The 72089-nt window shown below is 45.1% G+C and overlaps 1 protein-coding gene and 1 pseudogene across 8 annotated transcripts; both read left to right on the top strand.

Moving 5' to 3' along the window:
• The first annotated feature begins 23139 nt into the window (after positions 1-23139).
• LOC125537820 (uncharacterized) lies at positions 23140-27933 on the top strand. 8 transcript variants are annotated; one of them, XM_048701131.2, is made up of 10 exons: positions 23141-23456; positions 23548-23624; positions 23727-23862; positions 24024-24861; positions 24964-25103; positions 25947-26039; positions 26707-26794; positions 26879-26934; positions 27465-27498; positions 27601-27933. In XM_048701131.2, the coding sequence occupies exons 1-10, from the start codon at positions 23262-23264 to the stop codon at positions 27645-27647; spliced, it is 1704 nt and encodes a 567-aa protein (XP_048557088.2). In that variant the 5' UTR covers positions 23141-23261; the 3' UTR covers positions 27648-27933. The 8 variants fall into 8 exon arrangements, with proteins under 8 accessions (XP_087400193.1, XP_087400191.1, XP_048557088.2 ...); XM_048701132.2 differs by having other exon boundaries at positions 23142-23456; positions 25950-26039; XM_048701129.2 differs by having other exon boundaries at positions 27465-27933.
• Positions 27934-32420: 4487 nt separating this feature from the next.
• On the top strand, positions 32421-32989 carry LOC125537031 (uncharacterized; annotated as a pseudogene).
• The last annotated feature ends 39100 nt before the right edge of the window (positions 32990-72089 follow it).

Here is a 72089-nt window from a genome sequence, read left to right on the forward strand (position 1 = left end):
ATTTGTTCGATATTTTGATGAGATGTATGTTGTCTTTCCTCTAGTGGTGTCATGTGAACATCGACTACATGCCACTTCACCATTTTTTGGTACTAGAGGAAGGCATTGGTAAGTAATAAGTAGATGATGGGTTGCTAGAGTGACAGAAGCTTAAACCCTAGTTTATGCGTTGCTTCGTAAGGGGCTGATTTGGATCCATATGTTTAATGCTATGGTTAGGTTTACCTTAATACTTCTGTTGTAGTTGCAGATGCTTGCAATAGGGGTTAATCATAAGTGGGATGATTGTCCAAGGAAGGACAATACCCAAGCAGTGGTCCACCCACATATCAAATTATCAAAGTACCAAAAGCGAATCATATGAGCGTGATGAAAACTAGCTTGACGATACCCATGTGTCCTTGGGAGCGCTTTCCTTTATATAAGAGTTTGTCCAGGCTTGTCCTTTGCTAAAAAAAGTATTGGGCCATCTTGCTGCACCTTATTTACTTTTACTATTTGTTACCCGTTACCAATTACCTTATCACAAAACTATATGTTACCGATAATTTCAATGCTTGCAGAGAATACCTTGCTGAAAACCGCTTATCATTTCCTTCTGCTCCTCGTTGGGTTCGACACTCTTACTTATCGAAAAGGCTACGATAGATCCCCTACACTTGTGGGTCATCAAGAATCTTTTCTGGCGCCGTTTCCGAGGAGTGAAGCGCCTTTGGTAGGTGGAATTTGGTAAGGAAAAATTTATATAGTGTGCTGAAATTTACTGTCACTTGTTACTATGGAACATAATCCTTTGATGGGCTTGTTCGGGGTATCTTAACCCCGACCAGTAGAGCAAAGAGTTGCTCCTCAACCTACTGAACCTACTGAAAATGTTTACTTTGAAATTCCTTCGGGTATGATAGAGAAACTGCTAGCTAATCCTTTTACAGGAGATGGAACATTGCATCCCGATTTGCACCTAATCTATGTGGATGAAGTTTGTGGATTATTTAAGATTGTAGGTATGCCCGATGATGTTATCAAGAAGAAGGTCTTCCCTTTATCTTTGAAGGGAGAGGCATTGACATGGTCTAGGCTATGTGATGATATGGGATCATGGAACTACAACCGATTGAAATTGGAATTTCATCAGAAGTTTTATCCTATGCATCTTGTTCATCGTGATCGTAATTATATATATAATTTTTGGCCTCGTGAAGGAGAAAGCATCGCTCAAGCTTGGGGGAGGCTTAAGTCAATGTTATATTCATGCCCCAATCATGAGCTCTCAAGAGAAATGATGATTCAAAAAATTTATGCTCGGCTTTCTCTTAGTAATCGCTCCATGCTCGATACTTCTTGTACTGGATCTTTTATGATGAAGACTATTGAATTCAAATGGGATTTATTGGAAAGAATTAAATGCAACTCTGAATATTGGGACCTCGACGAAGGTAAGGAGTCAGGTATAACACCTAAGTTTGATTGTGCTAAATATTTTATGGATACCGATGCTTTCCGTGAATTTAGCACTAAATATGGACTTGACTCTGAGATAGCAGCTTCTTTCTGTGAATCCTTTGCTACTCATGTTGATCTCCCTAAGGAGAAGTGGTTTAAATATAATCCTCCCATTTAAGTAAAAGTAGTTGCACCTATTAAAGTTGAAGAAAAAACTATCACTTATAATGATCATGTTGTTCCTACTGCTTATATTGAGAAACCACCTTTCCCTGTTAGAATAAAGGATCATGCTAAAGCTTCAACTGTGGTTTTTAAGAGTAATACTAGAACACCTACTCTCTCTAAGCAAATTAAAGTTGAACCTAGTGTTGCTATGGTTAAAGATCTCTTGGCCGATAATATTGATGGGCATGTTATTTACTTCTATGATGAAGTTGCTAGAATTGCTAGACCCGATACTAAAAACAAACATAGACCTGTTGTAGGCATGCCTATTATTTCTGCTAAAATAGGAGATCATTAATATCATGGCTTATGTGATATAGGTGCTAGTGCAAGTGCAATACCTCATTCCTTATACAAAGAAATTATGCATGATATTGCACCTGCTGAGTTAGAAGAAATTGATGTTACAATTAAGCTTGCCAATGGAGACACTATTTCACCAGTTGGGATTGTTAGAGATGTTGAAGTCTTGTGTGGGAAAGTCAAATATCCTGCTAATTTTCTTGTTCCTGGTTCCCCACAAGATGACTTTGTTCCCATTATATTTGGTAGAACCTTCTTGAATACTGTTAATGCTAAGATAGATTGCAATAAGGATATTGTATCTGTTGGTTTAGGGGATATGTCTCATGAATTTAATTTTGCTAAGTTTCGTAGACAACTCCATGATAAAGAATTGCCTAGTAAAGATGAAATTATTGGTCTTGCTTCTATTGTTGTGCCTCCTACTGATCCTTTAGAACAATATTTGCTAGACCATGAAAATGATATGTTTATGAATGAAAGAAGGGAATTAGATGAAGTATTCTTTAAACAGGGACCTATTTTGAAACATAACTTGCCTATTGAAATTCTAGGGGATCCTCCTTCACCCGAGGGTGATCCCGTGTTTGAGCTTAAACCTTTACCTGATACTCTTAAATATGCTTATCTTGATGAGAAAGAGATATATCATGTTATTATTAGTGCTAACCTTTCAGAGCATGAAGAAAAGAAATTATTGGAAACTCTAAAGAAGCACCGTGCTGCTATTGGATATACTCTTGATGATCTTAACGGCATTAGTCCCACTCTCTGCCAGCACAAAATAAAATTGGAGAAAGACGCGAAACCGGTTGTTGATCACCAACGACGGTTAGACCCTAAGATGAAAGAAGTGGTAAGGAAAGAAATACTAAAGCTTCTGAAGGCAGGTATAATTTATCCTGTTGCTGATAGTTAGTGGGTAAGTCCTGTCCATTGTATCCCTAAGAAGGGAGGTATCACTATAGTTCCTAAGGATAAAGATGAACTGATCCCACAAAGAATTGTTACAGGTTATAGAATGGTAATTGATTTTCGCAAATTAAATAAAGCTACTAAAAAGGATCATTACCATTTACCTTTTATTGATCAAATGCTAGAAAGATTATCCAAACATACTCACTTTTGCTTTCTAGATGGTTATTCTGGTTTCTCTCAAATACCGGTGTCAAAAGAGGATCAAGAAAAGAAAACTTTTACTTGCCCTTTCGGTACCTGTGCTTATAGACGTATGCCTTTTGGTTTATGCAATGCACCGGCTAATTTTCAAAGATGTATGACTGCTATATTCTCTGACTTTTGTGAAAAGATTGTTGAGATTTTCATGGATGATTTCTCCGTTTACGGAACTTCTTTTGATGATTGCTTAAGCAACCTTGATCGAGTTTTGTAGAGATGTGAAGAAACTAATCTTGTCTTGAATTGGGAGAAGTGCCACTTTATGGTTAATGAAGGTATTGTCTTGGGGCCTAAAATTTCTGAAAGAGGTATTGAAGTTGATAAAGCTAAGGTTGATCCTATTGAAAAGATGTCGTGTCCTAAGGACATTAAAGGTATAAGAAGCTTCCTTGGTCATGCCAGTTTTTATAGGAGGTTCATGAAGGACTTCTCTAAAATTTCTCGGCCTCTGACTAATCTCTTACAAAAAGATGTTCCTTTTGTGTTTGATGATGACTGTGTAGAAGCATTTGAAATACTTAAGAAAGCTTTGGTTTCTGCACCTATTGTTCAGCCTCCTGATTGGAATTTACCATTTGAAATTATGTGTGATGCTAGTGATTATGCTGTAGGGGTTGTTCTAGGACAAAGAGTTGATAAGAACTTAAATGTTATTCAATATGCTAGTAAAACTCCAAACAGTGCCTAGAGAAACTATGCTACTACTGAAAAGGAATTTTTAGCAGTTGTATTTGCTTGTGATAAGTTTAGACCTTGCATTGTTGATTCTAAAGTAACTGTTCACACTAATCATGCTGCTATTAAATATCTTATGGAAAAGAAAGATGCTAAACCTAGACTTATTAGATGGGTTCTCTTGCTTCAAGAATTTGATTTGCATATTATTGATAGAAAGGGAGCTGATAACCCCGTTGCAGACAACTTGTCTAGGTTAGAGAATGTTCTTGGTGACCCACTACCTATTGATGATAGCTTTCCTGATGAACAATTAGCTGTCATAAATTCTTCTCGTACTGCTCCATGGTATGCTGACTATGCTAATTATATTTTTGCTAAGTTTATACCACCTAGTTTCACATACCAACAAAAGAAAACGTTCTTCTATGATTTAAGGCATTGCTTTTGGGATGAACAACACCTTTATAAAGAAGGAGTAGATGGTGTTATTAGACGTTGTGTACCTGAGCATGAACAGGAACAAATCCTACGCAAGTGTCACTCCGAGGCTTATGGAGGACACCATGCTGGAGACAAAGCTGCACATAAGGTATTGCAATCCGGTTTTTATTGGCCTACTCTCTTCAAGGATGCCCGTAAGTTTGTCTTGTCCTGTGATGAATGTCAAAGAATTGGTACTATTAGTAGACATCAAGAAATGCCTATGAATTATTCACTTGTTATTGAACCATTTGATGTTTGGGGCTTTGATTATATGGGACAGTTTCCTTCCTCTAATGGGTATACACATATTTTAGTTGCTATTGATTACGTAAGTGGGTAGAATCTATTCCAACTAGTAGTGCTGATCATAACACCTCTATTAAGATGCTTAAAGAAGTTATTTTTTTCGAGGTTTGGAGTCCCTAGATACTTAATGACTGATGGTGGTTCACATTTTATTCATGGTGCCTTTCGTAAAATGCTTGCTAAGTATGATGTTAATCATAAAATTGCATCTCCATACCATCCATAGTCTAGTGGTCAAGTAGAACTGAGCAATAGAGAGCTTAAATTAATTTTGCAAAAGACTGTTAATAGATCTAGAAAGAATTGGTCCAATAAACTTGATGATGCATTATGGGCTTATAGAACTGCATATAAGAATCCTATGGGTATGTCTCCGTATAAGATGGTTTATGGTAAAGCATGTCACTTACCTCTTGAACTAGAACATAAGGCATATTGAGCCATTAAAGAGCTTAATTATGATTTCAAACTTGCCGGTGAGAAGAGGCTTTTTGACATTAGCTCACTTGATGAATGGAGAACCCAGGCTTATCAAAATGCCAAACTATTTAAAGAAAAAGTTAAAAGACGGCATGATAAAAGGATACAGAAACGTGAGTTTAATGTTGGTGATTATGTATTGTTATACAACTCTTGTTTAAGATTTTTTGCAGGCAAACTCCTCTCTAAATGGGAAGGCCCTTACGTCATCGAGGAGGTCTATCGTTCCGGTGCCATAAAAATCAACAACTTCGAAGGCAGAAATCCGAGGGTGGTGAACGGTCAAAGAATCAAACATTATATCTCAGGTAATCCCATAAATGTTGAAACCAATGTTATTGAAACCGTAACCCAGGAGGAATACATAAGGGACACTTTCCAGAACGTTTCAGACTCCGAAAAGGAATAGGTATGTGGTACGGTAAGTAAACCGACTCCAAAATAGTTCTAATGGCATTTTTTCTATGTTTTGGAATATTTAAGAAAATACGAAAATAAGAAGTAGTCCGGAAAGGACACGAGGCTTCCACGAGGGTGGAGGGCGCGCCCTACCCCCTTGGGCGCGCCCCCCTGCCTCGTGGGCACCTCGTGCGCTCTCCGGACTCCGTTTTCTTGCACAATACTTCTTTTGGTTGGTAAAAATTCACTATATAATCTCCCAAAGGTTTTGACCACCGTATCACCCAAATATCTCCTGGCTTTGTTTAGAGCTATTCCTGCTGCAGATTTGAGCAATATGTCATCCCAGGATTCAGAGGGAGAAAGCTATGTGGCTGATTACCTTGCAGATCATAAGGTCTACGGGGACTTGGAGCATTGTGGTTGGACCACGGAGGAAGAAGAAGACTATGATCCTAAGGGAAAGGAGGAGACGAGCACAAATGAAGATGACGTCCCATTACCTCAACCTGGGGACATGCATGTGGAGTTCAAAAAGTCAAGCCTTCCCGATAGAGCAAAGAAACCTAAGATCGAGTTTATCCCTTTTCGCCTCTTGCAGGAGAACAAACAAGAACTATGCAAAAAGGTATTATGCCTTGAGCGGGAGATCAGTGACCTAAGGGAGCAAAATTCTATCCTCAAGCGCAAATTGAGGAAGAAGCACACGCCATCAACAACTCCATCATCGCCACCTCCGAGGAAGGAGACATAAACACATGGGTATGGGCACTCCCCTTGGCAACTTCCAAGCTTGGGGGAGTGCCCCGGTATCGTATCACCATCACACTTTTATCTTTACCGTTTTGCTTAGTTCGATCCTTTTGGTAATATCTTGATCTAGTAGAATAAAAGTTTTAGTATGATCTAGTTTTGAGTTTTGTTTATGATCCTTCTATGTAATCGAGTCCGTGAGCTATATATAATAAAGATTAGTGTTGAGTCAAGGGCTTGATTATCTTGCTATGATCTTGAGGGAATAAAATAAAAGAGAAAGAATAAAAATAAATAAAGAGATCATATGGATCTTATGGAGAGTAATGACTTCACATATAAAGAGTATGATGAATAAAAATTGTTGAGGGTTGACAAGCATAGTTTTGGTCATCATTGCAATTAATAGGAAGTAATAAAGAAAGGGAGGTTTTCACATATAAATATACTATCTTGGACATCTTTTATGATTGTGAGCACTCATTAAAATATGACATGCTAAAGAGTTGACATTGGACAAGGAAGATAACGTAATGGGTTATGTCTTCTTACATCTGAAATAAATTATATTGGCATGGATCATCCAACATGTTGAGCTTGCCTTTCCCTCTAATGCTAGCCAATTTCTTTTCACCAAGTAGAGATACTACTTGTGCTTCCAAATATCCTTAAACTCAGTTTTGCCATGAGAGTCCACCATATCTACCTATGGATTGAGTAAGATCCTTCAAGTAAGTTGTCATCGTTGCAAGCAATAAAAATTGCTCTCTAAATATGTATGACTTATTAGTGTGGAGAAAATAAGCTTTATACATTCTTGTGATGTGGAAGAAATAAAACTGACGGACTGCATAATAAAGGTCCATGTCACAAGTGGCAATATAAAGTGACGTTCTTTTGCATTAAGATTTTGTGCATCCAACCATAAAAGCACATGACAACCTCTGCTTCCCTCTGCGAAGGGCCTATCTTTTATTCTTGTCTTATAATTCATGCAAAGAGTCACGGTGATCTTCACCTTTCCTTTTTACATTTTATCCTTTGGCAAGCACAATGTGTTGGAAATATTCTGATATATATAGCTAATTGGATGTGAGTTTTCATGAACTATTATTGTTGACATTACCCTTGAGGTAAAAGGTTGGGAGGCAAAACTATAAGCCCCTATCTTTCTCTGTGTCCGATTAAAACTTCATAACCATAAATTCGCATGAGTGTTAGCAATTGTGAAAGACTAAAGGATAGTTGAGTATGTGGACTTGCTGAAAAGCTCTTATATTGAATCTTTCCTATGTTATGATAAATTGCAATTGCCTCAATGACTGAGATTATAGTTTGTTGGTTCTCAATGAAGTTTCTGATTCATACTTGAAATTGTGATTGAATTTTTACTTTAGCATAAGAGATCATATGACAATATATATATGTTGCTGTTATAATAATGCTCATGATGCCCTCATGTCCGTATTTTATTTTACCGACACCTCTATCTCTAAACATGTGGGCATATTTTTCGATTTCGGCTTTCGCTTGAGGACAAGCGAGGTCTAATCTTGGGGGAGTTGATGCCTCCATTTTGCATCATGCTTTCATATCAATATTTATTGCATTATGGGCTGTTATTACACATTATATCACAATACTTATGCCCATTCTCTCTTATTTTACAAGGTTTACATGAAGAGGGGGAATGCCGGCAGCTGGAATTCTGGGCTGGAAAAGGAGCAAATATTAGAGACCTATTCTGCACATCTCCAAAAGTCCTGAAACTACACGGGAGCATGTTTCAGAATATATAAAAAATATTAAGCGAAAGAAGTACTAGAGGGGGGCCATCCACCGTCCACGAGGGTGGGGGCGCGCCCTACCCCCTGGGCGCGCCCCCTGCCTCGTGGGCCCCCTGGCAGCCCTCTAATGCCCATCTTTGGCTATATGGAGTCTTTCGTGGAGAAAAAAATCATCAGAAAACTTTCGGGACGAAACTCCGCCGCCACGAGGCGAAACCTTGGCGGAACCAATCTAGGGCTCCGGCGGAGCTGTTCTGCCGAGGAAACTTTCCTCCGGGAGGGGGAAATCATCACCAACGATCCTCTCATCGGGAAGGGGTCAATCTCCATCGACATCTTCACCAGCACCTTCTCATCTCAAACCCTAGTTCATCTCTTGTATCCAATCTTTGTCCCAAAACCTCAGATTGGTACCTGTGGGTTGCTAGTAGTGTTGATTACTCCTTGTAGTTGATGCTAGTTGGTTTACTTAGTGGAAGATCATATGTTCAGATCCATTATGCATATTAATACTCCTCTAATTATGAACATGAATATGATTTGTGAGTAGTTATGTTTGTTCTTGAGGACATGGGAGAAGTCTTGCTATAAGTAGTCATGTGAATTTGGTATTGGTTCGATATTTTGATGAGATGTATGTTGTCTTTCCTCTAGTGGTGTCATGTGAACGTCGACTACATGCCACTTCACCATTGTTTGGGCCTAAAGGAAGGCATTGGGAAGTAATAAGTAGACGATGGGTTGCTAGAGTGACAGAAGCTTAAACCCTAGTTTATGCGTTGCTTCGTAAGGGGCCGATTTGGATACATATGTTTCATGCTATGGTTAGGTTTACCTTAATACTTCCGTTGTAGTTGCGGATGCTTGCAATAGGGGTTAATCATAAGTGGGATGCTTGTCCAAGGAAGGACAGTACCCAAGCACCGGTCCACCCACATATCAAATTATCAAAGTACCGAACGCGAATCATATGAGCGCGATGAAAACTAGCTTGACGATAATTCTCATGTGTTCTCGGGAGCGTTCTCCTTTATATAAGAGTTTGTCCAGGCTTGTCCTTTGCTACAAAAAGGATTGGGCCATCTTGCTACACCTTATTTACTTTTACTATATGTTACCGGGGGCGGTTTGCTTCACCGCCTCGGCCCTTTCCGCCAACGCCATTCTGACCTTTTTCCTTGTCACGCTTCTCATATTCAGCCCTCTGCCTCTTGACGAGCTGCTCTACTTGATGACACTCTTGTAGATCATGGCCCTTGTCCGATGAATCTTGCAATACGGCCCATCACTTTTCCCAGCCTTCTCGGCAGCCGCAGCCGCCCGGCAGTCAGCGCACGCGGCAGCTTCCTTGCTGCGGGCTTCAGCCTTAACCTTCTTGCTGGTACTAGGAGTACCCGATCCTTCAACGATCATCACTGCCTTATCCTTGCGCCTCTTGTTGCGCTTCTTATTCTTCTTCTTCTGGCTGGTGGATACATCGTCATCTTCTGGGTCGATGTTGACACAATCCTCCTCTCCGGGAAGTTTCCTTCCTTCCTCCACCCGAGCACACTTGTCCACCAAGGTGTAAAGCTCCTTCACAGTCTTGAGCAACCGCATGTTGATTTTGGAACGTATCCTGCGGTTACGCACATTGGACTAGAAAGATGCTATCACCACTGCTGGGCGGATATCTGGAATGTTCCTGTGGACTCTACTGAATCTTTGCAAATACTTCCATAGAATCTCTCCCTCTTTCTCCTAGAGAAGCTGCAAGTCGCTGGGCCGCCCTGGTTCTTGATGGCCGCCCGTGAAGGCGCTAATGAACTCATGGCACAGGTCAGCCCAAGACGAGATGGAGTTCTCCAGTTAGTGCATCAGCCAAGACCTCACATTGGACTTGAGCGCCAAAGGGAAGTAGTTGGCGAACACCTTATCATCTCTTCCCCTGGCAGCTTGAATAATAGTGATGGTGTAGATGCTCAAGAACTCTGCCGGGTTCAGCCTCCCATCGTAGTTCTCGCGTATCTCTGGGTTGAACGTGCAAGCGGATGGCCAGCGGACTTGACGTAGCTCACGAGTAAAGGCAGGGCACCCAACCTCGAAAGGCAGGTACCCGCCGTCCTCGAGCGCTGGCTCGTCGACGCCGGGGCCATCGCCCCCATTGGTCAGATGGTGGTCGTCGCGATGTCATTTAATGAGATACGCGCGCCTCCCCGCCATCGATCCTCAGGGGCTTGTCATTGGCCTGGACGTGCTCGAGGGTCGGAAGAGGCCATCAAGACGTTGTGAGGTTCCTAGTTTTGCGGCTCCCGCGCTGGCTGCTGTAGTGGGGACTGCACAGTGAGGGTGCCCCCTTCCGTGCGGCTAGCAGCGCGGGCTGTCGTTGTTGCTTGGGGAGGTCGTGGCGGGCCAACACGCTGTGAGGCCCCAGCCTCGGTGAAGCCAATCAGACTTTGGATGGTGGCTCTCCACTCATGCATCTGATCGGCTACCGGGGGAAACCTCAACAGCAGCTAGGCCCGTGCCATGGCCTCAGTAGCGGTGCTTGGCATCCGTGATGACGATGTAGACCGTGCCATCGACGGCTTCTGACAGTACTCGTGGCAGTAGCGATACGTCCCCGCTGTTGCGACCCAGCCACTTGGATGGCTCGGTGACACGGTGAAGGTGCTTGGGGGCCAGCGGCTCCGTTGGCCGCAGCGGTGGGGTCGATCCGCTCCGGGGGAGGCGCGTGCCCTGCGGCCGTGCCCGCGATGGGGACGGCCGAAGGGTGGCGATTCACCCTGGACCGAGCTCCTCCACTGTGGTTGTGCCCTTCGGTGAGGAGAAGAGGTATGGACGGCACAACCCCGTCGTTCATACCTCTTGGAGCATGGCCACCGAGATGTTGCTGACGTTGCTCTCCTCCGGTGCCTCCCACTCCTGCTTCGTCCGTGGGGGGTGGTGGTTGCGATGCCGCCTACGCCAACCATGTCTCCCGCAGCGCTTGCATCCTCCTGTGCCCCCACGCTCTCCGCGGCGCCGACGGCCGTAGGAGGTGGAGCCTTCGAGGTGGATGGGTGAGCTGTGGCACCGTGCTTCTTCTTGGGCGCCATGGTCGATGGAGCCATTGATGACGAAAAGATGGCGATGAAGGTGGCGCGCTGCTCATGCCTTCGGGTTCACGCAAGTGATCCCCCTACCTGGCGCGCCAAAGATGTCACGGGAAACCACGACCACTGATACGTCTCCAACGTATCTATAATTTTGATTGTTCCATGCTATTAATTATCTGTTTTGGATGTTAATGGGCTTTATTTTACACTTTTATATTATTTTTGGGACTAACCTATTAACCCAAGACCCAGTGCAAATTGTTGCTTTTTGCCTATTTCAGTGTTTAGCGGAAAAGGAATATCAAACGGAATCCAAACGGAATGAAACCTTCGGGAACGTGATTTTTGGAACAAACGTGATCCAGAGGACTTGGAGTGGACGTCAAGGAACAAACGAGGAGTCCGCGAGGTAGGGGGCGCGCCTACCCCCCTGGGCGCGCCTACCCCCTGGGCGCGCCCTCCCCCTCGTGGCTCAACCGACCTACTTCTTCCTCCTATATATACTCATATACCCTGAAAACATCCAAGAGCACCACGAAACCCTATTTCCACCGCCGCAACCTTCTGTACCCAAGAGATCCCATCTTGGGGCCTTTTTCGAAACTCTGCCGGAGGGGGCATCGATCACGGAGGGCCTCTACATCAACTCCATGGCCCCTCCGATGATGTGTGAGTAGTTTACTTCAGACCTTCGGGTCCACAGTTATTAACTAGATGTCTTCTTCTCTCTCTTTGGATCTCAATACAATGTTCTCCTCGGTCTTCTTGGAGATCTATTCGATGTAACTCTTTTGCGGTGTGTTTGTTGAGATCCGATGAATTGTGGGTTTATGATCAAGTCTATCTATGAAAAATATTTGATTCTTCTCTGAAATCTTTTATGCATGATTGGTTATCTTTGAAAGTCTCTTCGAATTATCAGTTTGGTTTGGCCTACTAGATTGATCTTTCTTGCAATGGGAGAAGTGCTTAGCTTTGGGTTCAAATCTTGCGGTGCTCGATCCCAGTGATAGAAAGGGAAACGACATGTATTGTATTGTCGCCATCGAGGATAAACAGATGGGGTTTATATCATATTGCTTGAGTTTATCCCTCTACGTCATGTCATCTTACCTAATGCATTACTCTGTTCTTATGAACTTAATACTCTAGAAGCATGTTGGATAGCGGTCGATGTGTGGAGTAATAGTAGTATATGCAGGCAGGAGTCGGTCTACTTGTCACGGACGTGATGCCTATATACATGATCATGCCTAGATATTCTCATAATTATTCGCTTTTCTATCAATTGCTCGACAGTAATTCGTTCACCCATCGTAATACTTATGCCATCTTGAGAGAAGCCACTAGTGAAACCTATGGCCCCGGGTCTATTCTCCATCATATTAATCTTCCTTCAACAAGCTATTTCTATTACCTTTTTTGCAATCTTTACTTTTAACCTTTATCATAAAAATACCAAAAATATTATTTTATCATCTCTATCAGATCTCACTCTCGTAAGTGACCGGGAAGGGATTGACAACCCCTTTATCGCATTGGTTGCAAGGTTCCTATTTGTTTTTGTAGGTACGAGGGACTTGTGTGTGGCCTCCTACTGGATTGATACCTTGGTTCTCAAAAACTGAGGGAAATACTTATGCTACTTTGTTGCATCACCCTTTCCTCTTCAAGGGAAAACCAACACAGTGCTCAAGAGGTAGCAGCCACCTATGGGACCAAGAGCACCTTTCTGGTTCGGCGGGGGATGGCATGTTGCACAAAGAGCGGAAAAACATGAGACAACACGACAAAGATCACACGGGCGATTTTACCCAGGTTCGGGCCGCCGTGAGACATAAAACCCTACTCCTGCTTTGGTGGATTGATGTGGGAAAAATGCTGGTGGACGCGACTCGCTTGCCCGGCAGGGTTGCCTTAGGGCGAGAGCGGCTACGCGCGTATGAGCATGTGGGTGTCTAAATTATTCAACCCCTTCTACGGTTGCCTTGGGCCTCCTTTTACAGATAGAAGGTGTTACCACAGTGGCAAATCAGTCATTATGCACTGATTAGATAGCAAAGAGTGCTATCATACCTAACTCTGCAGGTTGGCAGAGCACACTAAATGTGCCGCTCAACATCACATCACAGCTTGCCCAGTAGGGGCTGCCGGGCTGTTTTGCTAGCTTTGTGCCTGCTTGCTTGACACGTCGCAGGACGGGTGTCACTTGTAGGCATTTTCTGTAGGAAGTGGCTGCCAAGTGGTGGATAGCAGCCACTTAATCACCTTAGAGCTTGACACCGCACTGATCGACGACTTGGGTCGCGATGAGGTGGCACGGTGGGTCGGTTCTGTCTCCATAAGTCCCGGCAGGCCTACCAAGACGCCTCGAAAGAGTAAACCCCGTCCTCACCAGGATCGCCTTCCCAGCAAGGGAGGCTTTTTCTTTGGCGCGTCTTGCTTCTCTAGCTCCTCTTGGTCTTCTTGATCCGCATCCCGGGTCATCCAAAGGGCTAGTCTTTTGTGCTTCAATCTGATCCTGGAGTTGTGGTCTTGTCCCCGTGCCTGGACACAGTCTAGTCAACAGACTCGGGGTTTGTTGTACTGACAACATGGTTGCTTGTTGATATGCTTGAGTATTCATGTCCTCATGTCAAATTATAGACTATTGCTTTTAATCATTCAAGTCCAAATGTCAATGCTACAAAATAAAGGGTATATGATGAATATGATAGATAGCATTCCACAACAAAAATTCCGCTTTCAATTGCTACTTTATCATGATGAGTTTTATGAGAAAGAGTTGATATTATGATGCTAGGGAAAGTGATTGAAATTATCATTGATTAAACTTATGCACTATGCTAGAATTCACACTTCATAAATTATTTATTTTATCATTTACCTACTTGAGGACGAGTAGGAATTAAGCTTGGGGATGCTGATACGTCTCCAACATATATATAAATTATGAAGTATTCATGCCATGTTTACAACAATTTTATATTGTTTTGGTGTGATTTGGATGGAACTAACCCGGACTCACATCGTTTTCAGCAGAACTACCGTGGTGTTGTTTTTTGTGTAGAAATAAAAGTTCTCCAAATACAACGAAACTTTTTGAAAATTTTTTGGAACAAAAGAGGCACTAGAAGCTTCGTGGGAGGACCAGAAGGTGAAGGAGATGAGCACAAGACACCTGGGCACGCTAGGAGGCCCAGGCGCGCCAGGTGGGTTGTGTCCATCTCCAGGCCCATCTTCGCGTGATTCCAACGCTGAAAAATCTTATAAATAGAGAAACCATCAAAAATAACCCTAGATCAGAAGTTCCGCCACCGCAAGCCTCTGTAGCCATGAAAAACCAATCTAGACTCCATTCTGGCACCCTACCGGAGGGGGGAATCATCACCGATGGCCATCTTCATCATCCTGGCGGCCACCATGATGCGGAGGGAGTAGTCCCCCCTCGGGGCTGAGGGTTTGTACCAGTAGCTATGTGTTTAATCTCTCTCTATCTCTCTCTCTCTCGTGATCTTGAGATGGCATGATCTTGATGTATCGTGGGCATTGTTAATATAGTTGGATCATATGGTGTTTCTCCATCTCTATCTTGTTGTGATGAATTGAGTTTTTCCTTTGAGATTCCGTTTTATCGGATTGAATACTTTTATGAATTTGAGAGCACTTGATGTATGTCTTGCTATGAATACCCATGGTGACAATGGGGTATCATATTGATTCACTTGATGTGCGTTTTGGAACTCAACTCGCGGATTCCCGATGTGACATTGGGGTAATCTATGCATAGGGGTTGATGCACATTCTCATCTTTGTTTGTCCGGTAGAAATCTTGGGGCACTCTTTGAGATTATTTGTGTTGGATTGAGTATCATGAATCTAAAATTATTTGGTGTTATCTTAGTGCGAACTCTTGATAGATCGATCGGAAAGGAAAACTTGTTGTTATTTTAGTATGAACTCTGGATAGATCGATCGGAAAGGATAATTTGGTGTTATTTTAATATGAACTCTGGATAGCTCAATCGGAAAGAATAGCTTCAAGGTGGTTTCGTACCCTACCAACAATTTTGTCTTATGTTCTCCGCTAGATAGGAACTTTGGAGTGATTCTTCATCGCACGTTGTGGGATGGTTATATAATCCAATTATATTAGCATTGTTGAGAGATTGCACTAGCGAAAGTACGGACCATAGGCCTCATTTTCAAGCATTGCAATACCGTTTGTGCTCCATTTTTATCAATTGCTACCTTGCTGTTTTTTGTTGTTCCTATTACAAAAATCAATATCTACTATCATTACTACGCTTGTATCACTGTCTCTTCGCCGAACTAGTGCACCTATACAAATTACCATTGTATTTGGTGTGTTGGGGACACAAGAGACTCTTTGTTATTTGGTTGCAGGGTTGTTTGAGAGAGACCATCTTCATCCTACGCCTCCCACGGATTGATAAACCTTAGGTCATCCACTTGAGGGAAAATTGCTATTGTCCTACAAAATTCTGCGCTTCGAGGCCCAACACGAGTCTACAAGAACAGGTTGTGTAGTAGACATCACGACATCGAGGAAGAGGATGAGTTGGACATTGACAGGGAGCCTTTGTTTGAGGATGACCTCGCCAACCAAGCCGCCAGGGCGAAGCCGAAGCACAAGAGCAGGCGGACGAAGGCATACACGGCGACCGAGGACAAGCTTCTTTGTTAGTGCTGGAGGGACATTGTGAAGGAAATATGCCCTAGAGGAAATAATAAAGTTGTTATTTATATTTCCTTATTCATGATAAATGTTTATTATTCATGCTAGAATTGTATTGATCAGAAACCTAAATACATGTGTGAATACATAGACAAACACTGTGTCCCTAGTGAGCCTCTACTTGACTAGCTCGTTGATCAAAGATGGTTAAGGTTTCCTAACCATGGACATGAGTTGTCATTAGATAATGAAATCACATCGTTAGAAGAATGATGTGATGGACAGGACCCATTCGTTAGCTTAGCATATTAATCGTTCAGTTTTATTGCTATTGCTTACTTCATGTCAAATACATATTCCTTCGATTACGAGATTATGCAACTCCCGGATACCGGAGGAATACCTTGTGTGCTATCAAACATCACAACGTAACTGGGTGATTATAAAGATGCTCTACAGGTATCTCCGAAGGTGTTTGTTGGGTTGGCATAGACAGAGATTGGGATTTGTCACTTCGAGTATCGGAGAGATATCTCTGGGCCCTCTCGGTAATGCACATCATAATAAGCCTTGCAAGCAAAGTGACTAATGAGTTAGTTGCAGGATGATGTATTATGGAACGAGTAAAGAGACTTGCCGGTAACAAGATTGAACTAGGTATGTAGATACCGACGAGCGAATCTCGGGCAAGTAACATACCGATGGACAAAGGGAATTACGTATGTTGTCATAGCAGTTCGACCAATAAAGATCTTCGTAGAATATGTCAGAGCCAATATGAGCATCTAGGTTCCGCTATTGGTTATTGAACGGAGAGGTGTCTCGGTCATGTCTACATAGTTCTCGAACTCATAGGGTCCGCACGCTTAACATTCGATGACGATTTAGTATTATATGAGTTATGTGATTTGGTGACCGAATATTGTTTGGAGTCCCAGATGAGATCACGAACATGACGAGGAGTATCGAAATGGTCGAGAGGTAAAGATTGATATATAGGATGATAGTATTCGGACAACGGAAGTATTCCGGGTAGTATCAGGTATTTATCGAAGTACCGGGGGGATTACCGGAACCCCCGGGGGAAAGATATGGGACATATGGGCCATAAGAGGGGAGCACACCAGCCCACATGGGGTGGCGCCCCATGCTTTAGGCAGGAGGCCGAATTGGAGAAGGAAGAGGGGGTTTGACCCCCCCTTTCCTTCCTCCCTTCCCTCTTCCCTTTCCCCCTCCGGAAATAAGGAAGAGGGGAGGCCGAATTGGGAGAGGTCCCCAAGTAGGATTCCTCCTACTTGGGGCGCCCCAAGGCTGCTCCCCTCCCCCTCCCACCTATATATACATGGGGAGGGGGTGCCTAGAACACACAACAACAATCGTTAGCCATGTGCGGTGCCCCCCTCCACAGTTTACACCCCGGTCATAGTTTTACGATGCTTAGGCAAAGCCCTATGAGAATCACTTCACCATCACCATCACCATGCCGTCATGCTGATGGAACTCATCTACTTCCTCGACACCTTGCTGGATCAAGAAGGCGAGGGACGTCATCGCGCTGAACGTGTGCAGAACTCAGTGGTGCCGTACGTTCGGTACTTGATCGGTCGGAGCTAGAAGAAGTTCGACTACATCAACCGCGTTGTCAAACGCTTCCGCTTTCGGTCTACGAGGGTACGTGGACACATTCTCCCCCTCTCATTGCTATGCATCTCCTAGATAGATCTTGCGTGAGCGTAGGATTTTTTTTTGAAATTGCATGCTACGTTCCCCAACAGTGGTATCAGAGCCAGGTCTATGCGTAGATGATATGCATGAGTAGAACACAAAGAGTTGTGGGCGGTGATCGTCATACTGCTTACCACCAATGTCTTATTTTGATTCAGCGATATTGTTGGATGAAGCGGCCCGGACCAACCTTACATGACCACGTTCATGAGACTAGTTCCACCGACAGACATGCAACTAGTTTTTGCATAAAGGTGGCTGGCGGGTGTCTATTTCTCCTACTTTAGTTGAATCAAATTTGACCGCGGCTGGTCCTTGTTGAAGGTTAAAACAACAAACTTGATAAATCACCGTTGTGGTTTTGATGCGTAGGTAAGAACTGTTCTTGCTAGAAGCCCGTAGCAGCCATGTAAAACTTGCAACAACAAAGTAGAGGACGTCTAACTTGTTTTTGCATGGCTTGTTGTGATGTGATATGGTCAAGACATGATGTGATAAACGTTATTGTATGATATGATCATGTTTTGTAAGATATCTGACAACCGGCAGGAGCCTTATGGCTGTCTCTTTATTGTATGAAATGCAAACGCCATGTAATTGCTTTACTTTATCACCATGCATTAGCAATAGTTGGCGAGACGACCATGACGCTACTATGGAGATCAAGGTGTCGAGCCGGTGACGATGGAAATCATGACATTGCTTTGGAGATGGAGATCAAAAGCACAAGATGATGATGGCCATATCATGTCACATATTTTGATTGCATATGATGTTTATCTTTTATGCATCTTATTTTGCTTAGTATGGCGGTAGCATTATAAGATGATCCCTTAAATAACATTTCAAGGTATAAGTGTTCTCCCCGAGTATGCACCGTTGTGACAGTTCATCGTGTTGAGATACCACGTGATGATCGGGTGTGATAGACTCTACATTCATATACAACAAGTGCAAGACAATTTTGCACATGCGGAATACTCGGGTTAAACTTGACGAGCCTGGCATGTACAGAAATGGCCTCGGAACACTGGACACCGAAAGGTCGAACGTGAATCATATAGTAGATATGATCAACATAGAGATGTTCACCATTGATGACTACTCCATCTCACATGATGATCGGACATGGTTTAGTTGATTTGGATCACGTATCATTTAGATGACTTGAGGGATGTCTATCTAAGTGGGGTTCTTAAGTAATATGATTAATTGAACTTAATTTATCATGAACTTAGTCCTGATAGTTTTTGCATATCTATGTTGTAGATCAATGGCCAATGCTACCGTTCCCTCGAATTTTAATGCGTTCCTAGAGAAAGCTAAGTTGAAATATGGTGGTAGCAACTACACAGACTGGGTGTGTAACTTGAGGATTGTCCTCATTGCTACACAGAAAAATTATGTCCTTGACGCACTGCTAGGTGTGCCACCCCCTCTAGCAACTACGGATGTTGTGAACGCATGCAGTCACGTGTTGATGACTACTCGATAGTTCAGTGTGCCATGCTTTACGACTTAGAATTCGTACTTCAAAGATGTTTTGAACGTCATGGACCATATGAGATGTTCTAGGAGTTGAAGTTAATATTTCAAGCAAATTCCCGAGTTGAGAGATATGAAATCTCCAACAAGTTCTATAGCTGCAAGATGGAGGAGAACAGTTCTGTCAGTTACTCAAAATGTCTAGGTATCATAATCACTTGACTCAGCTGGGAGTTAATCTTCCAAATGATAGTGTTATTGACACAGTTCTTCAATCACTACCACCAAGCTAAAAAGGCTTCGTGATGAACTATAATATGCAAGGGGTGGATAAGACAATTCCCGAGCTCTTCGCTATGCTCAAAGCTACGGAGGTAGAAATCAAGAAGGAGCATCAAGTGTTGATGGTTAACAAGACCACTAGTTTCAAGAAAAAGGGCAAGAGAAAGAAGGGGAACTTCAAGAAGAATGGCAAGCAAGTTGCCACTCCCGGGAGAAGAAGCCCAAATCTGGGCCCAAGCCTGAAACTGAGTGCTTCTTTTGCAAAGGGACTGGTCACTAGAAGCGGAACTGCCCCAAGTATTTGGCGGATAAGAAGGATGGAAAAGTGAACAAAGGTATATTTGATATACATGTTATTGATGTGTACCTTACTAATGCTCGTAGTAGCGCCTGGGTATTTGATACTGGTTTGGTCGCTCATATTTGTAACTCGAAATAGGGGCTACGGATTAAACGATGATTGGCTAAGGACGAGGTGACGATGCGTGTCGGGAATGGTTCCAAGGTCGATGTGATCGCCGTCGGCATGGTAAATATGCCCTAGAGGCAATAATAAAGTTGTTATTTATATTTCCTTATTCATGATAAATATTTATTATTCATGCTAGAATTGTATTGATCGGAAACCTAAATACATGTGTGAATACATAGACAAACACTGTGTCCCTAGTGAGCGTCTACTTGACTAGCTCGTTGATCAAAGATGGTTAAGATTTCCTAACCATGGACATGAGTTGTCATTTGATAACGGGATCACGTCATTAGAAGAATGATGTGATGGACAAGACCCATCCGTTAGCTTAGCATATTGATCGTTCAGTTTTATTGCTTGTCAAATACATATTCCTTCGACTATGAGATTATGCAACTCTCGGATACCGGAGGAATACCTTGTGTGCTATCAAACATCACAACATAGCTGGGTGATTACAAAGATGCTCTACAGGTATCTCCGAAGGTGTTTCTTGGGTTGCATAGATCGAGATTAGGATTTGTCACTCTGAGTATCGAATAGGTATCTCTGGGCCCTCTCGGTAATGCACATCATAAGAAGCCTTGCAAGCAAAGTGACTAATGAGTTAGTTGCAGGATGATGTATTATGGAACGAGTAAAGAGACTTGTCGGTAATGAGATTGAACTAGGTATGTAGATACCGATGATTGAATCTTGGGCAAGTAACATACCGATGGACAAAGGGAATAACTTATGGTGTCATAATGGTTCGACCGATAAAGATATTCGTAGAATATGTAGGAGCCAATATGAGCATCTAGGTTCCGCTATTGGTTATTGACCGGAGATGTGTCTCGGTCATGTCTACATAGTTCTCGAACCCGTAGGGTCCGCATGCTTAACGTTCGATGACGATTTAGTATTATATGAGTTATGTGATTTGGTGACCGAATATTGTTCGGAGTCCCGGATGAGATCACGGACATGACGAAGAGTCTCGAAATGGTCGATAGGTAAAGATTGTTATATAGGATGATAGTATTCGGACATCGGAAATGTTCTGAGTAGTATGGGTATTTATCGGAGTACCGGGGGGATTACCGAAACCCCCAGGGAAAAATATGGGCCATATGGGCCATAATAGGGGAGCACACCAGCCCAAAAGGGGTGGCGCCCCCCCCTTTAGGCAGGAGGCCGAATTGGAGAAGGAAAAGGGGGTTCGGCTGCCCCTTTCCTTCCTCCCTTCCCTCTTCCATTCCACCCCCTCCGGAAATAAGGAAGGGGGGAGGCCGAATTGGGAGAGGACCCCAAGTAGGATTCCTCCTACTTGGGGTGCTCCAAGGCTGCTCCCCTCCCCCTCCCACCTATATATATGTGGGGAGGGGGCGCCTAGAACACAGAACAATAATCGTTAGCCGTGTGCGGCGCCCCCCTCCACAGTTTACATCCCCGGTCATAGTTTTGCGGTGCTTAGAAGAAGCCCTACGAGAATCCCTTCACCATCATCGTCACCATGTCGTCGTGCTAACGAAACTCATCTACTTCCTCGACACCTTGCTGGATCAAGAAGGCGAGGGACGCCATTGCGCTGAACGTGTGCAGAACTCGGAGGTGTCGTACGTTCGGTACTTGATCGGTCGGAGCTAGAAGAAGTTCAACTACATCAACCGCGTTGTCAAACGCTTCCACTTTCGGTCTACGAGGGTACGCGGACACACTCTTCCCCTCTCGTTGCTATGCATCTCCTAGATAGATCTTGCGTGAGCGTAGATTTTTTTTGAAATTGGATGCTACGTTCCCAACACATTGGGCAAGACCTGAAGACCGGTGCCGAACAAAAGGCATCAACCTTTTGGACTCGTGTCCATCATGAGTTCCATGAACGCAAGAAGTTTCCGTTGTACCAAATGCAAAGCACGCGCGGGTGGGTGTTCATTACGAAGCGATGGAAGGTGATCCAACAAGAGTGCAACAAGTTTTGTGCCACTCTTGAGAGTATCAAGGCACGCCCCGTGAGCGGCATCGGCATGCAAGACATGGTATGCTTGCAAGCGCCCCTCTTTTGTGTCATTCCGTTTATGCTTGCATGTCCATTTCCATATCCATTTGCCAATATGCTTGCAATTCATTTCTAGGTATTCCAAGCTTTGGAGGCATTCAAGGTCCAAGACGATGGCAAGTCCTTCAACCTCTCCCATTGTTGGAGGGTCATCATAGACGAGAAGAAGTTCAAGACGCAATATACCGCCCTCATGTCGCGTGGGGGAAAGAAAACTGTGGAGGAGGTTAGGGAGGGCGAGAAGCCACGACCACGGGGGAAGACCAACTCCAAGAAAGGGGACAAGCGTGATGCGGCGTCGAACGCCTTGATCGCAACCATGGAGGGCATGATGACCAAGAAGGACTCAACGGAGGAGAAGCGCCGACAAGACAAGGAAGACCAAATGAATGCTTTCATGGAGATCCAAAGGAGGAGGCTTGAGATGGAGGCGGAGAAGCCAACGAGGATGCTTGAGATGGAGGCCGAGAAGCAAGCCAAGATGCTCGAGATTGAGGCCGACAATGCCAAGACCAAAGCGAAAGAAGTGGCGCTCGCTAGCATGATGGCGGGGATGGAGATCATGAAGGTGGATCTCAACACCGTGTCGCCAAGGAAGAGGCCATGGCTAGAGAAGATGCAGGCCGACATGCTCAAGTTCGATGACGAGTGATCTATGGCGGCGAGCGTCATCCTTTTTTGTATGCTAGCAAGTCTGCTCGCATGACCACGACCTCGATGACGTGGTCGAACTCCCGCCCCTTTTTGTGTGCTGGCATGTGTGCCTGTCGCTGTCAAGTGCGCCAACATAAACGGTGTGGTGTTTTTCTGAAGCTGACATTGTATGCCGGCACTGGCATGGTGCTGGCGTGAACTTCGAGTGACGACATGCCCGCTTGCATGATCTATGGCTGCTGGTTTTTTTTTAAAATTTGCGTGCGGACATGAAATGGGTCGCGGTCGTTGGGCGCACTGCCGACTCGCGGACGTCGAGCGGACGGCCAACCCAAACGGTCAAAAGCGGACAAAAACACCATCCGTTTGGGTCGGTGCGTTGAAGTTGCTATAACATATCTTGTACAAAATATTCGACATAATTCTAGCATAAGCCAGTGGGCATGCAACTGAAGTTACGCTCGACTGGATGGACTTGCAAGTGTAGTTGTATACACCGTGAAAAGACAATTGAAGAAAAGAAAAAAAAAGGTAAATTAGTCCAACCGAAGAAAAGAAAAAGATGAAGAACATTCGTAAAAAAAAAAAGAAAAAATATCCACACTCTTTTTCAGGGGAAAATATCCACACTCCATATGCTTCATTGAGCCTGCCTGCGCATCTTCTCGGTGTCAATTGATGAAGGCCCAGTCCCGTCTCTCTAGTATGAGTACTCTCTATCTCGTCTCGCCGTTTCCCCCCAACACCGCCCTTCGTTCCTTCGTGTGACTCTCACTCCGCTCCGGACATGGCAAAAAAGACCCCCAGCCCTCCGCCGAGGGCAAGATCTCGCCGGGGCGCGGCGCCGCCGTCGCCAACCCCAGCCGCTGCTCTGAGCCCTCCCTTCTCCCCTGCCCCGTTGCGCACCCGCCTTGGCGCTGCTGCTGCTGCGGCGGCGGCGGCGGCCGCCGCCGCCTCCTCATCCCCCGTCGAGCACCCATGCGTACTCCCTCCCTCCCCCTTTCCTTTCCACATCTTCTTCCTTTTTTCTTCCTAGACGGGTGGTAGTTTGATTCGATTTGGTGCTTGGTTAGGTCACGCTGTGGGAATGGTGGCCGGTGATGGTGGAAGGGGAGGAGCGGAAGCTCGCGGTTTCCGGCTTCACTGAAAGGTATGCGTTCTTTCTTTCTACGACTTTGCGATCCAAATTTGGTGGACTGATTCTACGATTCCAGCCAGTAGAACCCACTCTGACTGACCTTGCTTCTGACAGGAATGACGCATTCACTTCTGCACCCATAGCACATCGTTATGAGCCTCTCACGCTCCAGGATGAAGGTGGGGTTGTGGTGCTCCTTCATGGTTCAATTAACTTATTGCGAATGCGTGAAAATGGATTTTCTGTGCAGGTATGCACATTCTCTCCTGCGTTTCTTCTTTTATCTATTCTGTTCATAAACGATGATGGAAAGTCAGCCCAGATTCAAGCAAAAAAGCTTATTCATGTGCAGAAAGACCATTTAGTCATGATTCTAATCTACTACTCTGGTAAAAAAAACCATGCGTGCAGATATGCGAACAATTCATGATTGGATTTCCGTCCTGGTGGGAGACTTGGGATTCACACATGGGGTCTTACCCAAACTGTTTTATTGATCCACGAGAGGGTTCAGCTCAGTTTTACCTGGAGAAATTCCAGCTAGGCAATTTTATTCAAAAGTTTGGACCCTCGTTCATCGAGGACCTTCTTAATAATGCTAAAAATTTCCCAATTGACCATCTCGATGCATTCACAGAGAGTTCAAGATTCCAGGAATACAACTGTGGAAATGATGCTTCAACCAAGGAAAATTCTGCTGCTTCAGATGATGCCAGACCCGCAACTGTAGCTAATGTGGAAATAGGCTTGACTGCGAGCAGCATTTCACAAGAAAGAGATCATGTGGACATTGAGTGTAATGTATCTCTTGCTTCTGCAGAAACATATACTGGTGATGAAACTTGCAAAGAGGCAGGAAATCAGAATGACACTATGCATCCAGATGCAAGGGAAGACGATGCTGGTAGCCATCTTTTCAACTCCGATTGGACTTGCACTATGTTCCCTGATCATATGCCCAATGACTCGGAAGGTGGAAATGCCACCAGTGCTGAAAATACCACCATGTCCCCTGGTAATATGCCCAATGACTCGGAAGGTGGAAATGTCACCAGTGCTAAAAATGCCACCATGTCTCCTGATCATATGTCCCCTGATAATATGCCCAATGACTCGGAAGGTGGAAATGCCCCCAGTGCTGAAAACTCAGTAGAACTGCTGGCTAAATATCATTTAGCCATAGTACCGCCTGAATGTGCTAATTGCTGCTCAGAGATTCCTGGTGCTTCTCAAAGTGTTGAACCCTCAAGTATGTGCAGGAGCAAATTGTTAAGACACTGGTTAAGTTTTCTCCTGCGGATATTTCATTTTATCTTGATGTTTCTAAGAGAGTGACTATTATTTAATTTAGGTTACGAAAGTACTCCAGTGGCCTCATTGAAGAACCAACACTGCTTGGAAACAACTGAGCACATCACATTGACTCAGAAGGCAGTATCAAATGAAGATACACCATCTTCAATTCACTCAGATGTGCAATCTCAGGAAAAAGTGAGTTATAAATCCCACAGCTAAAAGTTTAGATCGAGTAATCAGTCTTTGAACTTCATTTTGTGTTACTATAGTATTTCTAACAGTTTATTTGCTAAAATAGTTAAGATGCAACTACCACCTCTGTTAGTTTTCCTTTTATTGTTATTGTCTCCTCCAATTAGGACATTCCCGATTTAGCTTTATCACGTACTGCTGGGTGCTCTGAATGGAGATTCTTGTACTCAAGAGAAGCATAGCTGTGTTACAAAAATCACAGGGGCATATAATTGTCACAAGAGTGAAATTGTAACGACTCAATTCTACATGCCTGCATCTTAAACTGAAGTCATTTAGATACACCGTCAATGTTATATAGCATCTTTAGTAAATCTAACCCAATTAATATAGTTGCAGTCCACAGAAAACTTATGATAGCATGTTTCCAATCTGTGCCCTTTGTGACATTTCATGATTAATTATTTGCAATGACACTATTTCTGTAGCATTACCTGATTACTGGGATGAAACAGATTCGAGCATCTTTAGGTTCAATGTTGTGGCTTCAGATTTTGTTTACTGTATGTCCAAATATGTTATGTAGCTAGTACATATTTTTTTCTTAGTAATTCGTAATTAATTATCCTTACTAAGGAATTTCATAGATTGATCTGTACCTTACATATAAGATGTGTAAAACCAAATATGATCCAATAAATTCCTTAACATCCAGGGTAAGGTGCATCATACAGTATTTAGTTTTTTTTTATGATGCCAAGTTCATATTTAGCACATTTAAGCTAGTGATCTTAGTTGTGTTCTTCATTTTACATAGTGAACTTGATAGCCTTTTACGTGGAAAAGCAGACTGTAGGTTCAGCAGAGAAGCGAAGATCTGCAAAGCAAGTGTTGGAGCGTCCTACTAGATCGCCAATGACCAGAACTTCAGCTCCATATGTAAGTATGCAAATTTTCTCCATACCTTTTTCTGTTGTTAAACAATTTAGAACATTGTAATAAAATTTTATAACACTTGTTAAATGCTGATGGTTAAAGATATCTATAATGTGTTAGCTTCCATAGCTTCTGCAATTGCCATGTGATCCAGCTGTTACTGAATGATGGTTCATTATCTTGGACATTCTTTAACATCCGTATAATGCACAAACTATTGATGTAAAGTTGCCAATTTTATAGCAGATTTTAGTATAAAAAATAGGAATAAGCCGATATCACACCACTTCGCTATGAGGCTATTGGACAAAGTAGTAATGATTTTATTTTTATCTTCGAAAACACGCAGGAGTAAACTTGTAATGATTTTAGCATAGTTTTTGTTCAGACGGACCAATATTCTACCAATTGTAGTTACCCCAGTCATCTTTTGTGCTCACTTTATATGAAATAGCAGAAAAGTATGCCATGCCGCTTACTGTGATCAAGATTGACTGATGCCACCTTCTTCCTTAATTCTTAAGATTTACTCATATATATAGCCTGTCTTGGCGTCCCATATGTTTAATCCACTCTCTGTTACTTGACTCAACTGGCAAAAACTGTGCTAGCCAAGATTTTGACCCATTTGTATCTGTACTTATTGCAATGTTCCTTTGAAACACTTTAGGGGCATAAATCTCGGCTTACTCGTTCTAGGGCCCAGTCATTATCTATTTCCACACCTGAGTGTCTCAAAATGAGAAGAACCAAATCAGGTACAATGTCTTCGGTTGGATTCTGCTACTTGAATAATTTACCAATTGTCCTTGGATAAAGGGAATTCTTCTTTTTTTTTTCAGGTCGAGTGGTAGTACCCCTATTGGATCCAGGAAGCAGTAGGATTGTCTATGATAACGTTAGTAAAGAAATATATTTCAGTGCTATATCTTATATGATTGTGTGTTTGTGCCCATGATTAGCTAATTTGTTAGTGCTTAAATTATCCTAGTTTGGTCTTGTTCATTGCACCGAAGTCCAAAACTGAACAGTGAATGATGCAAGAAGAGTTTCCTGCAAAGGCTTCCATATAACGAAAGTGTCAGTCTATAAGCTCTCCGGTGGAACTGTCCACGATATATAATCATATTGCTAGGACTCGGAAGAGACTGATCAAACGTATTAGGGTAATGCATGCATAATCTGAACATTCACCATCCCTTCATAGTGTTCCGCACTGCAAATTATTGGTGGCACAAATCTGAAATGGCGAGTTGATCTGGATAAAGCAATGCATAACTTATCATGTAGAAGGGCAGTGAAGCTGCTTATCGTATGATGTAATTTTCAATCTTTAGTAGGATATGGATGCATAACTTGTCCTTTTTTCCCCTTAGATCTATCTGCTAATGGCATGAGGGGACTAATTGAATTCCGTTTGTTGTGCAGAATGGGTTGATTTCAGGCGTCGCTCCTGTGGATGGTTTGTTGAGAAGCTCCCCTGCCAAATTTGCATGCCACTCAGTACTACGTATATAGTTTTCCCTCGGTAAGCATAATAATCACGTGTGTCCTTGGGTGATAGGGAAGAAGTCAGCGAGACCTGCAAGGAAGACAAGGGGGCGTCTCTGAGTGACCTCTTGGACTGTCCAGAAGCTAACAACCTGGAATTTCGACATGGAAGTCCCAAGGCTCCAGCACCGCACCAAGCGGTCGGCGACAGTATAAGATCCACTTGTTTGTACGGTGGAACATCTCTGCTGGATATTTGCTGATTAGGACCTTGTAACAGCAGATGTGGGCAGCTTTTATTTCCATTTTGTGTGTCCCATGCCCTAACTAACTAAATCTTACTGGAGTGCCACAAACATGGCATATCTTGCTCTTAACTAGTAAATCTTACTGGAGTGCTGCAAAATCTTAGGCCCCGATTGGGTTAGCGTTTCAGCTCGTTTCTGGCTGGTTTAGGATACGGACCTCCTCCTGTCGTTTTCATTCCAGGCAGGAACCAAGAGGTGACCGGTAATTTACACCTGTAAAATAAATGGGGCGTAAGAGTGGGTCCGTTCTGCTTATTATGTCGAGTGGGAGCATCAGTTTGTTCCTAGGTTGACCACGGAAGCGCCGGAAAGCTCGTTAATAAATGGGAGACGCTAGGTATCAGACTACGGATCCCTTGCGTTGTATCAGACTAGCCACTGACCGTAGATGAGAAGCACGGTGATCATCGGATCCAGCAGTACAACACCACGCGTGATAGCGTAGTTTGTATGCAGCATGCGTGATTCCGCATTAATTGCGATCAATTTGTTTCCTAACAACGACTCCTATAAACTAGGGAACGTCAAATTGATTAGGCGCCATTCTTTCCATGCATGAGATTTGCTTCCATACATTTGTTTCCAATCCTTATTTCGGGTATCAAATTGTTTCCATGGAAAATATACATTGGTTACATTGGGTTAAATTTTGTTTGGTAATGGATATTGCCTCCATCGGTTTAGGATTTGTTTGCTTCAGTTAGCCGAAAATTTTGCTTCCATCGGCTTAGGATTTGTTTGCTTCGGTCAGCCAACTGACCAACGCTTGGATCTAGTTAGATCGTATTTGTGTCCCGTGTACGCAAACAAAAATAGTTTCGAGCAACTGGAAAATTATTTTGAGTGTAGCATATAAAAGATGTCTCGACAATATTAAAATTTGTTTCCATTAAAACCTGCTCTTAAAATAATACAATTTGCTTCCGAGGCAACGGGAGATTACTTCCAGCTGGTTGAATTTTTTGCTTCGATCGATTGTACAAAGTGTTTCCATGGCAACCGGCAATCACTTCGATCTAGTTAGAATTTGTGTATTTCAGTCGTCCGTAAAATATTGCTTCCATTGTTAGCAGTCATTGCTTCAATCTATTTAGAATTTGATATTTTTGACAGCTCAAATAAATTGCTTCCATCAAATAATTAGGACTTTGCTTCCATTGAGTCTGGTATTTGCATCAAAAGAAATGGCAAATTGCTTCCAAAGATATACACTTTGCTTCCAAATCATTATGACATACTATTTTTTTCATATATCAAAGAATTGCTTCCATACGAACATATATCTGTTTCCATCAAAAGGGAAAAATATATATTTTAAACTGCATGGGGATATGTTTACACAACGGTGAAACATTTGTCCCAGTTAAGCGGAGAGTTTGCTTTCATGGTGATCTTGGATCACGACACCATCCACGGCAGTGAGACGAACTGCAAGCGAAAACCTTTGTCTCTTGCACCGTGGACTATGGAAAGATGTGCTGCATCTTACTGCCATTTTTTATGCTTCCTGCAATCCAAGACATGATCATGCGACGGTGTAACAAAATTTGATGAACAAATCCAAGTGCGAGGGTAAAGAACTTTATAATGCTTAAAATAAGGATGTCGATAACTGCCACACGTGTGGCAGAAAGGGAGACGCACCACATGTCTCTAATGCAAATAGATTGTCACGTCATCGCATGCATGCATGTGAGAATCTTTTTGAATTTTCAGTTTTTAAAATGTTTTATCTCTTAAACGAAAAATCTGATTGAAGATCCGTTTTCACCATTAAATCCCTCGCGACGAGATCTTCGAAACTAGATCTCATATCAATATATTTCAACGAATTTTTTTAGGGTTAAAAGTTGTCATGTCTATTGCACATGAATTACCATGGTGTTTACACTGAAGTTGCCATGATATGTTTCAGTTATTTTCTTTTACATTTAAAAGTAATTTTTAACATATTATAAACGAGGAATTAAAAAACTAGACTTGCCAAGCATCATAAACTAAAATTGCCATGATATATGCACTTAAAATTGTCATGGTTCATACAAAAAAAATATTTTTATGATCAAAGTAGTGGAATTGCCATCATTAAAATACTAAAATTGCCATGATCTACAAACTAAAATTGCCACATGACAACTTTAGTTTAAACACTATGGCAACTATAGTGTAAACATCATGGCAACTTCTGGGCAAAAAAAAAATTTCGTCGAAACATATCAACATGGGGTCTTGTTTTGAAGATCTCGTTGTGACGGATTTAATGATGAAAACAGATTTTTAATTCGCTTTTTTAATTAAGAGATAAAATATTTTAAGCCGAAAACCAAAAAGATTTCCGCTGATGTCATCTATTCATACGTGGCAAAATGAGTGGTGATAAAGGCGTGTGGGCGATGTGCAAACGCCCACACGTGTGTGCGTTAGTTTTTCCGTAAAATAATGAAAATCTCCCAATGAAAAAAGGAACAATACAAACTATGTTCCTCAATTGCATGATGAATGAAGGATACGTGCAATCCAGATTCAAGTAAATGCGTCAATCTGACCTCACATGTGCTTCACCGTCATCACCTACCTGTGCATATGATATGATGCTGACATACAACATCGCCTGGTAAGTCACCCCCTGCGTGTCGTGAGAGCCTATCCTCACTGGCCTCTTTCCCAAACCGAGACGGCCCTCCGGCAAGGCGGATCAAAAGCAAAAACTACAGGTGGAGCAGACCCGATTCTGGTGGAGTACACGGCGGCAAGGGAGTTTACATGAGCAGGTGGTGGGTCATTCCCCGCGCAGCCGTCGGACGAGATGACGCAGCGACGAGAGGTGGAATGAAGGTCGTAGATGGGTGTATCAGGAACTCGTGCTGGGGGAGAAAGCAGAGACGCGGCGCGGGACATGGCGAGCTAGGCGACGTCTACGGGAGACGGGACCGACAGGAGAGATGTCGAGAGTTGTTTCAGGCAATTAAATCAAGGAGATATTATGGGGGTGCGGCCAAAAAATCAGGAGGTAGTATCGGCTTCTATCGTATGATTTGAGTGCATCTCTCAGCCGTGAGATAAATAACCAATCGATGGTGTCAGACTGGTCTGACGAATGCTTCTGGCCAGACTTATGTAGGAAAGTGTTTCCCTTAATAAATCCAGTATGGGAACGGTTATGGAACTTGCATACCCGAGCAAAGCCATTATTCTAGGAATGTGTATCTTAAATACTTCCTCTGTAGTGATCTAAATGCTTTTATATTAGTTTACGGAGGGAGTACTTCTGTATCTTAGAAATGTGTAGCTTAAATACTTCTGTATGGTCAAAAATGCTTTTATATTGGATGGCGTGCTTGATAGGCATATCAAAGTTCCTCTCCAATACCCCGTGTGCGGTCCAGAGGACATGAGACATCTAATATGTAGTACATGTCAAAGAGCAAAAGAAGTGTGGATCTAATATGTAGTACGTACATGTCAGAGAGCAAAACACGTGTGGGCTTCTTTGGGGCTTGAGGATATAATCAAGAAGGCTTATGTTCTGATCAGTCGGGATCAGTAGTACTTGAGGAGATCCTTCGTAGTCCTCCAAGGAAATCACCAGTGTTTGGTCACATGGGTTTACAAGAAACTATTGCAGTTGGAGCTTGATATATTTGGCGGGAATGTCGGGAAGCAGCTAAAGGGGAGAATGTCAAGCCGGAGCACAACATTGCGTTTGTCATACAATCCATAACAGCAAACCATGCTCCTCACCCTACTGAAATTAGCAAAGATTGTGCTTGGCAGAAGCCACCTTTGGGATCTTAATAGCTGAATATCGACGGAGAGGGCACCCCCCCCCCCCCCTCCCCCCCCCCCCCCCCACACACCCATGGGCATATGCATCCATTGGTCACAAAAATGCATTTTGAGCACATTTAAAAATGTTAAAAAAATCAAAAGAAAATATCATGCATACATGTTCGCAAATGTGTGTACGCGGCACAAAGTTTTGTGAAAAATGTCTTTGTTTTGTCACCGTAAAAAAGACAAATTTCAGTGCTTCTAAGTAGTGTTTTGTGACATAACTTTTTGTCTTATTTCCACATGCCACAAAAAATGTTATTTCTCTGTAAAATTCTATGCACGCACATAAAACATGAAGACGTACCGTGTAACTTTTTTCAGATCTTTTTTAGCATTTAGAAATGTGTTTTTCAAAGTGGGTTTATATGTATCCGGATTCATCCATGCACTTAATATCGACGCCCTCTTTCTTTGAGGATGGTGCTGGTGCAGTGGATGTGGTGCTCATAAACTATTGCACAGAAGCTATGGCCGGTACTACGTACTGACTTAGAGTATATCCAACAGCGGCACCAAAAGACGCGCGCGCAGGGTAAATTGCCATTTTAGCGCGCGGGGGACGTTTTCGTGCGCTCCAGCGGAGGCGGGAAACTAGCGCGCGCGGGAGAAAGCGGGCGGTCGCCCGCTAGATTTGGCACACCGCTTCTGGCGCGCCTATAAATTGCGGCGCTCGCCAGGCGGCCTCCCACCGCTATCCACACTGCCACGCGCGCTCTCCCCGCTTCCTCTGTCGCTTCCTCGCCCCGCCACCATGCCGCCGCGCCGCCGGGGATCTTCAGGCTACCGCAGCGTCCGCGAGCGCCCCTCCGGCGCCTTCTACGCTGAGATCCGCTCCAGCGACGTCCGCCTCGGCCTCGGCACGTTCGAGACCACGCAAGAGGCCGCCCGCGCGCACGACGCGGCGACGTGGCGCCTAAAGAGGCCTCGCGCGCAGATGAACTCTCATGACGTCTACACGCGCGAGAAGGCGCAGGTCTTTGCCCCTTCGCCTCGTCTTATAACAGATCAGGACCGTGAGGAACACCGTCGGCGGCAGCGCCACCTCCTCATCACCGAGGAGGACGAGCGAGCCATAGCGAAGTGGCACCGGAGCCACCCGGAGGACGTCGCCAACGAGAACGCCTTCTGGGCGGAGAGGACGGCAAGGCGCCGCGCGGAGCGGGCGGACAGGCGTCGGTGGAAGGCAATGGCCTTATCGCAGTGCGATCTCGTTAACGCAGGTGGGAAGTCGTTCTTTGACTCAGACATGATCGTTGGGATGACGTGTGGCTCGATACCTCGGACAACACCAGCGAGAATGATGATGACGACTCGGAGTAGGTTCTAGTTGCACCGTAGTTTTTATCTAGTTGTACCGTATTTTTTTTATCATGTTGGACTAGTTTTTTTTATCTATCTATGCTATGATGAACTATGTACGCATTATGAAATATCTATGTATCTGTTTTTTAATCAATGCATATGTTTTTTGAATATTTAGTTCGGAGTGCATATGTTATTTGTGCGAGAGCACGCGCAGTTTTTTGAAGCGGCTGCTGGAGCGGCTCACGCGCACTAAAATTTGTAGCGGCTGCTGGAGCAAGCGCACCGTGCCGCGTTAAAACAGGTGATCCGCGTGCTGCAAATGAGTTTTTATCACGCCACACATTGGACGGCTGTTGAAGATGCTCTTAGTAGATCATGTGATCAATGCTCAATGCGTAGAAACAATGTCGCTTTAAGAGGTCTTCATATGATCTCTTAGGCTTTTGAAGTTTATTGTGGAATCTGACTGCCTAAAATTGGTTGAAGCATGCAATGTCAAGAGCGATGTTTTGGGTCCTAATTGTTGAATATATGGTTGTGCATTTATATTGTATATTTTGGCCCACTTTATAGTCTTTGTATAGTTGAGGTTGAGGCCTACTTTGTACATCTATATATACGTGCGTTATGTACCGATCAATACATTGAATTGCATTGCCAAAGTAATCTCTCTCAACATGGTATCATACCTATGATCCTAACGCTAAACATACCGCCGTCGCCGCTGCCGCCGCACTTCGCCGCCGTTGCTACACCTCGCCGCCGCTGCCGCCGCGTCTCCCACTCTGCCGCGCCGCCGCCCGTGTCCCAGCCACCGCCTCCCTTCCCCCTCCCTACTTCCGCTACCCTTCCCCTAACCCTAACCGAGCCGCGCCGCCACCCCTAGCCGCCACCGCCACCCTTAGCCGCCGCACCTTCCTTCCTCCCGAGCCGCGCCGCACCACCCCTCCTCCCGAGTCGCATGGAGTCCCCCGGTTCCTCCGTCTCCACCCGCACCACCCGCCACTAGTACAACGAGGTGCTATACAAACGGTTTTTAACCCCTTTCCACGACGGCATTTGGAACCATCACCTAGTGAGTGACGACGATAGGGGGTCCTTCCCACACGACCTAGAAACCATCGGGGATATGCCCTCCTGGCAAAATGAGTTCGTGCGCGACCGGCGAACGCTCAAATACGGAAATACGTACAGTAGAGCTAAAAAAATACAATTATATAGGCGAAATTGTTTCCGGTCGCAAGTATATCCCACACAGTCAGTCACTGTTATACGTTTCCGTTCGTATGTATATCCCACACAGTCGCTCCAAGGAAAATGTTTCCGTTCACATGTACATCGCACACAATTTTCCCCGTTAAATCGTTTGTCATAGTGTTGCCATTGCACATGATATTAACAATTTTATCGTTTGCGTTATTGAATGCATCACACACGACGCGTAGAAGAAACTGTGTGGCAAAGGCTGTCCATCACACATAGTTTTTATGTCGTAAGCATTTGCGCAAGGTGGCCTAACGCAAAAAGTTTTCAAGAGAAGATCGTGTGTGATTGTTCATTGATCCAACACGGTTTATTCCTAGAAACTGTGTGCTTTATTGAATGCATCACACATGGTGTTTTCTCAATAACCGTTTGCAATAGAAAAACCCAATTAGTAGGCTAATTATACGATTATGAATAATCCATTTATTAATCTAATTGATATTTCATATTAAGCACACAATATATTTCATTTTTATAATTGAAATACATCAGAGTACAACATCATATAACTTCAGCACTCAGCTATCCCATTACACAACTACACCAGCACCAAGTTTCACATGCAATATCTATAACCTTTCGAAATTAGCATTATAGATGGTACATAGACAGATGTATCTCATCTGGAAAACTGCTGAAGCAGAAGACAAATGTTGAGCCTTCATTGATGTTGAAGGTCTTTGTAACTTTAGGCCAGTGCATGTGGATGATTGACTGTCCATCCTTTGTCCTCTTCAGGAACACTTCAATATTGTACCGTGGGTGTTGTATGAATACCTTCCTCGCCTCTTGACCATACAGGTGGTTTGAGAGGTAATCATCAGTGAACTACTTTGGAAAGGTATGAAAATAAGGATGTGCATAAATATCTTCTCTATATTGGAAATGGGGCAAAGGAATAAAAAAGGCAAGGTATAATAATCAGTACCATCCTGTAGTGAACTAATTGTTGGGGAACGTAGTAATTTCAAAAAATTTCCTACACACACGCAAGATCATGGTGATGCATAGCAACGAGAGGGGAGAGTCGTCCACGTACCCTCGTAGACCGTTAAGCGGAAGCGTTATGACAACGCGGTTGATGTAGTCGTACGTCTTCACGATCGACCGATCCTCAGTAACGAACGTACGGCACCTCCGCGTTCAGCACACGTTCAGCTCGGTGACGTCCCGCGAACTCACGATCCAGCAGAGCTTCACGGGAGAGTTCCGTCAGCACGACGGCGTGATGACGGTGATGATGTTGCTACTGTCGCAGGGCTTCGCCTAAGCACTGCTACAGTATGACCGAGGTGGATTATGGTGGAGGGGGGCACCGCACACGACTAAGAGATCAACATATCAATTGTTGTGTTCTAGGGTGCCCCCTCCCCCTGTATATAAAGGAGTAAGGGGGAGGCCGGCCGGCCCTCCTAGGGCGCGCCAGGAGGAGGAGTCCTCCTCCTAGTAGGAGTATGACTCCCCTTTCCTACTCCTACTAGGAGGAGGAAAGGAAGGGGGAAGGGGAGAAGGAAGGAGAGGGAGGAAAGGAGGAAAGGGGGGCCGGCCCCCTAGTCCAATTCAGTTTGGGCTAGGGGGCCGCGCGCTCTGCCTCCTCTCTTCCACCACTTGGCCCATGAGGCCCAATACTTCTTCCCTGTATTCCCGTAACTCCCTGGTACTCCAAAAAATACCCGAATCACTCGGAACCTTTCCGATGTCCGAATATAGTCGTCCAATATATCGATCTTTACATATCGACCATTCCGAGACTCCTCGTCATGTCCCCGATCTCATCCGGGACTCTGAACTACCTTCGGTACATCAAATCACATAAACTCATAATACCGATCGTGGCAGAACTTTAAGCGTGCGGACCCTACGGGTTCGAGAACTATGTAGACATGACCGAGACATAGGGAATGACCGAGAACTTTAAGCGTGCGGACCCTACGGGTTCGAGAACTTTAAGCGTGCGGACCCTACGAACTCTTTGTCACCTCCATAACCGAGAAACATTTCCTTATTCCACTAAGGATATTTTTGACCGCTGTCCAGTGATCTACTCCTTCTTTGACTATTCCATTTTGAACTACTTCAAAATCTTGTCAAGGTATGTACTCACTGAAAATATATCAAGCGTCTTGATCTATCTCTATAGATCTTGATGCTTAATATGTAAGTAGCTTCACCGAGGTCTTTCTTTGAAAAACTCCTTTCAAACATTCCTTTATGCTTTCCAGAAAATTCTACATTATTTTCGATCAGCAATATGTCATTCACATATACTTATCAGAAATTCTATAGTGCTCCCACTCACTTTCTTGTAAATACAGGCTTCTCCGCAAGTCTATATAAAACCATATGCTTTGATCACTTTATCAAAGCATATATTCCAACTCCGAGATGCTTGCACCAGTCCATAGATGGATCGCTGGAGCTTGCTCACTTTATTAGCACCTTTAGGATCGACAAAAACTTCTGGTTGCATCATATACAACTCTTCTTAAATCCAATAAGGAATGCACTTTTGTTATCCATTTGCCAGATTTCATAAAATGCGGCAATTGCTAATATAATTTGGACAGACTTAAGCATTGATACGAGTGAGAAAATCTCATCGTAGTCAACACCTTGATCTTGTCGAAAAACCTTTTTTGACAATTCGAGCTTTGTAGATAGTAACACTACTATCAGCGTCTCTCTTCCTCTTGAAGATCCATTTATTCTCAATGACTCACCGATCATCAGGCAAGTCAATCAAAGGCCATACTTTGTTCTCATACATGGATCCCATCTTAGATTTCATAGCCTCAAGCCATTTCACGGAATTTGGGCTCATCATCGCTTCCTCATAGTTCGTAGGTTCGTCATGGTCAAGTAATATGACATCCATAACAAGATTACCGTAGCACTCAGGTGCGGATCTCACTCTGGTTGACCTACGAGGTTCGATAGTAACTTGATCTGAAGTTACATGATCATCATCATTAGCTTCCTCACTAACTGGTGTAGGAATCACATGAACAGATTTCTGTGATGACCTACTTTCCAATAAGGGAGCAGGTACAGTTACCTCATCAAGTTCTACTTTCCTCCACTCACTTCTTTCGAGTGAAACTCCTTCTTTAGAAAGGATCCATTCTTAGCAACGAATTTCTTGCCTTTGGATCTGTGATAGAAGGTGTAACCAACTGTCTCCTTTGGGTATCCTATGAAGACACATTTCTCCAATTTGGGTTTGAGCTTATCAGGATGAAACTTTTTCACATAAGCATCGCAACTCCAAACTTTAAGAAACGACTACTTTGGTTTCTTGCCAAACCACAGTTCATATGGCGTCGTCTCAACGGATTTAGATGGTGCCCTATTTAATGTGAATGCAGCTGTCTCTAATGCATAACCCCAAAACGATAGTGGTAAATCGGTAAGAAACATCATAGATTGCACCATATCTAATAAAGTACGGTTACGATGTTCGGACACACCATTATGCTGTGGTGTTCCAGGTGGCGTGAGTTGCGAAACTATTCCGCTTTGTTTCAAATGAAGACCAAACTCATAACTCAAATATTCTCCTCCATGATCAGATTGTAGAAACTTTATTTTCTTGTGACGATGATTTTCCACTTCACTCTGAAATTATTTGAACTTTTTAAAATGTTTCAGATTCATGTTTCATCAAGAAGATATACCCATATCTTACTCAAATCATCTGTGAAGGTCAGAAAATAACGATACCTGCTGTGAGCCTCAACACTCATCGGACTGCATACATCAGTATGTATTATTTCCAACAAGTCTGTTGCTCGCTCCATTGTTCCGGAGAATGGAGTCTTAGTCATCTTGCCCATGAGGCATGGTTCGCAAGCATCAACTGATTCATAATCAAGTGATTCCAAAATCCCATTAGCATGGATTTTCTTCATGCGCCTTACACCAATATGACCTAAACGGCAGTGCCACAAATAAGTTGCGGTATCATTATTAACTTTGCATCTTTTGCCATCAATATTATGAATATGTGTATCACTACGATCGAGATTCAATAAACCATTCACCTTGGGTGTATGAACATTGAAGGTTTTATTCATGTAAACAGAACAACAATTATTCTCTGACTTTAAATGAATAACTGAATTGCAATAAACATGATCAAATCATCTTCATGCTTAACGCAAACACCAAATAACATTTATTTAGGTTCAACACTAATCTCGAAAGTATAGGGAGTGTGCGATGATGATGATATCAATCTTGGAACCTGTAGGATCGAAAGTATGTCTAGAGGGGGGGGTGATTAGACTACTTGACCAAATAAAAATCTAGGCTTTTCCCAATTTTAGTTCTTGGCAGATTTTAGCTATCTTAGCACAAGTCAAGCAATCTCCACACAATTCAAGCAAGCATGCAAAAGAGTATATGAGCAGCGGAAAGTAAAGCATGCAACTTGCAAGAATGTAAAGGGAAGGGTTTGGAGGATTCAAACGCAATTGGAGACACGAATGTTTTTGTCGTGGTTCCGATAGGTGGTGCTATCGTACATCCACGTTGATGGAGACTTCAACCCACGGAGGGTAACGGTTGCACGAGTCAACGGAGGGCTCCACCCACGAAGGGTCCACGAAGAAGCAACCTTGTCTATTCCATCACGACCGTCTCCCACGAAGGACTTGCCTCACTAGCGGTAGATCTTCACGAAGTAGGCGATCTCCTTGCCCTTACAAACTCCTTGGTTCAACTCCACAATCTTGTCGGAGGCTCCCAAGTGACACCTAGCCAATCTAGGAGACACCACTCTCTAAGAAGTAACAAATGGTGTGTTGATGATGAACTCCTTGCTCTTGTGCTTTAAATGATAGTCTCCCCAACACTCAACTCTCTCTCATAGGATTTGGATTTGGTGGAAAGAAGATTTGAGTGGAAAGCAACTTGGGAAAGGCTAGAGATCAAGATTCATATGGTTGGAATGGAATATCTTGACCTCAACACAGGTATAGGTGGTTCTCTCTCAGAAAATGTGTATTGGAAGTGTAGGTATGTTCTGATGGCTATCTCCACAAATGAAGAGTGGGTGGAGGGGTATATAGCCTCCACACAAAATCTAACCGTTACACACAATTTGCCAAACTCGGTGGGACCGAATGGTTAAACTCGGCCGGACCGATTCAGCAAACCTAGTGACCGTTAGGATTTTTGGTGGGACTGAGATGCAACTCGGTAGGACCGATATGGTTAGGGTTAGTGAATAACGTAATTTCGGTGTGACCGATTACACAAACTTGATGGGACCGATTTTGGTAATAAGCTAACCAGAGAGTTGGTCAGGTAAACTCGGTGGGACCGATTCGCTCATCTCGGTGAGACCGAAATGTTACAAAAGGGAAACAGAGAGTTTACATTGCAATCTCAATGGGACCGATCGCTCATCTCGGTAAGACCGAAACGTTACGAAGGGAAACATAGAGATTACAATCCCATCTCGGTGAGACCGAGATCCCTATCGGTGAGACCGATTTGCCTAGGGTTTGTGGCAGTGGCTATGACATTTGAAACTCGGTGGCGCCGGATAGAAAGAATTGGTGGGGCCGAGTTTGACTTTTGGTTTAGGTCATATGTGGATGTGGGAAGGTAGTTGAGGATTTTGGAGCATATCACTAAGCATTTTGAGCAAGCAAGCCATTAAGCAACACCTCATCCCTCCTTGATAGTATTGGCTTTTCCTATAGACTCAATGTGATCTTGGATCACTAAAATATAAAATGTAGAGTCTTGAGCTTCAAGCTTGAGCCAAACTTTTTGTCCTTAGAATTTTGAGGGATCCACTTTCCTCATCCATGCCATGCCATTCATTGAGCTTTTCCTGAAATATTAATCTTGGAATAATGTTAGCCCAATGAGCTATATGTTGTTAGGAATTACCAAAACCACCCAGGGATAGTTGCACTTTCAATCTCCCCCTTTTTGGTAATTGATGACAACATATAGATCAAAGCTTCGACATATGATAATAAGATTGAAAGATATTGTCGCTTTGAGAAGTATGTGAAAAGCAAGAGCTCCCCCTAAATTTGTGCATATCTTAAGATTTGCTTTGGACTGCAAATGCACAATGAGTTAGGATCATGGGTTACTCTTCCATGTCACATACATCTTGGTGGAGCGCTCAAAATAATAAAGATTGAATACATGCACTCATCACCAAGCAAAGTGAATGATCATATAAGGATAAGTAAGATAATATCATCTAACAAGCATAAGTGTAGCTTATGATCAACAACATGATCATCAATGTCTCACAGGTAATAGATAGTATCTCAAGCAATCAAAAGTAAACAAAGTTCAACCACCAAAGCCAGAGAGAATAAAAAGCAATGCTCTCTCTCGAAGCCTATGATCTATACATGTTTCTCCCCCTTTGGCAACAAGTTACCAAAAAAGTTCATAGAAAATGCATAGCACTAAAACGTCTCTCAAGCTTGGTCTTCAGGTGGTGGCGAAGAGATGGCTCCTTGGACGAAGACTTCAGTTGATGTGGATGGAGCTGAAGGAGTTGGTGCTGGAGCTGGTTGCGCTGAAGCTGTAGCTGGTGCAGATGAAGTGGCTCTAGTGTCTGGAACAGGCACTGCAGTAGACCTCTGAGCTCTAGGCACTCTGGCAAATGCATCAGTGGTTGTCTTGCCCTTCCTCTCCTGCATATCATCTTGAAGTTGCTCCACAACAGACTGAATCTCAGTTACCTTCACATCCAAGTCATACAATTTTTGCTCCATGATTCTTTCCAAGCTCTCCTGGTTTCGAGTCAGGGTGGCCAGTCCCTTCTCAATCCTCAGAGTGGATGCAATCAGGTAGCCAAGCTGATCTTGCTTGCTCTTCAGGAGATACTGAGATGCTTCTTCAGTAGTTGGCATCCTTGCAGCCTTTTCAGCTTTTGCCTTCTCCTTCTTGGCTTGTGCATGCACAGAAGATGGTTCATCCTCATTCATAACCACAATGTTGTCCTCGAAGTCTGGATAGATAGGCATGTGCTCCTTGTCCAGCAGATATGTACCAGTGCCCATCTTGGAGTTGATTAGCTCCTAGATCTGTGGGGGCATACCCACAACTCCTCTTCTGATCTGTAGCTGTCCTCTTGATAGTTTCAACTATTAGGCTCATGACTTTGAACTTCTGTGGGACATCAAAGATGTGAAGCAAGTTAATTGCATGGCCTCTGATCATCTTGTGATCACCTGACTTTGGCAAGAGAGTGTGCCTGAGGATCCAGTTGATGGTTGGCAAGCCTGACAGAAGGTAATGTACAGATCCAAGCTTATGTGTCTCAAGAGCAGCATCTGGGATCTCCTTGTACATGTGTGCCATTGTGTTGTGATCCTTCTTCCTGTTGGCATAGACATCCAAGTTATCTTCACTCTCTTTTGGTGCATTGATCAACTTCGCCCATTCAGCAACCGTGGACTGGTACCTCGTACCTTCAGACATCCAGACAATCCTTCCATCTGGGTAGAAATGAGCTGTGGAGTAGAAATGCATGATGAGCTCATCATTCCATTTTGTGAGCTTCTGAGCCACAAACTCATCGACTCCACAAGCCCTGAAACTATCATGTACACCTGGATAGTGATCCTCGTTCTCCTTGATGTAGTCCCAGTCGACCCATCTCATGTCACACACTATGGGCTTCTTGTCCAGCAACACTGTCTCATAGAAGTCCTGCTGTTCCTTTGTGTGGAACCTGTAATCAACAGCAGTCCTTCTCCTGGTGGCATATGGATCTAACTCTCTCCATAGCCTCAGACCTAAGTCCTTCCTTATCTTCATGTTCTCAGCTACTGGATGAGCATCATTGTGATCTGGGATTTTGGGTTTGAGCTTCCTCAGGACTTGTCCTTCATCATCTTCATCAGCAGCAACTTCAGGCACTGGGGCCTTGTTCTTCTCAGCAGCTGGTATACTCCTGGTATTCCTCTTAGGTGCACTCTTGGGCTTGGAGGCTGCTTTGGGTGCTTCTTTGGGCTTTGATGTTGCAGCCCCTGACTTTATAGCATCACCCATCAGTTTTTGTGCCTTGGGTGCTGGTGCAGCAACCTCTTCTTCCTCTTCCTCTTCAGAATCTCTCATGATTGAGGATCTCCCAAGCACTCTAGCAGTGATCTTTTTGATCCTCTCCTTCCTCTTCTTCCCTTCTGCAGCAGCCTCTTTGGGTTCAGATCCCAAAGGGACTTGAGTAGATGCTCTGGCCTTAGACATTGGAATTCTCTTTGTAGGAACCTTTTGCTTCATGCCTGGCTTGGTGGCAGCAGCAGTGCTATATTCCTTCTTAACCACTTTCTTCTTGGAAGTGGCCTCATCCTCAACTGCCACATAGTCTTCATCCTCAGATTCAGAGGTCTTCTTCTTTCCAGCCCTGGTGGCAGCTTTGGGTAAGTTGCTTGGGATTCTCCTGCTACCATCATCTGAACTGCTAGAGGGACTAGTGCCCTCACTCAGGTGAACCTGCTCCTCTGACCTATTCTGGCTGTCACTCTGATCAGACATATTGCAAACACTGACAGCAGACCCTGTGAATAGATATAGATGAGATAGAGTGGATGAGCATCACAAAATGCAGAGGTTTTTACAAGAGAATGAGTCAAAAACTTAGTTTTAGTTTTCCACAGAAAGCATTTCGGATCAACCGATTTGTAAACTCGGTGATACCGAAGCAGCTGTTGGAACCTAAACTAGTGAACTCGGTCAGACTGAGTCACAGTTCGGTGGCACCGAGACTGCTAGGGTTTCACAAAGTCCTGAACTCGGTCACACCGATTTGCAATTCTTGGTCAGGCCGAAAATTACATGTGCAATGGCCTGAGCCGAATCGGTGGTACCAAGTTCCACAACTCGGTGGGTCCGAGATGGTTTCGGCGGAAACCTAACCCTAAATTTTCAATTCACGACTAAACTATGGAGTGTTTTGACTGGATAAGAATGATCTCAATCGTGGCAAGATACATGGCGAACACAATGTGCTAGGAATCAGATAGGGATAGCACAGTGATCGAGTTCATACCCTAGTTCGGTGATGAACTCGCTACGGCGACAACGACGGGGATGGTTTCCGTTGACGGCGGCGGAGACCAGCGGCAGGAGGCGGCTGGCGACGAGGAAGACGATCCGGAGACCCTGGAGGTAGAGCGGGCTAAGCGCGGGTCGAGGAGGTTCGGAAAGTTTTCCAAAATTTGACCCGTGGGTATATATAGCCCGACCCTGTCGGTGTGAGCGAGTGGAACAACTTGGTGGCACCGAGATTCATAACTGCAATCAGTTACTGAAACTCGGTGTGACCGAAAGGTTCAAATCGGTTGCACCAAGATTGAAAACCTAGATCGACTTAGTGATCTCGGTATGACCGAAATGGATGAATCGGTCAGACCGAAACGCACAAAGAAGTTTTGGAAGTTTAAGTCTATGACGAATCGGGGACTCCGAGTGCTCCTCACACAGAGTGGTTCGAATCTGACTTGATCAAATTTTGTGATGTAGCATGAATAGAGTTTGAGATGAGAAAAGCATAGATAGCTAGAGAGGGTTCTTAGGCATTCTTGTCCATCCACTTGGCAAAAGAAAAGAAAACCAATCAATCAAAACAACAAGTGGATGTCCTCGAATGAGTAAAATATGCAATCAACATGCTCACACAATAAAATGGCAATTGAAATATGTGGCAAAGCATGCATAACCAATTCTAGCATCTATCAAACAATTTGCGATGACTAGGTCATCTATATATGAGTATATTGACTTAGGAGTCAAATGAGAACATTTGATCATAGGTCATACTCATCGTTTAAGCACAAGTGGGGTTACCACTTTTACATAAAGCATTGTTTTGTTCACACCATTAGAGTTGCTTTAGCTCAATTCTTAGAGTAAAGCCCCCTAGATGTGAGATCCCCCCTAAGAGGGATGAACTAACCTTGGGTTTTGTCTATGATAACTTCATGTAGATGTTGAAGATGTGGATGCTCAATGTTGATGTAGATCATTTGAAGCTATCCATTGGAGTGAGTTGCACTTTCAATACCTACACGGGTTAGTCCCACAAGGAACAAACAAGGATATCCATAGACATAAAGTGATGCACACACAAGATGATGTCTATGAAAGCTTTTAGGTTACCTTGTCCCTTGTCTTACCAATAAGAGGGTTTGTGACTCCTTGAACTAGTGCAAGATGTGGAAGTTGATTGCACTTGTTCTTGCCAAGATGATAAGAGTGAAGTATGTTGACAAAGTCACCCTCAAGAACTCTCTAGTTCTTCTTCTTCGGGATCCACACCATCTTGATGGGAATCCTCGGTGTTGTAGTTGTACTTGATGAATTGGAACTTGAAGTAGTCTTGGGAACCCACTTGACCAAGGCCTTAGGAGCTTCTTCAAATGCATCAATTTCCTCTTGAAGCTTGTCCTTGCCTTTTTCTTATGGTCTTGTGGTGGAAGATCATCTTGAGCTTGTGTCCCTTTGAAAGAAGTAGGATCATACTTCTCTTGTTGAGGAACAAACTTCATCTTGGGTCATTGATCTTCTTCCCACTCAACTCCATTGGCATTGAACTTTCGTTCAAAACCAACACCTTGATTCTTTCGGTGCCTTCCTTGCTTGCGTACAGTTTCCTCGAATTGCTTACTTCCGGCAAGGCTCTTGTAAACACCTTTCTCTATAATTCCCTTCAATAAGCTATTTTCTTGCTCAAGTGTAACTTGGCTAAGAGAATCATTAGTGGAATCAAGAGAACTACTAGAAGCAACAATATTGGATTTAGCATTATTATTGTTACTACTAGAGGAAGAATCTTTCTTGTTCTTGTTACTAGACTTGACTTGAGGCATGTAAGTGGATAAGAGTAAACGCTTGGCAATGTAAGAAGAACTTTTCTTACGAAGATCATCATTGATTGCTTTTAAGAACTCATGCTCTTGCTCAAGGTCGAGCTTTTCAAAATGTAATTTCTCATGAGTCCTTAAAAGTTCTCGATGATCTCCTAAGATAGTTTCATGAGCTAACTTAAGAGTGTTTAGTTCTTTAGTTAGAGACTCAATCTTCTCCTTATCATTGTCATTCGTTTTATCTTGATTAGCATGATTAATTGACGTTTCATCACAGTATTCATCACTAGAGTTGTCAACAAGTAAATCATCATCACCTAACAAGTCATCTTCATCACTATTGAAATCAACATACTCGAGGTGTGATACCTTTGGGCCTTTAGCCATGAAGCATGTTCCAACTCCTTCATTTGGTGAGTCAAATATATCGTAGGAGTTGGTTGTCACAAGTGCTAGACCGGCAACACCTTCATCTTGAGTATATTCGGAGTCGGAGTGATAGCTTCTCTCGGAGTGGTTGTCGGAGTCGGAGCCGGATACCCATTCACCAACATGAGCTTGATGTCTTCGTTTTGTGTAGCTCCTTGATGACTTGTCCTTTCTTTCCAAATCCTTGCCTCTCTGTGAGGGTCTTCGTTCATAACGATCATCTCTACTCCTTCTTTCTCTAGATGGTGATTCTTCTCTTCTACTTCTTCTCTTGGGAGAATCTTCTCTTCTCTTGTAGGGGGCCGTACACTCATTGGAATAGTGTCCGGGCCTTCCACAATTGTAGTAGTTTCGCTCTCGACTAGAAGATATTTTGTCATTGTAGGACCTTGACTTGGAGCTTCTCTCTTTGCTTCTTCTCTTGTAGAACTTGTTGAAGTTCTTCACCATTAAGCTCAATTCTTCATTGAAGGTTTGTTTCTCACTCGATGATGTGGGGGCTTCACATGAGGCTTTGCAAGCACCACTTGATTTGTTGTGAAGTTCCTATTTATCCTTGAGTGACATCTCATGAGCAAGAATTCTTCCGATGACTTCCGTTGGCTTGAGATCTTTGTAATTTGGCATCATTTGGATCAATGTGCACACGGTATCATATTTTCCATCCAAGGCTCTTAGGATCTTCTTGATGATGAATCTATCGGTCATCTCTTCACTCCCTAAGCCGGCAATCTCATTTGTGATCAGAGCAAGCCTAGAGTACATTTCAGCAACACCTTCACCATCCTTCATTTTGAACTTGTCAAGTTGACTTTGAAGCACATCCAATTTGGATTCCTTGACGGAGTCGGTACCTTCGTGCATATCAATCAAAGTATCCCAAATTTCCTTGATTTTGTTGAATTCTTCGGGGCACAGTCTGTTGAAGAGGATATCACAAGCTTGAGCGTTGTATTGCAGCATTTTCAACTCTTCCGCGGTGGCTTCACGGTTCGGTTCTTTCCCGTCAAATAATTCACCTTGCAAGCCAATACACACAATAGCCCAAACGGCGGGGTTATGTCCAAGAATATGCATTTTCATCTTATGCTTCCAACTAGCAAAATTAGTGCCATCAAAGTAAGGACCTCTACGGTGATAATTTCCCTAGCTAGACGCCATACTCTCCTAGGTTGTGAAACCAAGGCTATGACCGCCAAAAGCTATGGAAATCAAAGCAAATGGAGACCAAAGCTCTGATACCACTTGTAGGATCGAAAGTATGTCTAGAGGGGGGATGATTAGACTACTTGACCAAATAAAAATCTAGCCTTTTCCCAATTTTAGTTCTTGGTAGATTTTAGCTATCTTAGCACAAGTCAAGTAATCTCCACACAATTCAACCAAGCATGCAAAAGAGTATATGAGCAGCGGAAAGTAAAGCATGCAACTTGCAAGAATGTAAAGGGAAGGGTTTGGAGGATTCAAACGCAATTGGAGACACAGATGTTTTTGTCGTGGTTTCTATAGGTGGTGCTATCATACATCCACGTTGATGGAGACTTCAACCCACGGAGGGTAACGGTTGCGCGAGTCCACGGAGGGCTCCACCCACGAAGGGTCCACGAAGAAGCAACCTTGTCTATTCCATCACGGTCGTCGCCCACGAAGGACTTGCCTCACTAGCGGTAGATCTTCACGAAGTAGGCGATCTCCTTGCCCTTACAAACTCCTTGGTTCAACTCCACAATCTTGTCGGAGGCTCCCAAGTGACACCTAGCCAATCTAGGAGACACCACTCTCCAAGAAGTAACAAATGGTGTGTTGATGATGAACTCCTTGCTCTTGTGCTTCAAATGATAGTCTCCCCAACACTCAACTCTCTCTCACAGGATTTGGATTTGGTGGAAAGAAGATTTGAGTGGAAAGCAACTTGGGGAAGGCTAGAGATCAAGATTCATATGGTTGGAATGGAATATCTTGACCTCAACACAAGTGTAGGTGGTTCTCTCTCAGAAAATGTGTATTGGAAGTGTAGGTATGTTCTGATGGCTCTCTCCACGAATGAATAGTGGGTGGAGGGGTATATATAGCCTCCACACAAAATCTAACCGTTACACACAATTTGCCAAACTCGGTGGGACCGAATGGTTAAACTCGGTCAGACCGATTCAGCAAACCTAGTGACCGTTAGGATTTTCGGTGGGATTGAGATGCAACTCGGTAGGACCGATATGGTTAGGGTTAGGGAATAACGTAATTTCGGTGTGACCGATTACACAAACTTGGTGGGACCGATTTTGGTAATAAGCTAACCAGAGAGTTGGTCAGGTAAACTCGGTGGGACCGATTCGCTCATCTCGGTGAGACCGAAATGTTACAAAAGGGAAACAGAGAGTTTACATTGCAATATCGGTGGGACCAATCGCTCATCTCGGTAAGACCGAAACATTACGAAGGGAAATAGAGAGATTACAATCCCATCTCGGTGAGACCGAGATCCCTATCGGTGAGACCGATTTTCCTAGGGTTTGTGGCAGTGGCTATGACATTTGAAACTCAGTGGCGCCGGATAGAAAGAATCGGTGGGGCCGAGTTTGACTTTTGGTTTAGGTCATATGTGGATGTGGGAAGGTAGTTGAGGATTTTGGAGCATATCACTAAGCATTTTGAGCAAGCAATCCATTAAGCAACACCTCATCCCTCCTTGATAGTATTGGCTTTTCCTATAGACTCAATGTGATCTTGGATCACTAAAATATAAAATGTAGAGTCTTGAGCTTCAAGCTTGAGCCAAACTTTTTGTCCTTAGAATTTTGAGGGATCCACTTTCCTCATCCATGCCATGCCATTCATTGAGCTTTTCCTGAAATATTAATCTTGGAATAATGTTAGCTCAATGAGCTATATGTTGTTAGGAATTACCAAAACCACCCAGGGATAGTTGCACTTTCAGAACCACTTCCAACACACATCGTCACTTCACCCTTAACTAGTCTCTGTTCATTCTGCAACTCCCGTTTCGAGTTACTAATCTCAACAACTGAACTAGTATCAAATACTGAGGGGTTGCTATAAACACTAGTAAAGTACGAATCAATAACATGTATATCAAATATACCTTTGTTCACTTTGCCATCCTTCTTATCCGCCAAACTCCTGGGGCAGTTCTGCTTCCAAGGACCAGTCCCTTTGCAGTAGAAGCACTTAGTCTCAGGCTTAGGTCTAGACTTGGGCTTCTTCACTTGAGTAGAAACTTGCTTGCCGTTCTTCTTGAAGTTCCCCTTCTTCCCTTTGCCCTTTTCTTGAAACTAGTGGTCTTGTCAACCATCAACACTTGATGCTTTTCTTGATTTCTACCTTCGTCGATTTTAGCATCACGAAGAGCTTGGGAATCATTTCCGTTATCCCTTGCATATTATAGGTCATCACAAAGTTCCAGTAACTTGGTGATAGTGACTAGAGAACACTGTCAATCACTATCTTATCTGGAAGATTAACTCCCACTTGATTCAAGTGATTGTAGTACTCAGACATTATGAGCACATGCTCACTAGCCGAGCTATTCTCCTCCATCTTGTAGGCAAAGTGCTTGTCAAAGATCTCATACCTTTTGACATGGGCATGAGTCTGAAATACTAATTTCAACCCTTGGAACATCTCATATGCTCCATGGCATTCAAAACGTCTTTGAAGCCCCGATTCTAAGCCGTAAAGCATGGTGCACTAAACTATCAAGTAGTCATCATATTGAGCTCGCCAAATGTTCATAACGTCTGCATCTGCTCCTGCAATCGGTCTGTCACCTAGCGGAGTATCAAGGACATAATTCTTCTATGCAGCAATGAGGATAATCCTCAGATCACGGATCCAATCCGCATCATTGCTACTAACATCTTTCAACTTAGTTTTTCTCTAGGAACATATCAAAATAAACGCGGAGATACATCACGAGCTATTGGTCTACAACATAGTTATGCAAATACTATCAGGACTAAGTTCATGATAAATTAAAGTTCAATTAATCATATTACTTAAGAATTCCCACTTAGATAGACATCCCTCTAGTCATCTAAATGATCACGTGATCCAAATCAACTAAACCATGTCCGATCATCACGTGAGATGGAGTAGTTTTCAATGGTGAACATCACTATGTTGATCATATCTACTATAGGATTCACGCTCGACCTTTCGATCTCAGTGTTCCGAGGCCATATCAGCATATGCTAGGCTCGTCAAGTTTAACCCGAGTATTCTGCATGTGCAAAACTGTCTTACGCCCGTTGTAGATGAACGTTGAGCTTATCACACCCGATCATCACGTGGTGTCTCAGCATGACGAACTTTGGCAACGGTGCATACTCAGGGAGAACACTTGTACCTTGAAATTTAGTGAGAGATCATCTTATAATGCTACCGCCGAACTAAGCAAAAATAAGATGTATAAAAGATAAACATCACATGCAATCCAAATATGTGACATGATATGACCATCATCATCTTGTGCTTTTGATCTCCATCTGCAAAGCACTATCATGATCTCCATTGTTTCCGGCATGACACCATGATATCCATCATCTTGATCTTTTATCAACGTATCGTCACATGGTCGTCTCACCAGCTATTACTTTTGCAACTATTGCTATCACACAACGATAAAGTAAAGCAATTACATGGCACTTGCATCTTATGCAATAAAGAGATAACCATAAGGCTTCTGCCAGTTGCCGATAACTTCAACAAAACATGATCATCTCATACAATAAATATAGCATCATGTCTTGACCATATCACATCACAACATGCCCTGCAAAAAAAAGTTAGACGTCCTCTACTTTGTTATTGCAAGTTTTATGTGGCTGCTATGGGCTAAGCAAGAACCGTTCTTACCTACGCATCAAAACCACAACGATAGTTCATCAAGTCAGTGCTGTTTTAACCTTCTCAAGGACCGGGCTTAGCCACACTCGGTTCAACTAAAATTGGAGAAACTCACACCCGCCAGCCACCTGTGTGCAAAGCACGTCGATAGAACCAGTCTCGCGTAAGCGTACACGTAATGTCGGTCCAGACTGCTTCATCCAACAATACCGCCAAACCAAAGTATGACATGCTGGTAAGAAGTATGACTTGTATCGCCCACAACTCACTTGTGTTCTACTCATGCATATAACATCTATGCATAAACCTAGCTCTGATGCCACTATTGGGGAACGTAGTAATTTCAAAAAAAAATCCTACGCAAACGCAAGATCATGGTGATGCATAGCAACGAGAGGGGAGAGTCGTCCACGTACCCTCGTAGACCGTTAAGCGGAAGCATTATGACAGAGCGGTTGATGTAGTCGTACGTCTTCACAATCGACCGAACGTATGGCACCTCCGCGTTCAGCACACGTTTAGCTCGGTGACGTCCCGCGAACTCACGATCCAGCAGAGCTTCACGGGAGAGTTCCGTCAGCACGACGGTGTGATGACGGTGATGATGTTGCTACCGTCGCAGGGCTTCGCCTAAGCACCGCTACAGTATGACCGAGGTGGATTATGATGGAGGGGGGCACCGCACACGGCTAAGAGATCAACAGATCAATTGTTGTGTTCTAGGGTGCCCCCTACCCCCGTATATAAAGGAGCAAGGGGGGAGGCCGGCCGGCCCTCCTAGGGCGTGCCAGGAGGAGGAGTCCTCCTCCTAGTAGGAGTAGGACTCCCCTTTCCTACTCCTACTAGGAGGAGGAAAGGAAGGGGGAAGGGGAGAAGGAAGGAGAGGGAGGAAATGAGGAAAGGGGGGCCGCCCCCTAGTCCAATTAAGTTTGGGCTAGGGGGGCTGCGCGCCCTGCCTTCTCTCTTCCACCACTCGGCCCATGAGGCCCAATACTTCTTCCGCGTATTCCCGTAACTCCCCGGTACTCCGAAAAATACCCGAATCACTCGGAACCTTTACGATGTCTGAATATAGTTGTCCAATATATCGATCTTTACGTCTCGACCATTTCAAGACTCCTCGTCATGTCCCCGATCTCATCCGGGACTCCGAACTACCTTCAGTACATCAAATCACATAAACTCATAATACCGATCGTCACAGAACTTTAAGCATGCGGACCCTACGGGTTCGAGAACTATGTAGACATGACCGAGACATGTCTCCGGTCAATAACCAATAGCGGAACCTGGATGCTCATATTGGTTCCTACATATTCTATGAAGATCTTTATCGGTCAAACCGCATAACAACATACGTTGTTCCCTTTGTCATTGGTATGTTACTTGCCCGAGATTCGATCGTCGGTATCTCAATACCTAGTTCAATCTCATTACCGGCAAGTCTCTTTACTCGTTCCGTAATGCAACATCCAGCAACTAACTCATTAGTCACATTGCTTGCAATGCTTATAGTGATGTTCATTACCGAGAGGGCCCAAAGATACCTCTCCGACAATCAGAGTGACAAATCCTAATCTCGACCTATGCCAACTCAACAAGTACCATTGGAGACACCTGTAGAGCACCTTTATAATCACCCAGTTACTTTGTGACGTTTGGTAGCACACAAGGTGTTCCTCCGGTAATCGGGAGTTGCATAATCTCAGAGTTATAGGAACATGTATATGTCATGAAGAAAGCAATAGCAGTAAACTAAATGATCAAGTGCTAAGCTAACGGAATGGGTCGTGTCAATCACATCATTCTCCTAATGATGTGATCCCGTTTATCAAATGACAACTCATGTCTATGGTTAGGAAACATAACCATCTTTGATCAACGAGCTAGTCAAGTAGAGGCATACTAGTGACACTATGTTTGTCTATGTATTCACACATGTATTATGTTTCCGGTTAATACAATTCTAGCATGAATAATAAACATTTATCATGATATAAGGAAATATAAATAACAACTTTATTATTGCATCTAGGGCATATTTCCTTCACTGATGTCTTCTTCATTGTGCAGACAAAGATCTTGTTGTTTTTTGTTGCTATTTTCTTTATCCTAACAATCTTTCTGAGTTTCTTGACTTGACTGATATTCATGGACAACTCATTTCCCCATATGCAAAAAGGGTCGAACAGTGTGTCAAAACCTCTGACAGCAAGACATACATGTGCAAGAACAAATTGTTAAAAACCTAAATATTAGAAAGGTTGCTGCAATTGCACAATAATGTGCTATTAGACAACAGACCATGCATGTGCTAACCTCGATTGTAAACCTCAGTGCTTCCCATTGTTTCCCTGCAACACATATAAGATAGTTAGTTATCAGGTTAAGTAAGGATTCGCATGCTATCGGTAAAATATGTTGATGAAAAATAAGCACATTGCAGATTCATCAGATTAATTCAAGCCACATGGAAAACCCATTTATCCAAACCAAGCATGATTAAGAACTAGGAAATATCACTTGTATATGTTTCTCATGTATTAAGTGCAACCAAATTTGATTTATTCCTCATATGCACAACAATACAAAATTCTACCCACGGCAATTAGACATTGCATTGCAGAATTGAACCAAGCAGTTAACTAAACACCACAACAAATGAACCAAACATTAACTGAGCACCACATTGCATAATATAACATACTCCTAATAGAAGATTAGATAGTTAACCAAACCAAGCATGCTTAACAACTTGGAGATATAGCAATTTTATTTGTTTCTCATGTATTTAGTATAGCCAAATTCAATTTATTCCTCACATGGTATACAATAACAGAATGCACCCACACCAATTGAACACCGCATTGCAGAATTGAACCAAACAGAACAGTTAACTAAACACCACAAAAAATGAACCAAACATTAACTGAGTACCACATTGCATAATATAACATACCCCTAATAGAAGATCAGACAGTTAACCAAACCAAGGATGCTTAACAACTTGGAAATATAGAAATTGTATTTGTTTCTCATGTATTTAGTATAGCCAAATTCGATTTATTTCTCACACGGTATACAATAACAGAATGCACCCACAAAAATTGAACATCGCATTGCAGAATTGAACCAAACAGCCTACCGCGTCGCGTCGTCAGCGCGCGAGGCGTCGATGGTGGCCTCGACGGCGAGGTGCTCCTCCAAGATCTGGGGGTCGACACGAATGTCAACAATCGCGACCTCATTCGCGTGTGCGACCGCGATTTGCTTCTCCACTACCAAATGCCCCTTGAGATCCTGGCTATACTGCGCGCACCATGGCTTAGGGCGACGCTTATTTGGTGGAGGGGTCGGTGATTTGGGTGGAAGGTGTTGCGCCGGTGGTCAAGGCATGTGGGATGTGGAAGGAGGAGGAGGATGGGGGTCGGGTGTGGATTACCTGCCTGGATAGGCGAGGCCGAGCATCGTGAAAGAGGGTCACCGACAAGGAGGCGGCGCTGCAAGCAAGGAGTGAAGGTTTCAACTTGGAAAGGAAGGCGGAAACGGGGGAAATGTGGCTTTTGGCAAGGGGGAGGGGGCGGGGAGGTAGATATTTCTGCGGAAGCCTAATTTTGGAATCGCTTCAACGAAAAAACTGGCACGCAAAGTGTCATCAGACACGGTCCCTTATTCAAAACTGTGTACGATATGTGAACATCACAAACGATTCAGATAGCTTAACCCGTGTGTGATGAGTTTTAACGTAAAAAATTTTGGTTCAAATTTCCGTGGTTATAGTGGTCATCCACGTCATTACATAATTTGGGTACACAAAGGAGACTACAGCACACCCACACTTCTTAATCGACCAAGTTCAGCAATTAACGGAGCTGGATGACCTAAACATTACTCTAACAAATTAAAGACCGCCGCTCTTAATTAAACAAAACAAAGAGTACTACTATGGCTGGCGCTCGTCGATCTCCGCCGCCGCCTCCATGTCCAGCTCGCGCCCGACGGTCTCCTGGGGAAGGGGCTCCATGGCATCAATTGCACCATACTCGGCAAGCATCTCGCCATCCGCGTCTGCCATATCTTTGGAATAGGCCGCCATGAGATGGGCATGGGCGGCCATGATCTGGGCTTTGGCGGGCTCCGTCGTGGAAGGTATGCCGCGCAGGAACGGAGGGCTGCCCAAACTCTCTCGGTGATTGCCAACTGTTCGGTCGTGAGTTGCCGATCGTTGTCGGAGAAGCTTCATTCGATTTGTGCGGTGACTGCCACGAGCTGGGCGTGGACGGCCTCGACATGGTGGTGGGAGGCCTCCATCAGGGCTAAGGCCGCCACTGTGGAATGGACAGCTGTTGTGCCACTCTCGCCAGTTGCTATCCCCGAGGCAGATGCTGCCACCGCCGCCTGAGAAGCAACAACAGCCGTTTGGGCTGCCTTGGCCGCCCGAATGCAGATTGCGGTCACCCTCACGAAGCTTGTTAGCACGCGCCTGGCGGCTGCGACCGCGCTCTCGCCGGAGTGGGCTGCCGAAGTTGTCCTCACGATGCGGGTCCATGTCCCCATCTTTCACCAGCGATGATTGAACAGTGAAATGATATTTGAGGAGTGGGCTAGTGTGCTTGACACTCTGACGATGCTCCAAGATATTTTGTGCTGCATCTCACACAGTTGGTGATAATAAACTGTGTGCAATCTGCTTGATTTTTCATCTTGATTTGAATTACGTATTGGGGTGTGACGCCCCCAATTCAATCGTACACTAATCATACACGCAAACGTGTACGATCAAGATCAGGGACTCACAGGAAGATATTACAACACGACTCTACAAATAAAATAAGTCATACAAGCATCATATTACAAGCCAGTGGCCTCGAGGGCTCGAATACAAGAGCTCGATCATAGACGAGTCAGCGGAAGCAACAATATCTGAGTACAGACATAAGTTAAACAAGTTTTCCTTAAGAAGGCTAGCACAAACTGGGATACAGATCAAAAGAGGCGCATGCCTCCTGCCTGGGATCCTCCTAAACTACTCCTGGTCGTCGTCAACGGGCTACATGTAGTAGTAGGCACCTCCCGAGTAGTAGTAGTCGTCATCGACAGTGGCGTCTGGCTCCTGGACTCCAATGTCTGGTCGCAGCAATCGGGTATAGAAAGGGGAAAAGGGGGGGAGCAAAGCAACCGTGAGTACTCATCCAAAGTACTCGCAAGCAAGGAACTACACTACATATGTATGCATTGGTATCAAATGGAAAAGGGGTATCATATGTGGACAGAACTGCAGAATGCCAGAATAAGAGGGGGATAGCTAGTCCTTTCGAAGACTACGCTTCTGGTAACCTCCATCTTGCAGCAAAAGAAGAGAGTAGATGGTAAGTTCACCAAGTAGCATCGTTTAGCATAATCCTAACCGATGATCCTCCCCTCGTCGCCCTGTGAGAGAGCGATCACCGGTTGTATCTGGCACTTGGAAGGGTGTGTTTTATTAATTATCTGGTTCTAGTTGTCATAAGGTCAAGGTACAACTCCAAGTCGTCCTATTACCGAAGATCACGACTATTCGAATAGATTAACTGCCCTGCAGGGGTGCCCCACATTTCCCAACATGCTCGATCCCCTTTGTCCGGACACACTTTCCTGGGTCATGCCCGGCCTCGGAAGATCAACACGTCACAGCCCTACCTAGGCACAACAGAGAGGTCAGCACGCCGGTCTAAATCCTATGGCGCATGGGGCTGGGCCCATCGCCCATTGCACACTTGCACGTTGCGAGGGCGGCCGGAAGCAGAACTAGCCCCCTTAATACAAGAGCAGGCTTACGGTCCAATCCGGCGCGCACCGCTCAGTCGCTGACTTCACGAAGGCTTCGGCTGATACCACGACGTCGAGTGCCCATAACTGTCCCCGCGTAGATGGTTAGTGCGTATAGGCCAGTGGCCAGACTCAGATCAAATACCAAGATCTCGTTAAACGTATTATCTTGAAATAACCGCGAATGCCGACCAGGGCCAGGCCCACCTCTCTCCTAGGTGGTCTCAACCTACCCTGTCGCTCTGCCACAAAGATCCACTCAGAGGGCTGTCAAGACAAACGTCCTTTCGGACCCAATTCGTGAATCACTCGCGGGTACTCCTACGAGCCGACCCGTCTTTAGTCACACACAAGTATCATATATTATGTATATAAGTATATACCCGTGACCACCTCCCGAGTGATCACGTCCTGATAGTATAGCATGGCAGACGGACAAGAATGTAGGGCCACTGATGGCAAACTAGCATCCTATACTAAGCATTAGGATTGCAGGTAAGGTATCAACAGTTGTGGCAACAATGACAGGCTATGCATCAGAATAGGATTAACGGGAAGCAGTAACATGCTACACTACTCTAATGCAAGCAATATAGAGAAGAGTAGGTGATATCTGGTGATCAAGGGGGGGGGGGCTTGCCTGGTTGCTCTGGCAAGAGAGAGGGGTCGTCAACACTGTAGTCGTACTGGGTAGCAACGGCGCCGGTCTCGGTGTCTAGCGAGAGAAGAGGGGGAAGAAACAATAAATATTAAGCAAACAGATGCATAGAGATGCATGACATGACAAGTATCGGTGCTAGGGGTGCCCTAACGCGGTACGAGGTGGTACCGGTGAAGGGGGGAAACATCCGGGAAAATATCCCCGGTGTTTCGCATTTTCGGACAGACGAAACAGAGGGGGAAAGTTGCGTGTTTGCTATGCTAGGGATGCGTGGTGGACGAACGGGCTGCGTATCCGGATTCATCTCGTCGTTCTGAGCAACTTTCATGTACAAAGTTATTTCCATCCGAGTTACGATTTATTTTATATTATTTTTAAAAGATTTAAATCATTTTTAGAATTATTAGAATTAATTTAATTAGGAAATGCCATTATGATGTCAGCATGACATCAGGGTGATGTCAACAGTCAACAGTCAATTGACTTGGTCAAACTGATGCATGGGCCTCGCATGTCATTGCCTAACTAACTAACTAACTAACTAACTGTTTAATTAGAATAGTTAGCAGTTAATTAGGTTTAATAGTTAATTAACAGAATTAATTAAGTTAATTAATTTAATTAATTTTACATTATTATTTTTTATCTTTTTAATCTTAATATTTTTTTAACGTTCTCAAGGGTGGGCCCTGTTGTCCAGTGGCCCAGGGCCTTAACGGGCACATGGGGAAGCAGGCGCTGGGTGCTGCGGCTATGGGCGCCGGGGCGTGCTGGCGCCCGAGCGGAGGCTGAGCCCGGGAGGCTGCCAGCGAGGGGCCGCGGCGGAGGCGGAGGCCGGCGCAGGGCGCGCGGACTGGCTGCGGAGGTGGGCAGCGGCAGGGGATCACGGTGGCCGCGGTCGGACGGCGCACGAGCGTGAGCGGGATGCTGATGAGCGCAAGGGAGCCGCGGGATGGTGCGGGGCGTGCGTCCCAAGCGCGATGCGGGGAAGGACGCGGCTAGACGGTCAGCGTGCGCAGCGAGAAGTGGCAGCGCGGCGAGGTGGCCGTGGTGCGGTGGGCGAGACGAGGCGCAACGGTAGGGCGCAGTGCGGGCGGGCGCGCGCAGGAAACGTTGGCAGCCTGAGCATAAGTAGGGAGCGGCTGGCGCGACCGGAAAGGCGGAGCAGACGCGAGGAGGAGAAGGCCACGGCAGGCACGGAGCGCGCGCGGCAAGCGGCGGGGCGGTGAGGGCGCGGCTGGCGCGGGGCTATTCGCGAGCGACGTCGGGCGGCCGAGCCGAGCGCGGGGGAGAGGGCGTGGCCACGGCAGAGAGAGGAGGGAGTGGGAGCTCACAGAGGAGGAGTAGGGACCGGGGCAACGGGGGCGAGGAGGAGGACGGAGACGGTGCGACAGAGAGGAGCAGTCCAGCGAGGTGGAGGCGGCGGCGTCGCGGCGAGCCGGCACCGGGCGGCGAGCGGCGGCCGGTTTCTGTCGGATTTCGGGTTCCGGCAGACCCTTGAGGTTCGAACACTGGGGTGCGCGCGGAGATTTCGCCTTCTACCTACCTGCACCCCTCCGCCTTGCTAAGATCTAAGCTATGGAAAGAACAACACAAGAGACACATGGTTTATACTGGTTCGGGCCACCGTTGTGGTGTAGTACCCTACTCCAGTGTGTGGTGTGGTGGATTGCCTCTTGGGCTGATGATGATGAACAATACAAGGAAGAACAGCCTCGCGAGGGTCTGTTCTTGGCTGGGGGGGGGGACGAACTGCTAGGAGGAGTTCAGTCACCCTTCTCTCTCTCTGATTTCGATCCGATCGTTGATCCTCGATGCTCGATCTCGAACCTCTTCCTCCCTGTGGGTGGCTGGTCCTATTTATAGGCAATGGCCCTGGGCCTCTTCCCAAATATTGAGCGGGAAGGGTGCCAACAATTGGCCATTTTGAAGGGGAACATCTGGTACACTTATCCTGACTAAAGTTGGTCCTCGCCTGCACAAAGCTCTGGTAGTGACGCCGTCTTGGGCACCACGATGACCTCCGTCTTGCAGTCCTCCTGGTCTTGGTCTTGTTGCACCGAAATGGCAACCTTTGCCTGATGCCTCGGTACCCCGCGGCTGCGCTTGCCCCCTTTGCACCAAAGGGGAAAGGAGGACACTGCGCGGGCTGGCGCCCGCCTGGCGCCCTTGGTCGTCATGGCTTGCGTCACGGGCACCTCGTGAGGTACCCCGCCTTGATCTCTCCGCCTCCTCGCGAGCCAGCCTGGTGAGTCCGTGCCTGAGGAAGCTCCGTGTCGTCCGCCCCGCGAGGCTTGGCCCCTCGCGAGGGTCTTGGGTCTGTGTTGATGAAGATGGGCCGTGCTGGGCCCCCCTTTGAGCCACGCCGCAGGCCGCAGGCAGGCAAGTCTGGGGACCCCCATTCCCAGAACGCCGACAGTAGCCCCCGGGCCCAAGGCGCGCCCGGACTTGGCCGTGCAGGGAGGCGGAAGGGCAAGAGCGAAGCGCCGTGGGCCCTAACAGCCTGCGGTCTTGGGCGCCGCGTGGCGGTTGATTGGACGTGGGCGTCTCCACTTCCCCATGGCGCCTCGGCAACTGCATGGATTGGACAAGTCCCTGCATGCAAAGCGGGTCATGATTACCTGCGATCGTGGAGGTCGGCGGTTGGCCTTCGCCGGCCATAAGTACGGAACGACGCGCGCTCTTCCAGTCCATCCCTTCTTGCTTCTCCTTCTTCCCGGTCCTTGCTCTGCCTTGCTGCGATGGCTCCAATCCGCCAGTTCTCGACGGCAGAGAAGGGAAAGGCTCCCCGAGAGGAGCCAGACCCGCTCCCGCCGAAGAAACGGCTCGTCCTCCGCTGCCCAGACGAGGGGGCCCATCAGGTGGTGTCGAGGCCCTGGTGCGAGCGGCCACCGCCGGGGTTCCCGCTTCCCTTGTACGCCCACAACGAGGGCCCTGAAGGAGTTGATGCTGATCACCACGGGCGGCACCGCCGTCGGCGCCGACGGGTCACGAAGGTGTGGGTCGTCCCCCCTGGGGTCCACACCGAGGGATCCTCCCGAGAGTTCGTGTTCCATGCCGCCATGCCTCCTCAGTCTTGGATTTGCCTTCCTCCCTTCTTCGCCTCCATCATCCCGCAGGGAGAACTCCTGGAGCTTTGGCTGCAGCACGCCGGTTGCAGCACCCTCGTGACCGAGGCAGAGGTCGCGGTCGTTGCCCCGGGCGAGGTCTTCATGACTCGAGGCTGGAGCGAAGTCGCCCGGGTTTGCAGGACAAGAGGCGCCTTCGCGATCCACTTGGAGTACGACGGTGCTTCGGTGATGTTCTTCAGGGTCTTCGATGCCAACGGGCGCCGGCTAGAGTGCTGCCCTGGGAGAGGTGGCCGGGACCCTGCTGCGGTGAGGACTGGGCCCGCCGACCGCTCCCTTGGCGGCTCCTCAGGCGGCGGAGGCGTCGGAGGTTCCAGCAGCTCCGGCGAGCTCTTCGCGACTCCGGAGATGAGCGACGACAGCTACGAGCCCCCGAGCCGGCGCCGCTCCTGGAGCAGGGCGGGCTCGTTAGGCCGTCGCCGCCTCTGATCTGGATGGGGTTGGCGCCGGTGCTTGACGGCCCACTGTTGATGATGGCGTCTTTTGCAGGGGCGCGCGTAGTTAGCGTCCTTTTAGGATCTGTTCCCTGCGAGGAATCAAAGACGCGTCCCGTGGGGGCTTGTAAGGTGCCTGTGATCCTGTTTTGTTAATATAACCCTTGTCATAGAATTGTGCGAGTTGCTCATTCCGTCTTAGCTCAGTTCTCCCTTTCGAACCTCACGAGGGCTTGGTGCTCTGCGCCGACAGGTCCCAGTCCCAAGGCGGCTTCAGCCGTCGCTGGTATGCCAGGTCGCGATGCCGTGGTCAAGGCCAGGAGGTGAGTGACCCAGAGTCCGGTAAGAGCCCCTGAGTCGCGATGCTCAGGAGGTCCCCTTTGGCGCTCAAGCAGCCGTCGTTCGATGAGAAAGGAGAGCGGCGTCGCTAACACGGGATTGCATTAGGTGCGGGGATGGTGCCACGGTAGCTGGTGCTTCCGGGTGGTGACTTATCTTGAGAATCAGGGGTCGCTCTCTGGTGTGTCGCCAGGTCCGTGCATCAGCAGGCGTGAGGTTGCTCGGCGAGGTCCTCGCGTGTCCCTCCCCTCTCGCCTTTGCTCCCCTTTCTGCTCTACGTCCTCGGGTCCCGGCCCTCGAGCGAGTCTCAGCCGTTGCTGGTATGCCAGGTCGCGATGCCGTGGACAAGGCCAGAGGGTGAGGGCTGGAGAGCCAGTAGGATCCCTGAGTCGCGATGCTCAGGCACCCCCCTTTAACGTGCAAGCGGTTGTGGGATCTAGAAGTAGATGTGTCTAGAGGGGGGTGATTAGACACTTAGTGCTAAAGTTGCAATTTTTTAATCTCTTTCGGTTTAAGTGGAGTTTAGGCACAAATTCAACATCCACAATACATATCAAGCAAGCATGCAAAGAGTATATGAGCAGCGGAGTGTAAAGCATGCAACTTGCAAGAAAGTAAAGGGAAGGGTTTGGAGATTTCAAACGCAATTTGAGACACGGATGTTTTTCCCGTGGTTCGGATAGGTGGTGCTATCCTACATCCACGTTGATGGAGACTTCAACCCACGAAGGGTAACGGTTGCGCGAGTCCACACAGGGCTCCACCCAAGGGCAACGGTTGCGCGAGTCCACGGAGGGCTCCACCCACGAAGGGTCCACGAAGAAGCAACCACCCACAAAGGGTCCACGAAGAAGCAACCTTGTCTATCCCACCATGGCCATCGCCCACGAAGGACTTGCCTCACTAGCGGTAGATCTTCACGAAGTAGGCGATCTCCTTGCCCTTACAAACTCCTTGGTTCAACTCCACAATCTTGTCGGAGGCTCCCAAGTGACACCTAGCCAATCTAGGAGACACCACTCTCCAAGAAGTAACAAATGGTGTGTAGGTAATGAACTCCTTGCTCTTGTGCTTCAAATGATAGTCTCCCCAACACTCAACTCTCTCTCATAGGATTTGGATTTGGTGGAAAGAAGATTTGAGTGGAAAGCAACTTGGGAAGGCTAGAGATCAAGATTCATATGGTAGGAATGGAATATCTTGATCTCAACATATGAGTAGGTGGTTTTCTCTCAGAACATATGAGTAGGAATGATGTGTGTGTTCTGATGGCTCTCTCTCGAATGAGAAGGAGGTGGAGGGGTATATATAGCCTCCACTCAAAATCCAACCATTACACAGTTTTCCAATCTCGGTGGGACCGAATAAATAAACTCGGTCTGACCGAAAATGTAAACCTAGTGACCGTTAGGAATTTCGGTGGGACTGATATGCAACTCGGTAGGACCGATTCGGTTAGGGTTTGGGCATAACGTAATCTCGGTGAGACCGATTACACAAACTCGGTGAGACCGAATTTGGTAATTAGCTAACCAGAGAGTTGGTCAGGAAAACTCGGTGGGACCGATTTGCTCTTTCGGTGAGACCGAGTGGAACTCGGTGAGACCGAAAAGTTACAAAGGGGAAACACTGAGTTTACATTGCAATCTCGGTGGGACCGATTACACAAACTCGGTGGGACCGAGAATGGTGCAATGGGTAACAGAGAGTTTGCAACCCCATCTCGGTGGGACCGAGATCCTTATCGGTAGAACCGAATTGCTAGGGTTTGGCAGTGGCTAATGACAAGTGAAACTCGGTGGCGCCGGATAGGAAAAATCGGTAGGACCGAGTTTGGCTTAGAGTTTAGGTCATATGTGGATGTGGGAAAGTAGTTGAGGATTTTGGAGCATATCATTAAGCACATGAAGCAAGAGGCTCATTAAGCAACACCTCATCCCTCCTTGATAGTATTGGCTTTTCCTATGGACTCAATGTGATCTTGGATCACTAAAATATAAAGTGAAGAATCTTGAGCTTTTGAGCTTGAGCCAATCCTTTGTCCTTAGCATTTTGAGGGTTCCACTTTCACATCCATGCCATGCCATTGTTGAACTTATCTGAAACATGCTAGATAGAAGTGTTAGTCCAACAAGAGATATGTTGTCATCAATTATCAAAACCACCTAGGGAGCACTTGTGCTTTCAATCTCCCCCTTTTTGGTAATTGATGGCAACATACATCAAAGCTTTTAGATAAGGATATAAAGAACAGCAAGTAAAGCTTTGGAAGAACATGTAGCAAGCATAGGCTCCCCCTACATGTATGCACTCATGTAAATATGAAATATAGAGGCATGTGAGAGCATAAACATGACAGAGTAGGCAATGTGTTACATGTATCTTGGCCATATGCATCAGAGCAAAAGATTATTAAGGAAAATACCTTCATGCTCATGAGTCCTTCTTGCAAACAGTATGTTCATAAGCAAGAACTCCTCATACTCATGATCTTGATGCATATACTTACCTTGTGGTCTCGAGTTGGCTTAGGATGGAATGGACCTGCAAACAAGGTTAGATAACACAGGTACGTCCACTAGCCAGAGCAAACAAAAGAAACCACAAGAATGCCAAGACTGGGATGACATGTAGAGAGTGATAACATTGGATACAACATGTCCCCAAGAATAAAGATATGCAATGAATTTGGCTGATTTCTTCTCCTTTAGGTGTCTTGCTCCCCCTGAATCTTACATGGGATATTGGGAGAAGATAGGAGACAGAAAATCAGAGCTGAATAGAACTAAATTCAAATGAGTTCATATGAACATGTCTTTCCCCCAAAAAGACATGTGGCATCTCTCCTCTTGAACATTTAGCATCTGGGATCCCTGAGTATTTTTCTCTCCCCCTTAACAACATCTGGGATCCTTGAGACTTTCTCTTCGCCTTAATACTTTTTCTCTCTTGGTGTGATCTCTCTTTCCTACAGGCTTTGATGTGATCTCTCTTTCTCCCCCTTTGACATCAATTTCCAAGAAGGTTTTTCCTGGAATTTGTCGAATAGGTTTGGTCCTTGAGATTCAGTACAAGGTAGAGGATAAAATTGTGATGCTTGTAGAGGACAAGATTCATTGAGTGGAGCTGGAACAGAAGAAATGTCGAATAAGCGGCAAATTGGTTTTCTGATTGTAAAGTCGGTGGCACCGAGTGGCATATTTCGGTGGTACCGAAGATATTCGGTTGGACCAAAATTTGCAAGTCGGTGAGACCGAGTTTACACATGGAAACACACTTGTCACCTCAGCTCACTTAGACAAGTAAGATCTCACAAAGATTTGCAATGAATTTCCTAAAGGATTTGCAAGGAATTAAATGCAGAAAATGCAGAACAAGCACAAAGAGAAAAGAGAATAAACTGAAAGATCTAGATGAAGTTGTTTTTTGTTAAAGAAAAGAAACTAAACATGCATGAGACAAATGCAATAACACAGAAAAGAACACAAGAGAACTTCATCTAGAGTTGGGCGGTGACATAGTCACCTATGTTAGAGTATATTGACTTAGGAGTCAAGTGAGAACACTTGATCATAGGTCATACTCATCGTTTAAGCTCAAAATGGGGTTACCATTTTTCGTTTAAGCATCTTGATGTATTCACATCTTGTTGAGTTGCTTTGACTCATGTCTTGGAGTAAAGCTTCTCTAAGATGGAATAACATACCTTGGGTGGTGGTGTGGTTCTTGCTCATGTAGTTGAACTTGTGTGGGTGCTTCAACGTTGATGTAGCTCATCAAGAGTTGGGAGCACCACTTGGAGTTTGAGTTCACCTACCTACATGGGTTAGTTCTTGCAAGGAAGAGCACTTGTGTATCAAATGACAATCATGAAGCTCAACATAGAATTTGTCAAAGGATATGTTTGAACGGTTTTGTGCTTCCTTGTCTTCAACCACCATTGTGTAGAGTCTTAGTGATATAGAGGTTGCTCAAGATGTGAGTGAGTCGCAATCTCAAGGAATTAGTTTCAACCAAGCACCTACATGGGTTAGACAACATGCAAGGTACAAATATATCCAAGACATAAGATAGTTATCATAAGAGATATATCATGGATTAGTCATAAGCTCATATATTGCATGTATCCAATGGAGTTTTCTACTCCAAGTTCGAGGCATCAATGATGTTCAATTCTCCTCTCAACCTGCAAAACACTTTCTCATCAAGCGGTTTAGTGAATATATCCGCTAACTGCTTATCGGTGCGAACATGCTTAAGATTTATGTCACCCTTAGCAACATGATCTCGAATGAAGTGATGACGAACTTCAATATGCTTAGTTCGAGAATGTTGTACATGATTATGACCAATTTTGATAGCACTTTCATTGTCACAAAGCAGTGGAACATGTTTCACATAAATCCCATAATCTTTAAGAGTTTGGGTCATCCAAAGTAATTGAGCACAACATGAACCAGCGGCAATGTATTCCGCTTTGGCGGTGGATAAGGATACCGAGTTTTGTTTCTTGGAAGACCAAGACACAAGAGATCTACCAAGAAATTGACAAGTACCCGAAGTGGACTTTCTATCAACCTTGTCTCCGGCATAATCTGAGTCAGAATAGCCAACAAGATCAAAAGAAGACCTCTTAGGATACCAAATGCCAAAATTTGGTGTATGGATTAAATATCTCACTATCCTTTTCACAGCCTTAAGATGACAATCTTTAGGAGCAGCTTGATATCGAGCACACATGCACACACTTAGCATAATATCGGGACGTGAAGCACATAGGTATAACAATGAACCAATCATAGAGCGATAAACCTTTTGATCAACGGGTTCACCATCTTTGGTCAAATCATTATGTCCACTAGTAGGCATGAATGTAGACATACCTTTGCATTCTTGCATATTGAACTTCTTGAATAAGTCCTTGGTGTACTTTGTTTGAGAGACAAATGTACCTTCCTTAGTTTGCTTGATTTGCAATCCAAGAAAGAATTTGAGTTCACTCATCATAGACATCTCAAACTTCTCTGACATTAGCTTTCCAAACTTTTCACTAAAGAGAGGGTTAGTTGAACCAAATATGATGTCATCAACATAAATTTGACATACAAAAAGTTCTCCATTAACCTTTTTAGTGAAAAGAGTAGAGTCAATTTTACCAATTTCAAAACCACTTGTAGTAAGGAACTTGGTGAAGCATTTATACCATGCTCTAGGAGCTTGTTTGAGACCATAAAGAGCTTTGTGAAGTTTGTAAACATGATTTGGTTTGTTAGGATTGACAAAGCCGGGAGGTTGTTTGACATAAACTTCCTCCTCTATTTCTCCATTTAGAAAAGCACTTTTAATGTCCATTTGGTACAAAGTGATATTATGGTGATTAGCATAGGCAAGTAAGATGCGAATGGACTCAAGTCTAGCAACGGGGGCGTACGTCTCACCATAGTCCATACCTTCGACTTGTGTGTATCCTTGGGCGACGAGACGTGCTTTGTTGCGGACCACTTGTCCATCTTCATCTTGCTTGTTGCGAAACACCCATTTGGTACCAATGATGTTGTGGTTGTTGTCGGGCTTCTCAACCAATGTCCAAACTTGGTTTCTCTCAAAATTATGTAGCTCTTCATGCATAGCGTTTATCCAATCCGGATCTTCCAATGCTTCTTCAACCTTCATTGGTTCAATGCTCGAGATGAATGAATAGTTTTCACAAAAGTTAGCTAAACGAGTTTTTGAGCGAGTGATTCTCCCGGTTTGTATATCATTGAGGATTTGCTCGACGGGATGATCTTTGGCAATTCTTGCTTGAACTCGTGAGAGCTTTTGCTTGGGTCTTTGTTGAGCATCTTCTTCATCTTGTTCTTCTTCTTGGCCTTCTTCATTGTTGACATCGTCGTTCTCTTGTCGTGGTGGAGAAGGAGGTTGTTGATGTTCATCTTGACGTACTTCCTCGTTTTCTTCATCTTGGTGTGTCCCACTTGTGGATGCTTCCGTGTCGATTCTTGGTTCACCTTGTTGTGAAGTAGAAGCTTCCACTTGGACGGATGAAGTACTCTCCTTCACCTCCGTTGGACGAATTTTGCCAATGGACAAATCTTGAATTGCTTCTGAAGGGTCTTTGTCTCCTACATCAATTGGCAATTGCTCTACTTGCGAGCCATTAGATTCATCAAACTTCACATCTACCGTCTCTTCAACCTTTCGAGTGAAATTGTTGTAGACACGGTAAGTGTGAGAGTTTGAGCCATAACCAAGTAGAAAACCCTCATGAGATTTAGGAGCAAACTTTGAACGACGATGCTTATCAAGAATGTAGCACTTTGAGCCGAATACTCGAAAGTATCCAACTTGAGGCTTGTTACCGGTGAGGAGCTCGTATGCCGTCTTGCCGAGTAGCTTGTGAAGGTATAAGCGATTTGTTGCGTGACAAGCTGTCTCAACTGCTTCTGCCCAAAAGTGCTTTGGCGTCTTGTATTCATCAAGCATTGTCCTTGCCATTTCAATGAGCGTCCGGTTCTTCCTCTCAACAACTCCATTTTGTTGAGGTGTGTATGTAGCCGAGAACTCGTGTGAAATCCCTTCTTCGTCAAGAAAGGAGTCCACATTTGCGTTCTTGAACTCTGTTCCGTTGTCACTCCGAACCTTCTTGATCTTCACATCAAACTGATTTTGGGCTTTCCTGGCGAAGTTTCTGAAGATCTTCTGGACCTGCGATTTGTCATTGAGGAAAAACACCCACGTAAATCTTGAAAAATCATCAACTATAACTAGACTAAAGGAATTTCCACCGAGACTCTTGTAGGCATTGGGGCCAAAAAGATCCATGTGAAGCAGCTCGAGTGGCCTCCTTGTGGTCATGATGTTTTTCACAAGATGTCTTCCTCCAACCTGTTTACCTGCTTGACAAGCACTGCAAAGTCGATCCTTATCAAATATGACATCGTTAACTCCAAGGATATGATTTCCTTTAATAAGCTTGTCAAGGTTTCTCATGCCAACGTGACCTAGTCGTCTATGCCACAACCAACCTTTTGAGGATTTGGCAACAAAGCAAGTTTTAGGTTGTGCCTTTTTAGATAAATCGACGATGTAAAGATCACCTCTACGCATGCCCGTAAAGACCATTTTATGATTGTCCCGACGAAATACTTGGTAGTCTATCTCAGTAAATAGGACATTCAACCCGAAATCAGCAAGTCTAGATACAGAAAGTAAGTTATAGCCAAGAGATTCAACGAGCATGACATTTTGAATGGAACTATCATGTGAGATGGCCACCTTACCAAGGCCAACCACTTTACCCTTTGAATTATCACCAAAGGTGACATATTTTCGAGGGCCGTTGTTTTCAGCAAGCTCACGGAACATCTCTTCATCTCCGGTCATATGATCAGTGCATCCACTATCAAGAACCCATTCCTTTCCTCCTGATTCATATCCCCGAAGGTTTGCCATAAGACCAAAATGTCTCATTGCATTATCAAGATCGGAGTCACTATCATCATCATCATCATAATATTCAGGTTCGTCATGATCTTGTGACTCATCATTTCCTAGAGAGGGTAATTCATTAGATAAATGATCAAAATGGTTACTTTTGTGAATTCTTATAGCTTTGAGTATGATATCATTAATGATTCCAACATCTCCTTTAGCATGCTTAAGATTGGCAAGTTCAAGAAGACATTTACCAAAACTAGGATCACTAGAGTTCATCTTACTCAAGGCAATGGATTTATGGAGAATTTCATCCAAGGTTTTCAAGGAATAATCGGGAAATCGTTCCTCAAGAAATTTCCATATGGCATAGGCACAATTGTGAGTAGGCAAACTAGCAATCAAATTTTTGGGCAATCCTCTAATGATGAGCTCAATAGTTCTAAGATTGCGAATCATGTCAATATCTTCATCTAGGGTAGTATGCAAGGGATCAATATGGGGTGCACAAGGGCTAGCAATATACTTGTTCAAATGATATTGATTGAAGATTACAAGCATCTCATTTTTCCACTCATGAAAATACTTTTCATCAAGAATAGGCACTCTATGTCTAAGACTCCCTAGAGTAGACACATCCATCTTCCTCCAATGGTGATTAAACCAAGGCAATGGAGACCAAAGCTCTGATACCACTTGTGGGATCTAGAAGTAGATGTGTCTAGAGGGGGGTGATTAGACACTTAGTGCTAAAGTTGCAATTTTTTAATCTCTTTCGGTTTAAGTGGAGTTTAGGCACAAATTCAACATCCACAATACATATCAAGCAAGCATGCAAAGAGTATATGAGCAGCGGAGTGTAAAGCATGCAACTTGCAAGAAAGTAAAGGGAAGGGTTTGGAGATTTCAAACGCAATTTGAGACACGGATGTTTTTCCCGTGGTTCGGATAGGTGGTGCTATCCTACATCCACGTTGATGGAGACTTCAACCCACGAAGGGTAACGGTTGCGCGAGTCCACACAGGGCTCCACCCAAGGGCAACGGTTGCGCGAGTCCACGGAGGGCTCCACCCACGAAGGGTCCACGAAGAAGCAACCACCCACAAAGGGTCCACGAAGAAGCAACCTTGTCTATCCCACCATGGCCATCGCCCACGAAGGACTTGCCTCACTAGCGGTAGATCTTCACGAAGTAGGCGATCTCCTTGCCCTTACAAACTCCTTGGTTCAACTCCACAATCTTGTCGGAGGCTCCCAAGTGACACCTAGCCAATCTAGGAGACACCACTCTCCAAGAAGTAACAAATGGTGTGTAGGTAATGAACTCCTTGCTCTTGTGCTTCAAATGATAGTCTCCCCAACACTCAACTCTCTCTCATAGGATTTGGATTTGGTGGAAAGAAGATTTGAGTGGAAAGCAACTTGGGAAGGCTAGAGATCAAGATTCATATGGTAGGAATGGAATATCTTGATCTCAACACATGAGTAGGTGGTTTTCTCTCAGAACATATGGGTAGGAATGATGTGTGTGTTCTGATGGCTCTCTCTCGAATGAGAAGGAGGTAGAGGGGTATATATAGCCTCCACTCAAAATCCAACCGGTACACAGTTTTCCAATCTCGGTGGGACTGAATAAATAAACTCGGTCTGACCGAAAATGTAAACCTAGTGACCGTTAGGAATTTCGGTGGGACTGATATGCAACTCGGTAGGACCGATTCGGTTAGGGTTTGGGCATAACGTAATCTCGGTGAGACCGATTACACAAACTCGGTGAGACCGAGTTTGGTAATTAGCTAACCAGAGATTTGGTCAGGAAAACTCGGTGGGACCGATTTGCTCTTTCGGTGAGACCGAGTGGAACTCGGTGAGACCGAAAAGTTACAAAGGGGAAACACTGAGTTTACATTGCAATCTCGGTGGGACCGATTACACAAACTCGGTGGGACCGAGAATGGTGCAATGGGTAACAGAGAGTTTGCAACCCCATCTCGGTGGGACCGAGATCCTTATCGGTAGAACCGAATTTCTAGGGTTTGGCAGTGGCTAATGACAAGTGAAACTCGGTGGCGCCGGATAGGAAAAATCGGTAGGACCGAGTTTGGCTTAGAGTTTAGGTCATATGTGGATGTGGGAAAGTAGTTGAGGATTTTGGAGCATATCATTAAGCACATGAAGCAAGAGGCTCATTAGGGAACACCTCATCCCTCCTTGGTAGTATTGGCTTTTCCTATGGACTCAATGTGATCTTGGATCACTAAAATATAAAGTGAAGAATCTTGAGCTTTTGAGCTTGAGCCAATCCTTTGTCCTTAGCATTTTGAGGGTTCCACTTTCACATCCATGCCATGCCATTGTTGAACTTATCTGAAACATGCTAGATAGAAGTGTTAGTCCAACAAGAGATATGTTGTCATCAATTATCAAAACCACCTAGGGAGCACTTGTGCTTTCAGCGGTTCGCGCGGATGAGAGTGAAGGAGACACCGCAAGGGCCTCGCCTGACGCGGCTCCTTTAGGAGATCCTATAAACCCATCATAGAAAGAACGAGGGGTTGCCATGACAATTGACAGTCAGCCGTTGGTTGCTTCCGAGGGGCGACGAGGCACTGAAGGCTTGACGAGGTGGCGCCATGCGAGGCTGCCGCGGCCAGAGCTCAGCCATTCAGGTTTGTCGGCGTTGCAGGGACGGACTCATGCGCAAGCGTCGTGCCATTTGGGAGCAGTTCCGTCAGTTGGCGTCAGTTGAGCGGGCAACTAGGTCAAACACATTAGCCGCGAAGGAGTGGATTCATTCAAATAGATGCTGGGAAGGCGGACATCACTGGGTCAGGCCCGAGCGACTTGGGGATGATGCAGCCCGAGGGGCGCCCCCAACAAGGTAAGCCAACAACATGAAATAAAAGGGATACGTGCCGCAGGGACGGACCCACCCGGCCTGGGAATAATGCAGCCCTGGGGGGGGCACTCCCAGCTGGAAATGAAACTTGAAAGATGTCACCTGATGATGTTGAGGACGAAAGACTGTTGGTGTAGCAGACTCGGTGGGCTGCGGAAGCCGATCCTCATGAGCCCCCAAGCCTAGGGGCCTCGGGAGGCTCCGGAGGCGCTGGTGGCTCCTCGTGGACCATCTCCATCTCCGCCAGGGCTGCGGAACGCCTGGCCTCTTGTGCCTCCATGAAGCCCCTCATGAGGCGCTGGTACGTGGCAGCCGCGTTCGGCAAGCCGTAAGGCATGCGAACGTAGCTGTGGGGTGGACCTCCGCAGCGCCCCACTCGCGAGGGCCAGAGGCGCTCCAGAGAGGCGACTCGATTGAGCCTTGGTATGTCGATGCAGACGCACAGCCCACCATCCTCGCCTGGATGGGGAGCCACTGCTAGTAGGCGGCGGCCGCCTTTCATGACTCTTGACTCCTGTAGCTCCTGAATGGCCTTGCTGACGAACTCCTGAGGGTCTGGCTCTCCTTGCCTTACTCCTTCTTGAGGGAAACGTGCTTCGAAACACGCCTCCATGTGGTGCCCAAGCGCCTCCCTCATGACCCTAGCCAGGTCGGTGGCCCTCCAGGGGAGAGCCCCCGAGCCCTGCCTGAGGAGGGCGCCGGGCGCGCTTTCCTATGTGATGGAAGGAGGTTCCACCTGGGCAGGCGCGGGCCTAGTGGGGCCTGCCTCCTGAGGGGCCGGGCTAGACGATGTCTTCTTCTTCTTAGGGGCGGTCTCGGGAAGCCTCCTGCTTCCGCGATTCGGGTCTTCCAGTAACGCGGCCTGAAAGGCTCGCTCCAGGGAACACACCGCGTCCTTCTCTTCACAGGGCACTGTGATGACTCCACCACTTCCTGGCATCTTGAGGACGTTGTAGCCGTGGTGAGTTACGGCCATGAACTTGGCCAGCGCTGGGTACCCAAGGAT

This window comes from Triticum urartu, chromosome 2A (genome assembly GCF_056163025.1).
Source record: "Triticum urartu cultivar PI428250 chromosome 2A, HENAU_Tu73, whole genome shotgun sequence".
Taxonomy (NCBI): domain Eukaryota; kingdom Viridiplantae; phylum Streptophyta; class Magnoliopsida; order Poales; family Poaceae; genus Triticum; species Triticum urartu.

Excerpts from the sequence above, each read along its gene's own strand:
- LOC125537820 (XM_048701129.2), top strand. The coding sequence starts at position 23,262 with ATGGCAAAAAAGACCCCCAGCCCTCCGCCGAGGGCAAGATCTCGCCGG. Across the intron at positions 23,457-23,547 it reads CCCCCGTCGAGCACCCATGC|GTCACGCTGTGGGAATGGTG; the intron begins GTACTCCCTCCC and ends GTGCTTGGTTAG. Across the intron at positions 26,040-26,706 it reads CCAGAACTTCAGCTCCATAT|GGGCATAAATCTCGGCTTAC; the intron begins GTAAGTATGCAA and ends GAAACACTTTAG.